Source organism: Panicum virgatum, chromosome 3K, assembly GCF_016808335.1.
Source record: "Panicum virgatum strain AP13 chromosome 3K, P.virgatum_v5, whole genome shotgun sequence".
Lineage (NCBI taxonomy): Eukaryota > Viridiplantae > Streptophyta > Magnoliopsida > Poales > Poaceae > Panicum > Panicum virgatum.
In genome coordinates, this window is record NC_053138.1 from 64007675 (window position 1) to 64076682 (window position 69008).

At 45.3% G+C, this 69008-nt stretch overlaps 7 protein-coding genes across 13 annotated transcripts in view; 4 read left to right on the forward strand and 3 right to left on the reverse strand.

Moving 5' to 3' along the window:
• The first annotated feature begins 13040 nt into the window (after positions 1 to 13040).
• Positions 13041 to 19934, forward strand: LOC120700266 (uridine kinase-like protein 3). Of its 4 annotated transcripts, none has more exons than XM_039984490.1 (16): positions 13041 to 13234; positions 13405 to 13574; positions 13693 to 13784; positions 14003 to 14072; positions 14160 to 14275; positions 14633 to 14729; positions 15125 to 15204; positions 15385 to 15579; positions 15723 to 15806; positions 15969 to 16029; positions 16604 to 16664; positions 17623 to 17716; positions 17788 to 17860; positions 18801 to 18883; positions 19192 to 19382; positions 19519 to 19934. In XM_039984490.1, exons 2-16 carry the CDS (start codon positions 13412 to 13414, stop codon positions 19526 to 19528), a joined length of 1470 nt encoding a protein of 489 aa, XP_039840424.1. In that variant the 5' UTR covers positions 13041 to 13234; positions 13405 to 13411; the 3' UTR covers positions 19529 to 19934. The 4 variants fall into 4 exon arrangements, with proteins under 4 accessions (XP_039840424.1, XP_039840427.1, XP_039840425.1 ...); XM_039984491.1 differs by having other exon boundaries at positions 13047 to 13234; positions 13325 to 13574; XM_039984492.1 differs by having other exon boundaries at positions 13047 to 13234; positions 13408 to 13574.
• A 5001-nt stretch (positions 19935 to 24935) lies between these two features.
• On the forward strand, positions 24936 to 26123 carry LOC120701167 (mucin-2-like). The gene has a single exon (XM_039985310.1). The coding sequence runs from the start codon at positions 24936 to 24938 to the stop codon at positions 26121 to 26123; it is 1188 nt and encodes a 395-aa protein (XP_039841244.1).
• Positions 26124 to 34446: 8323 nt separating this feature from the next.
• Positions 34447 to 42652, forward strand: LOC120700267 (ATPase 11, plasma membrane-type-like). Its single transcript, XM_039984494.1, has 21 exons — positions 34447 to 34843; positions 35279 to 35398; positions 35494 to 35592; positions 35709 to 35846; positions 36643 to 36777; positions 36870 to 37049; positions 37140 to 37346; positions 37470 to 37589; positions 37667 to 37786; positions 37874 to 37996; positions 38129 to 38233; positions 38360 to 38504; positions 38719 to 38883; positions 38967 to 39205; positions 39288 to 39320; positions 39565 to 39646; positions 39735 to 39895; positions 41419 to 41604; positions 41686 to 41868; positions 41958 to 42136; positions 42370 to 42652. The coding sequence occupies exons 1-21, from the start codon at positions 34790 to 34792 to the stop codon at positions 42464 to 42466; spliced, it is 2871 nt and encodes a 956-aa protein (XP_039840428.1). The 5' UTR covers positions 34447 to 34789; the 3' UTR covers positions 42467 to 42652.
• A 3996-nt stretch (positions 42653 to 46648) lies between these two features.
• Positions 46649 to 49046, reverse strand: LOC120701168. Its single transcript, XM_039985311.1, has 3 exons — positions 49019 to 49046; positions 46803 to 47699; positions 46649 to 46695 (listed from the first exon to the last, which is right to left on the reverse strand). Exons 2-3 carry the CDS (start codon positions 47686 to 47688, stop codon positions 46649 to 46651), a joined length of 933 nt encoding a protein of 310 aa, XP_039841245.1. The 5' UTR covers positions 47689 to 47699; positions 49019 to 49046.
• Positions 49047 to 53784: 4738 nt separating this feature from the next.
• LOC120700269 (uncharacterized protein YtfP-like) lies at positions 53785 to 62120 on the forward strand. Its single transcript, XM_039984497.1, has 16 exons — positions 53785 to 53960; positions 57654 to 57717; positions 57784 to 57975; positions 58077 to 58190; positions 58306 to 58393; positions 58486 to 58631; positions 58727 to 58828; positions 59123 to 59194; positions 59287 to 59383; positions 60019 to 60101; positions 60959 to 61033; positions 61111 to 61209; positions 61314 to 61364; positions 61436 to 61492; positions 61570 to 61611; positions 61760 to 62120. Exons 1-16 carry the CDS (start codon positions 53869 to 53871, stop codon positions 61856 to 61858), a joined length of 1473 nt encoding a protein of 490 aa, XP_039840431.1. The 5' UTR covers positions 53785 to 53868; the 3' UTR covers positions 61859 to 62120.
• A 124-nt stretch (positions 62121 to 62244) lies between these two features.
• Positions 62245 to 67228, reverse strand: LOC120700268 (pentatricopeptide repeat-containing protein At1g18900-like). 2 transcript variants are annotated; one of them, XM_039984496.1, is made up of 3 exons: positions 66948 to 67228; positions 66016 to 66112; positions 62245 to 65073 (listed from the first exon to the last, which is right to left on the reverse strand). In XM_039984496.1, exon 3 carries the CDS (start codon positions 65068 to 65070, stop codon positions 62491 to 62493), a length of 2580 nt encoding a protein of 859 aa, XP_039840430.1. In that variant the 5' UTR covers positions 65071 to 65073; positions 66016 to 66112; positions 66948 to 67228; the 3' UTR covers positions 62245 to 62490. The 2 variants fall into 2 exon arrangements, with proteins under 2 accessions (XP_039840430.1, XP_039840429.1); XM_039984495.1 differs by having other exon boundaries at positions 66943 to 67228.
• Positions 67229 to 68801: 1573 nt separating this feature from the next.
• Positions 68802 to 69008, reverse strand: part of LOC120700271 (1,4-dihydroxy-2-naphthoyl-CoA thioesterase 1-like) — a 2807-nt gene continuing 2600 nt past the window's right edge. For all 3 annotated transcript variants that reach the window (XM_039984500.1, XM_039984499.1, XM_039984498.1), the window contains one exon: positions 68802 to 69008. This exon is cut by the window's right edge. Coding sequence is in view for 1 of the 3 variants with exons in the window: in XM_039984498.1 (XP_039840432.1) it covers positions 68976 to 69008 (33 nt within the window). In the remaining 2 variants the exon portion in view is untranslated.

The window sequence follows — 69008 nt, forward strand, 5'->3', positions numbered from 1 at the left end:
GCCCCCACGCGCCCGTGCTCATGCCCATACACTTACGCCCGTACGTGCCCGTGAAACCGTGAGAGTCGGCTCTGATACCATTCTGTAACGTCCCGCCTCCCCGAGGTCGGGTCCGCTTACATCTGGTAGCTTTATAGGATATAGACTACCCTCACAGACCAACACAAGTCTTTCCTGTGCACTTTGTCCTCACTCGTGCGCACCCGGGGAAGACTTCCCGGTCGGTCACCCATCCCGAAATTGCTCCAAGCCAAGCACGCTTAACTTTGGAGTTTTTTTGAGATCGGCTTTCGGACAAGAAGTTGCAACTTGTTGACATGAGTATTCTATCAATCCTGTTAAGCCCTGGGTCGAGATATCACATCTGGACTCCTTGGGGGACTGTTTCCCTCACCTTACTCCGTGGAATGTAGGTGGATCCTGAGGAGGCCATGGTGTTGAGCTCTGGCAATCACAAGTGCACAATCAGATTGCTAATGTACTGTATCACAAACTGATTGCTAATGTACTGTATCACAAAATAATTGCTAATCTTCAATGTCAACAAAAATAATTACAAACATAATCTATTTGTAAAGCGTAGAAGAATTTTGGTTACATGCAGTCGCCGGCTCGAAAATCCGGCAGGGCTTCGCCTCTCTCCCTCCCTCCCTCTTTTTTCTTAGTTTTTGGAATTTTAGTAATGCAAATGAGGAGTGGGGGGACCAGCCAACTCTTATATAAGGGCGGGGGAGCCGGTCGCCCTGCTACCCCGTAGCGAGGCGACCAGGTCCCGGCCGCCCGGCAGCGGGGCGGCGGGGGTATATTCCTGTAAATTTCGAAAACTAAAATATATTTTTGTAAAAATGAAAATAAAAAATAATAAAAAAAAATCCACCCATGTGCTGGTCTGAGCAACCCAATACAAAAACCAGCGGCCCAGTGTAAGGATCACCGGGGTGTCCGACCCTAGAGGGGGAGGGGGTGAATAGGGTCGCTAATCGCTTTTTAACCTATGGCTCAAACTACTTGCATAAGATAAACCTAACACGTCCTACACATGCTAGTTATGACTAAGGTTTATCTATGTTACTCTCTACTTACCCCTAAAAGACTTGCAACCTAGCTAATCCTAATCAAACTTAACTAGGAAAGTAAATGTATGCAAGGTAGAGTAAATGTGGAAACGTAATGCGGTAAGTAAAGAGGTAAGTGCAAGAGGGATGCAAACTCCCGAGTAGATACGGTCATGTAACGTGGTTCGGCATAAACGCCTACGTCCACGGGACACCGAGGCTCTTCCGATCACCGTCTTGCACTACGCCACCAAGGCGATGCCGGCAAGCAAAGGCAAGTGCCCCTAAGACACCGAGTCTCGTGCACCGCCACCGTCTCTCTCGGTCACCCGGCCGTAATCCACTACGGAGCGTCTCCGCCAAGGAGGGGGCCTCCTCCTCCCCCGCACAAAGTGTCGTTGCCACTCCACACCAAGACGAAGGGTCACATGACGGATCACAAGTTGCTTGCCGCAGCAAGGCTTCTCTCAAGGGAGCTCTCGCAAGAACTAATCCCTATTACAAGCACTAAGCACTCTCACAAGTGTGCTTAAGCCTATATGATGTACAATGAAGTTCTAAGGTGGTTGGAGATGATCTTTGGCTCTTGTATGCTTCCTTGGTCTCCAGCACTCTTCAAATGGCTGGGGTGAGGCGTATATATAGGCCACCAAGTCTTGTAGCCGTTGCTCCAACGGTCAGCAGAAAATCTGCGTATCACCGGAAGAACCGATGCCCCTGGCTGAGGTAGCGTCGGTTCTTCTGGTCACTCATAACCCGAAGTAGCCGTTGAACTCCTGACAGCTGATGCAGTGACCACCGGTTGAACCGATGCTTTGTACCGATGTATCACCGGTTCATCCGGTGCTTAAGGATATTCTTCTGGGCGCTGACGTCATTACACCGATGGTATGCACCGATGCACCGTCGGTTGAACCGGTGCTGAAGAAACTTCTCCTGGGCACTTGACATCGTCTCTGGTACATAGTATGCCCAATGCACCGATGCCCTTTCTTGGACCGTCGGTTCAACCGGTGCATATAGGCTGACTTGGCTTCAATTCCTTTCTGTCATGGCGCCGGTTCTTCCGACAACCATTGGATGCACCGATGCCTTATGCGTCGGTTCTTCTGGTGCATCCGACCGAAGAGCTTTCAGGGCGGAACCCCCGTAGGGGCGGCCCTTACGGGCCTTGCTACGCCTATCTTCTCTTTCTCTTTGTCATCACCTGAACCTAAAAGCCTGAGAATGAACATCTTAACAATCATATTAGTCCAAGTGTTGTGTTGTCATTCGATCACCAAAATCACTCGAAATGGCATAAATGGTTCCATGTTCGTTTCACCCAGCAAAGCACCACGACCAGCTCCCTCCATTTACATTAATTCATTTTCGGAATTAATTAAGTAATCTATCTTATATCTACAATATCTCATCCATCCAAGCTCCGATTCTGTTGATTCTTTTTTCTAAATTCTTCTAAAAATATATACTATCTATTCCTCTAATTTTCATCTCCTCTTGAGCTCATTTTATTTTATTTTATTTTTGCATTTGTTTGTGTTGTTGTCGTTGTGTCGCTCTCGCCCGTAGCCGACGGAGTGACTGAGGAGGAAAACGTCGAGGAGTACGCGAACCAATACCGCGACCCCGAACCCGAAGGACAGTACCTCGATCAGGACTTCCCGGAAGACTTTGCGAACGGCAAGTTCAATCTCATCCTTCGATGCATGTTTTGTCCCAGTTTTATAAACACAACCTATTGGCCTGTTTTACAAAATTGCATATGTTTTGACTGCTGAAAACATGGTTGGATAGCCACCCCTTGATCTGTTATAACTATTCCTTGACCACCTAGATTAATGTCTGAATATGATTTGTTTGGACGTTAATCGCTGCTAGAATGCTTAGGACCTTAAACACGATACAACTTGTTTTATAAAGAAAATGTGTGAGTGTGTGTGGAAAGGGAAAATGTGGAATTTTCGAAAGATGAGTTTAGACGGGATGGATGGCACTTCTGTGTGAAGTGCCAAATGGAGTGCTCGTACCTGTGTGGTAGAGCAAGGAAGGGAGATATCCATCTTGTCACAATTAAGGACCGAGTTGGTGTGTCATCTTGCCTAACTTCACTATCGTGCAAACCACTCGACCGTTGTATGGGCAACGGCTTAGCATAAACCCCACTAGTTAGTCCGATAGTCATCAGGAGAGCTGAGAGCAACGGGTGACTAAGGGGAAGGGATAAGCTCTGTGTGATTTATGCCCCGGTTAAACCTTGGTGATAGGTCAATGGCCCCTTGGTGGGTCCCGTGTTGGCTAGTCAGGTCTAGCTAAGGTGGGTAATGGCTTTGTTGGGATCTGCACTGATACTAAAGTGATTGGGTTGTGGTACCCCGCTTGTGGGTAAAGTTGCACACCTCTGCAGAGTTAAAAATCTATTCGAATAGCCGTGTCCACAGTACTGGGCGAGTTACGGTTTGGTCACACAACTAGTGTTTCTTCTGGGAATGGATGGGTTGGCGTGAGTTGTTTTGAAAAAGTGTACGGCAGCTGTGCCGTGTGCTACGGCAGATGAGGAGTTCGGTAGCAACTTAAAACTGGGATCCTGTGCGGATCTACCCTACGTGTTACTCAGTGCAAGATAATGGCTTGGAAAACCCCTTTCTTTCAAATAAACCCCTGCATAAAAATTAGCTTTCCGCAAATTAAACCCTAGCCTTATCCTTGGTTTATCCTGTGCATTATATTCTATTTATACCCCTTCCGTGGGTGTGGTTGCACTTGCTGAGTACGTTTGTACTCACCCCATTCTTAATTTTTACAGAGGAAGATCCAGACTTCGTTCCCGAAGACGTTGAGTAGAGGTTCCGTCCTGCACCCAACCTTGCCTATGGATAGGGTCACCTACAGAAAGTTCCGTATGGCGCAAGACTCTGATGACCCCCTCTTCGTATCTAATATCATTGTGTGGGTGTTAGTTGTTATCCTCGCGATAGTGGCGTTTCACTGCCCACTTCCGCATAGAATTGTACGGTGATGTACCATCTGATGTAATAAAAGTGTTATCAGCCTCCTGGGACTTATATTGTATCACTTTTAAGTCTCCTCTCATGAGGGGACGCTTCACCGAGAGCGCGGCAATTCGAATTGATTATAACCTTGCAAGGGTGTACTACTTTACCCACACGACGCGAGGAACATACGGCTCACCCAACCGATCACGTCGGGCAAGGGGGTACTCACGTCAACCGTTCCCAACAAGGCTCAACCGTTGAGGGTACACCCAGCTTGCGCGGAGAGTAACCTAGGTCCACCGGGGACACCCCTAAGCCTCCCTACATAGCCCCTTAGCCACACATATGGGACCGGGCCTCAATGATCAAATCAAAGAAGCTAATTGGCTCATCCGTACCATTATTTGGATATGTGGTAGCACGGAAAGTTGCTCAAAACCGACGTCATCCACGGACGGTCCTTAAACGATCCAAGCGGACTATGCTCATGTGACTTCATTCTCTAGGCCCTACCATTCCGCTCGAATCTCGATACTATCAAACCCTTAACACCCAAACCGAACCAGTGCAAACAAGGATAACCGGGGTGTGTGATACTCCAAATCATTCCTTCCTAGCAAAAAGTATGAGTAATTTAAGCAGGGCTAAGCATCTAGTCAAATTGAATAATTATTCAACTAACAAGTGACAAGGATAGGAAGAGCAATTCAAGGAAGGATATGCATAAAAGTAGGCACGAAGATGCAATACATATGTACTATATATAACCTAATATTACTCAAGTGAGATAACTAAACTAAATCAGATTAAATAGGTGCAAAGAATCATGCTTAGCTGCTTGCCTTGGTTAACTTCGGGCTCGACCACGAACTGGACTCCGGGTTCAGGCTCAACGGACTCGGTGGGCTCCACGGGTTCGACCTCCAACGATTCGGTCATTATAATGCATGAAGTGATGCATATGCATTAGTATGATGCGGTGACATGAAAATGACATGCTATGAATGAAATATGGATGAAACACTATGCAAAGGCACATGAACGTAACATATGCGATTATAACAAACAACACTAATGCATAACGATGTCAAGATAAGAATTAAGAAACATGGCTTAAACATCAAGCATAAATCACAAATTAAATTGAGCATGCTGAGGACATTACAAGGAACTCATGAAAATTGGATTTGCAGTAAAGACATTTTTCTATAATTACTTATCAAAATCACAAATTTCAGTTGTCCTATACAAGTTAATTCAGAAAAGGCATACAAACTTAGCTAAACAAATCCAAGAAAATTAACACAGATACTAGGCATGAATACAAAGCTAACAAAATAGTTTTCACTATTTTATCCTTTTTCTACAAATTACTGTGTATTTTCAAAATTTACAGCCATTTAAACTAATATTTAAATTGGAGCAAAAACTATTTACAAACTGAAGATCAACCTGTAAGAAAAGTTGTAGATCTTAGAACAAAGAATCCAACAAATTTTAGTTTGTATTTTTTTGATTTTTCTATGATTTACTATGATTTTTTAAAATTTCAGCAGATTTATTACAAAAGAACCCTTCGCAGCACTATTCATATGAGTCGCAGACTTCGCAGAAAACCCCCAAGAAAAGTTCCAATTGTTGCATGGGGTTCTCCACGTGATTTTTGGAACAGAGGAGGCTCAGGGAGCTCGATTCCAGCGATGGGGTGGCTTGGCGGCGGCGAGGGAGGGGTGGGGGAGCATGAGGGACACGAGAGCTACCTGTGGGTGGTTTTGGTTGATGCCGGGGTGGCCGGAGTAGGGCCAGCGACGGGAGCAGTACCACGAGCGGCGATGGCGGCGGCGTGTGGCGGCACTCCGGTGAGTGGCTGGCAACGGGACGGCCATGGGAGGATTCAGCAAGGCCGGGCAGAGTGGGGGCGCTCGGCGGCGCGGCACAGAGGCGCGCGGCTCGCGGCGAGTAGCAACATGCTGGCGGCGGCATGGCTTGGGAATGAGCGCGAAAACTCGTGGAACGCGTTGGAACGAGGAGAGCATGAGCTTCAGCGAGTCAAGGGAAGTCGATTCTAGCATTTGGTTGTCGAAGATGATGATCGGAAGTGGGAGTTCACCACCGAGAGGATCTTGGTGGCCATGGCGGGCTGCGATGGCGAGCTCGGACGCGAGCAGGAAGGGCCGGCATGGTCTAGGGAGGAGAGGAGAGGGTGAGGCACCTGGGCGAAGGGATAAGGGCACGGCGTGGGCACGGGACGCGCGTCATGTGTAGTGCGGGCGGGCGGCGTCGTGGTTAATTCGGGCACGGCAACGCACAGGAGAGGAAAACAGGGGCCATGTACTCCACTTGCAAGTACTGTGCAGCCGATTTTTCTCCATGTGTGGGGTCCAGTGGTCAGGAGTGTTACAGGTAGCTCTAAACTAACAAAACTACTTGATTTTGCAATAATATAAGCGCTCCTCCAAATAAGTACTTGATAAAAAAGTGAATAGCTAGCGTGGAGGAAGATATAGCTCTAATGCTTTTTAATACACTTCTCTCTCAACGGTTGCCAACTTAGAGCTAGCAGCGGGCTCGTGCCATTGGACAAGGCCAGGACGAAGAGATAGTACAAGCAGCAGTTGTCATCCGTGTTTAGAATCTTGCTATTTCAAAATACTAAATAAAATATATTTATAAAATTTTTTACGGATGGGTTGTAAATCGCGAGATGAATCTAATAAATTTAATTAATCTATAATTAGCGAATGGTTACTGTATAGCATCACTGTTGCAAATTATGAATTAAATAGACTTATTAGATTCGATTTACAACTCATCTGCGTAAAAGATTTTGTAATCAGATTTCATTTAAGGGTCTGTTTGGCAGGGCTTCATCTCCTCCAAAAACAGCTCCGGCTCTGGCTCCTCCGATGGAGCGGCTTCTCTGGCAGAGTTGGGGCCGTTTTAAAAAATATTTGGTAAAACGGCTTTACCTATTGGATTGAGGTGGTAAAATATCTAAATTACCCTTCCTTGTATTTTCTTTTCTTCTTTTTTTCTTCCTATTTTTCCTCTCCTTTTCTTTTTCTCTCCCGTTTTCTTTTTTTCCTCTCTTCCTTATCCATTCAGACGCCGGACACCTCCTCCTCTCCTCCTCTTCCACGACGTCGGCGAGAGTGCGGGCGGAGCTCGGCCGACCTCGGGCTCACCACCGCGTGCCCCTCTTCCTCCCTCATGGCGAGCTCCCCCTCCATCCCTCGACCCTCCACTACATCGAGCCGCGAGGCGCAGGGCTCGAGCTCCCCTCCCTCCCCCTCCTCCCCGTCGAGCTGCCCTGCGCCGGCCGCGGCGGAGATCCAGCCCGCGCCGGCCGCGGGCTCCATCGCCGCCGCCCACGTGCGTCTCCAGCCGCGGGGCTCGAGCTCTGACGGCTAGATCCGGCGGAGGCGCGGGCGGGCGGGCGTTCCGGCGGGATCGGGGTCCCCTGCTGCCTCCTCCCCATCCCCTGCGCATCGGGCGGGTGAGCGGGCGGTTGGAGCAGAGAGCGGCGGCTGGAACACGATGGGGCAGCAGCGGCGAGCGCAGCGGGGCTCGAGCGGCGGCAGAGGCTAGCGCGGGAGGTGGCAGGGGAGCAACGGCCGGAGGAGGGGCAATATGGGATGGAGGGAGGCGGAGCCGCTTGGAGCCATGAAAACGTGGCTCCACCTCCCGTGTGGAAGCCGCAACTGGCTCCAGCGCGGGCTTCTCGTGTGGAGCTGCAGGCAAAACGCCCGTTTGGCAGGGCTCCGGCCGGAGCCGCTCGTGGAGCTCTGCCCAACAGCCTAATACTCCATGCATAAGTCCAAACATTCGATGTGATGGATTTTTTTGTAAATTTTTTGGATCTAAACACACCAGATCTCGTCGGCAGTTCACCCACCCATAATTGCTTGCTCTAAGCTATATAGAATTAAAGGAACAAACTAATAATGGGCTACCAAGCTATTATACATTCAGCTAGCCCAACAACAAATAACGAAGTGAAGTTGTATGGCCCAAAATGCTACCTATTTGGCTAACCCACCTTAGATTCCTATCCAACTTCTACTTTAAGATCCATACGGAGTTTTTTTAAGAGTAAAGTCTATTTTTAACCATTGAATTATCGTCTCGGTTTGATTTTGGCCATTGAACTGCAAAACCAGATATCTTTGGCCATCCAACTCTCAATACTGTTCATTTTTTACCATCCGGTTGTTTTGACAAGTGGTTTTGCTGATGTGGGTGGCATGTGGTGGTGGGGCCCATCAACGCCTCTCTCTTCCCACTCCCTCTTTTCTCCCTTCTCTCTTCAAGCCGTCTGCCACAACGCCGATGGCCGGCCTGCTCCTTCGCCATCGCCGCTCCGACCTCCGGCCATCACCGCCTACACGACCTCGTCATCCACGGTCGCCTTGGCACACGTCTCCTTCACGGCCATTCTGGAGGGATGAAGGCAGGGATATTGGGTCCATGTGGCCACTCCAGTGCCAGGCGTGGCGGGCGGTGGGTCCCGCGGCCACCGGCAAAGAGGGCGGCGCGAGCGGCAAGGCTAGCGGCCCCTCCAGCGCCGAGCCCCGTGGCGAGCGGGAGGCAGAGTCAAGGGCGGCAAGGCCCCATGGCCACTCCAGCGGCGGGCGCAGTTGGCGGCTGGAGATTTCTGGGGGAGCGGCAGAGGCAAGGGAGGCAAGGGCGAGGCCCCACGGAGCAGAGGCGGGGACGGCAACAGTGAGGCTCCACGGCACGGAAGCGGGGGCGGTGACAGCGAGGCCCCGCGGCCACTTCGGCGTTGTCCCCGGTGAGAGGCGGCGGGATGGAGAGAGGAGAGGGAAGACCGGAAGAGAGAGGAGGGATAGGGAGAGAAGATAGAAGCTTCTGACAAGTGGGCCCCACTGCCACATGTCATTCACGTCAGCGAAACCACCCACCAAAATAGCCGGACGGCCAAATATAAACGATATGATTTCAAGAGTTGGATGGTTGGCCAAAACCAGACCGAGATGCTAGTTCGATGGCTAAAATTGAACTTTACTCTATTTTTTAAGATTATATTACACATTACAACTCGGACACTCACAACGAATGCACACTCACTTCTATGAACGTACATACGCAAATCCTACCTTTATGAACATCTTCGAAGGCTGAGCTGGCAATCCTCGAAATTGACGAAGTCCACCATAGGTACCTCGTTGTCAACAGGAACGTCGTCTACCATTAAGCACAATGTCGTTAAATTCTAGAATATCCGTTCCCACAAGGAAGTCAAATTCAAGATCTGATGTGCTACCGAAACTTTTGTAACCACCAGGTTACAAACCCTTTCCCAAGATCTGTACGGAGTTAATTTGACAGTCCAGATCGAACATGCTGGAAGATGGGCAAAGAGGCAGGTAGGCAGGAAGTGGGCACGATAGTTTGGACAGGTGACAACCAAGAGCGGATCTACAGGGGACTAGGGGGCTCCCGCTCCCTACCGGCCTAATGCCTATGGATCCCCCTAAGGGTCCTCCTCCCCATAAATTTTTGACATGAATCAAGGAGAGGAAGAAGAAAAGAGAGACGAAGAAAGGAAAAGGGGAAGGACTAGAAAAAAAAAGAGAATAAGGTGGACAAGCACCCGTCCCTAATTTTCTAGATTGTGTCCGCCGGTGGTGACAACCCTTGGCTGGAGGACTAAGGACAGCGTCAGCGGCTTCGTGTCGCACTGGATGCTTAGATATCCATATTTCAAACTTAATTTTCGCAGACGGGCTGATAGCCCGGTGGTGTGGTCGCCCGGCTGGGAACCCACCCGCCCGCGTTCGAATCCCATCGGGATCGACCGGGTGCTGCGCCGGGGTTTATCCCCAGTGGAGACTGAGCAGTGTGTGTGCGTGTGTTTAGGTGGGTTAGGGAGTGAGTTGCTCAGGAGGCGCGTTCCAGACAGCTGGACAGCCTCACCTGCGTTCGAGCGTGCGGTCGGCGTGGGTGCTCATTGTCGAGTCTTATATGATGGGCCAGTGCTCCTGGCATAGTTCAAAAAAAAACTTAATTTTCTTCCTGACCATGTGTCTAATTTCAACTCCGTTTAAACTATTATTTTCTTCTGAGTTACTTTAACAAAATAAGATAGAATATAGTACTTTTTTCTATTTTAAAATATGAACATTTTAAATCCACTGCTCAAACTATTTCAGCATTATGATAAGAAATGTTGAACTAATTTATTAAAAATTTTGAACTAGATCTATAAAATAATGTTGAATCTACTCATATTTTCTTTTTTCTTTTGAAAAGAAAAGGGACGTTAATACCACCATACCTGAGCTTGAAAAAGTTACTACCATGTTGACATCATCGGTGATGCTAGCCACGGAAAATTCATTGGTGCGGTCTGCGGTGCGCGGCGGCCGTCAAAAGGTGTTGGGCCATTTCGGGCCTATTAGTTGTATATAGATTGGGCTGGTACTAGATTAAAGATGTTTACAACTAACTTTCTTCCACACTATAGGAGCTAGGGTGGAATCGAGCCGAACCTCCACTTTTTTCGAGCTTTCTTCGAAATCAATATATTCGTATTTATTATAATCTCCCGCGTTATTTGATATGCAACTTCAAATCGAGCATAACAAGCCGAGCCGAGCCTGTCAAAATTGACTTTTGTTCCAAATCAACTAATCTTTATTTTAAAAAAACAAACGTAATCGGAGCAATTTTGAAACGAGCCACCGAGCCAGCTTAACGAGCTTTTTTTCCAGCCCTAATAGGAGCCCCCAATAATTCAGCACACCGTGAATGAATTAGCAAGATGGGAGACTCATTGATAACGCCTAATGTTTTATCTATAGCAAGCTAGTTCAGGGGGGACTCTCCCACACTAAAAAAAGAAAAATCAGCTGCGATCCAATCAAAAGCGCTACGCTAGTGATGTGTGATTAAGAAAACAAAACAGTGCTTGGGTTTAGGTTTAGGGATTCCAAAACATGTATAGGAGATTCTAAAACTTTTTATATTTCCCCTCCCGACTTCTAACAAATTAAACGAACAAACAACTCCAAGGAGCAGACAGATTATTGTGCATTTTCAGGTCTAACTAAGCTATCTAGTGGCTGCATTGATGCACTAAGCTCATCTAACTAGCTAATTAATGAGCGAGACACAGCAGCAACAGTAGCAGCGAGCGACGACAGTGATGAATAGCAGGAGAGTAGTACGGACATGTGAGCGAGAGGTTGGTTAGGTTGACCATCATCGTATCAATTTTCTCAAGCTACGATCTCTATAGTATGTATGTAGTTTGTCCTTGAGACGTATATGACAACAGGGAAGAATGCAATTCTCGCTTTTTATAAGTCCAATATTTTTAAATTTGACTAAAATTATATAAAAAAGTAATAGCATTCATAATATAAATAAGTACTACTAAATTTGTTATAAAATATATCTTTATAATAAATTTATTTGAGATATAAGCGCTAATACTATTTACAACAAATTTGGTCAAACTTGAACTAGTTTGATTAGCATGAATCCCATAATTGCATTTTTTGGATGAAGAAAGTAGTTTTTTAAAAAAATATATATATCCGCAGCTAAAGTCTACCTCTCTATTTTGTTTTATTATTTTTTCCGATACATAGTATTTGTTACGCTATAGATACATGAGAAATATTATGTACCTCGACAAGCCTAAACGATACATAGTATTATCACCATTCATTAAAAAACAAGTCGATGAGAGACTGAAGCTTTTGCGTCGCTATCACCGAAGTATAAGTAATATGTGCATATCGCCCATGCTGCTCCAAAGATTAGATGACGACTAGGAAAAATGATTAATGATATATTTGCGTATTAAGGTGAATAAAGATACTAGCTAGCTATTATATTCATTCGACGGGTCAAAGATAATGTTTTAAATAACGGGCTAAATCATTTAGCTATCGATGTCAAAAAAACAGACTATAACCGGCTATAGCGAGCTATAGCGGCAGCTAAAAATTAAATTGTATATGAAAAAGTTTAGTTAAATTTCTCTCGAACAGCTATAGTCGAAGATAGTGGAAGTTATTGTCGGAGATTTAAAACTTTAGTCAAGGAACAAACTCGAAATTCGCGTGCTGCGCGGTATACTCACAAACAACACAACAAGAAGCAGAGAAAGTACAGTACAGTACAGTACAGTACAGTGATCGAATCCAATAGTGGGCAGTTTCCTGGTGCCACGCATGAGCTGACTCAGCATGCATGCCAGTGTTCGCCTGGGCAATCTCATCCTAATCTGTCCACGCTGATTGATGTAATGATGTTGCAGATAAAATGTCCTAACCCTAGGAAAGGTGACTCTATCAACACAACTTAATTAGTTGTACGCGCATGCATTAGGCCAGTTTTAATGGGTTTCATAGAGAGTTTTATGACATTAAATATTATTAATTTTGTTGATGTGGCAAGGAGAGAGAAACGTGGAGTTTTATGGAATGTGAGGAGAGTTTCATCACCATAAAACTCATCTCACATGGTTACCTAGTTTCCAATTTAGATATCTGTGCTCATGAAACTCCCACTGAGACTGAAACTGATACTTTTTTTTTTTGCTTGTCGCCTTGGATCCACAAAATACTCCTGATCGCTTGAGGTGTGTGCCTTCAACCTTGCTTGTCAAATTTTGCATGTTTTCAGTGTCAAAATAGTCTCCGGGGTAAAAAGAGTCTTTGATGTAAAAGTAGTGCCTTTGAAAATCCCTGAAGATTCAAAATCAGGTTAATTATCTCTTCCTACTTTAATCATTGCATCTGTCTATAGATAAAAAAAGAAGGGAGTACTCATGTAGTTTTTCTTTATCTTTTTTGAGGGACTACCATGTACAATATATAATAGTAGATTTTCTAGGGCCCAACAGGAAAGTTATATACTCCAGTACTAGGCAGCAAGCCAAGACGGAAAGGAAAGCCCATTTACTTATATTTATATTTATATTTATATATATGCAAGTGAGAATTTAAAGAGGCATTCTTTGGTGTCCCGTATTTCATTCGGCTTTCCCTAATTATTGTCAGTAGAAGCGGATCCCTCGCCTCTCTCCACCGCCCGCCGCGCCGAGCACGCCTCCACCTCCCCCCTTCCCCGATCTAGATCCACCCGTCCCTCCGCCGCGGCTGCTGCGCCACCCCTCTCCGCTCCTCCTCCTCCTCCCAGGCGGCGTCGGTAAGAAACAAGATCCTAGCTTGCCTCTGCTTCCGTTGATGGATTCCCCTCTTGCTCTCAATAAAAATTGAATCTTTCCTTCGCCATTAGGGTGATCCCCTAAGATCAATTCTTTCTTCTGCCGTCGAGCACGTTCGCGGAGTTGCCTGACACACCCCTGGTGAAATCAGTAGGTATATGGGTTCCAAATCGGTGGACCAAGTGCTTGATGCCGCCGCCGCCGGGGTCCATTACTCCGCTCTCCGTTTGGACGAGCTCAACATCCAAGGTTCCATGTGCGCTGAGGAACAACCGACGACGTCAGGCCTGGAGAATGGCCACCAGGAGCCCTTTGTTATTGGTTAGTATACTTGATTGCTTTTTTAATTTCCTTTGCTGTGTATTCAACAGGAGGACACGCCATTAGTGTAGCTGGTTGCCCCTGAATGCAGCACGCTCTAATGCGGCTTTGGGTGCAGGTGTTGCTGGGGGCGCGTCTTCAGGCAAAACTACCGTATGCAAAATGATCATCGACCAGCTGCGTGATCAGCGCGTGGTGGTTGTTACACAGGTTGGTGCATTGCTGCTTTTGGCTATGTTTTCTGATCTAACCTCCCATCTGCGGCATATATTTGTGCATTATACTAAAAATACAAGTTCAGCATCACTGACCAACCTAGTATGATATCTTGCTTGAAAGCAAACTATACTCCTCAATGCTAAATTATTGTGACACTATTCTCACTAATATATTTGAGCAATGAGACTGTCTCTCCAATATATTTGCAGGAGTCCTTTTACTATGGACTGACTGATCAGGAGCTAATCCATGTTCATGATTATAACTTTGATCATCCAGGTCGAATCCATCCTTTCACAAGAATTTATTGTCCTGGTCCCAAGAGATCCTTCACTGATTATTCTGCTGTTTCCATTCCAATTTCAGATGCATTCGATACAGAGTTACTTCTCTCGTGCATGAAAAACTTGAAGCGTGGCAAAGCTGTTGACATTCCTAATTACAACTTCAAGACATACAAGAGTGTCCCAAATGCAAGAAAGGTACTACTCTTTAAGTTTAGTGCTATTTGTAATCCACCCCACCTGGTAAACTGAGGGTTTCATAGTCATGAGCTCTATAAAACTCTTAATACACAGCTTTAAATTGCCAATCAATATCTGCAAATTGTGCTGAAGAATTTTCAATTTCTGAATTCAGCCAATTACAACTTGCTTGAAAACTATTATTGTTAAAAGAGTTTGTAGTGTTACCTAGACAACACCTTATTTCTTCACATCAATTCCGTACCTTTTTTTTTAAAAAAAGAGATAGGTTTCTGCCGATTTCTTCACCTTACTTATTCATTTTTTGTTATACTTTATTTTTACAAGCACCCCTAATTTTACGATTGCTGCCAGGTTAATCCTTCAGATGTCATTATTTTAGAAGGTATTCTAGTTTTTCATGATTCCCGCCTCCGGGATTTGATGAATATGAAGATCTTCGTTGATACAGGTATCAATATTTGCATTATAAGCTGATGATATTTTGCTGTCCCTCTCTTGCTAATTGATATTCTGGAAATTCATTTTTATATGTTTTGTTGAAATAAAAACTTATTCTATGAATTATTTCATTTACAAAGTTAATTTCAACGAATATTTTATTCTGATTCATGCATGCTTACTTGATACACTGTTCACATTCGGTAACATCCTTGCTGACATAGCAGTAAGAATTTCTCTTTTTATTGTCATGTTCGTACTGATTTCTTTTCATACTTTTGTTTCAGACAGTGTCACATGTTGAGAACATAGTATTGCCTGTTAGTAGACTCTAGAATTTCAGTATGCACTAATCTGTTTCATGAGTATAGTTATTTGTTGCATTCATTTCTATTGATTTCTCAGATGCTGATGTACGGTTAACAAGGAGGATCCGTCGTGATACTATTGAGAAGGGTAGAGATATCAAAACTGTGTTAGATCAGGTTATACAGCTTCCTTCATCTATCGCAACAACCCCCCCTCCCCCATCTAACAACATTTACACCCTATTCATCTAAAAATGTTTTTTTTGTTCATTGATTCCTAGATTAGACTACCTGTTATGTACACTCTTATTGACAATTTTGCTAATCTTATCATTGAATGCCACTTCTTGCCTGCAGTACTCAAAATTTGTTAAGCCTGCTTTCGAAGATTTCATCCTCCCAACGAAGAAATATGCTGATATTATTATCCCACGAGGTGGAGATAATGATGTGGCAATTGACCTAATTGTTCAGCATATACGGACTAAACTTGGACAACATGATCTTTGTAAAGTACACCCCAATTTGTATGTTATTCAGACTACCTATCAGGTACCTGATGTTCACATATATTTTCTATTTTTAAAAAGCTGCCTGTTGTTTGATTCACTGTAGTAAATTGAATGTAATATGCAATTCTTTCACTACCTTTCGTTTTGTATATCTGTTGGCCTGTTCATGCTGCTTTCTTTCAGATACGAGGCATGCACACAATTATAAGGGATGCTGCCACAGCAACACATGATTTCATATTTTACGCTGATCGGTTGATTCGATTGGTCAGTATATATACATGTATTGATGAGTTTTCTTTTATATGGTTTCACATGGTAGCTTTGCCCGTATATTCCCTTCCCCAGACCCCACTCGTGTGGGAGCCTCTGGCACTGGGTCTGCCCTTTGGTTTCACATGGTAGCTTGAATTTCCTTGTGGAAAATAGGTTGTCGAGCATGGTCTTGGTCATCTTCCATTCCAGGAAAAGCAAGTCATCACTCCGACTGGTAAGTAGTATTGCAGTGGTTAGTTCCTTGTGCTCTTGTAGTGCATATGAATTATAACATGTTTCAAGAGAAAACAGCAAAGTATAAAGCTTTCATGGTTCTTGAATCTGACAAAATCGTTGCATGGCACCACTGTTATCATTCTATTTCCTTCTTTACTATGATTTGTCCTTACTAGCTATTTCTATTAGCTTGCACACAAGCAAAAAATATTGATCATTTGCTTAGGATTTTGATCTTAATACTTAAGTTAATTGGAAAGTCCCCGAACCTATATTTTTACTGGTCCAAACTGGCATAGCCAGAGTACCTCCATTTTTGGTCCGCAGTTGACAGACTTACCTGCATACTCAAAATTCCATGCTTTAGCAGCATAGGACAAGTTTGACATGGTTGGTACAAATAGTAGATGTTATTTTTATGGTTATTGGGGACAATGATTATCTCCCTCCATAATCCTTAATTCCTTTTTCTTGTAACAAACTGATTTAAAGATTTTAAATGTGCTTGCACTCTTTAAGTTTATGGTCAGTGCTTTATGTATCTTCCATGATGCACTTCCTTATGCGTTCAGGATCTGTTTACACTGGTGTGGAGTTCTCCAAAAGATTGTGTGGTATCTCAGTGATTAGAAGGTACCAACTTTTTCTAAAATATTTCCCTTGCATGCTTTCTGAGGCTCTAATTGAGCTAACGATTGGCACTCACACAACACAACTTCCCTATTTTTTTTATACCATGATAGTATCCCAGTGATATAATTATGCTGATAGTATGCCCTAGACAGCTTGTGCAAAAATGATACAACAGCATTTCACAGATTTTATTGGTAGTACTGAACATTGTTTTCAGTCAGCTTGCAGGTGGGGCGGGGCCACAAACTCACTAATCTTGTCGCTAGCTAATCTTGCGGGCTCGTGGCTGACCGTGAACTCCAACCACGCTTACAGCATGAGTTTGTGGCCTTTGCTACGCCGCAAAGCCTGCATGCATTTCTGCATGCACGCTACTAGAACTATGCAAGTACTTCGGCTTGTGCTCCCTACAGCCATCACTTTCTTTCTCAGTGATTTTAGCGTCAACATGAATATACATGTCTACAAATTGCTTAGTGCTTACAGATTGCTCGAACTGGTTGCAACAAAATTCGAAAACATGGTACTCATGTTCACCCATTTGGCCTTGCGCTCTTGTAGTGGCAGCCTAACAGATCGCCGCCACCACAGTCCTTATGGGTTACAGAACGAACAGGAACTCAGAGTCGATGGCCATATTTGTAGCGCTAGATTGCGGGTTCTTCGCGGCTACCGTGGACCAGTGCTTCTGTCCGCTAGGCTTAGCGGAGTGACCATCGCTAGGGCACAAACAAATTGCTGCTGGACTGCGTCCGTCACAAGTGCTTATTTTGCGGGGCTGGACTGCAACTTGAGTTTTCAGTCTCATTTATGTGCTGTATGATATTCTAGCTACAAATGCAATATAGATGCATTATTTATAAAAATGCTTAGCTAAACCACTAGCGAACTGAAATTTAGTTCATGTTAAGGCATCTATATTGCATTTTGCTGATGATGTGCTACAATTGCTTTCCAGTGGCGAAAGCATGGAGAATGCACTACGGGCTTGCTGTAAAGGTATAAAGATCGGGAAGATTCTTATTCATAGGGAAGGAGACAATGGGCAACAGGTCTGGTTTATTCGACTTTTGCCTCATGTTTTAGGTTGAGTCAAATTACTGAGATCTAAATCTCTTTGCAGCTCATCTATCAGAATTTACCCAAAGATATTGCAAATAGGCATGTTCTGCTTTTGGACCCCATACTGGGAACAGGTTTGTTGTGCCTTCCTACATACCTACGCACTGGACTACACTACTTTTCATTGGACCGAAATAATAAAAATCTCAACTGCCTGCTCCCCTCTATGCTCATGAGTACCATTCTGTCAATGCATCCCTTTGCCTGTATTTTTCGTGTTTAGAAGACATTAAACTAATACGATGATGTTGAGTTTTCTTTTTATAATAAACTTTGTGTTGATTAGCAGATTCTAAATTTCATACTGTTTCATCAATCTGTGATGTGGTTCTCAGTGGATACCTTCTCCTGACAGTGATTTCAATATATTAAGCTGCATTAAAGAATATTTTAAGACCCTGCAGCAGTTTCTGAAATTATGCTGACACATTAACACAGAAACAACACTTCTAAAAGCAGCTTAGCTTAAGAACAGAACATTTCTGCAGAATGTTTCTATCTCCCTAATTTTATTATATCCCATCGAAGCCTGTGTGATTTACTGCAGAACCCATTTGTCAACGGGGTCAATCTGTAAACAAAGCAATCCTTGTATGGAACTTTTTGCAATGAGCATCCACCAGTGCTGGCCACTGAGGCTGTTTTTAAAGCTCAAGCTATTCGAGCTCCAGCTGAGTTGTAGTCAGCCAATTCTTGGGCTCAAATCTTCACTGACCAAGCTTTTTTTCCTGGAGCAGCCTTTACTTAGTAAGCAGACAGGACACGGGAGGCACTTCAATGCTCTCTATTTAAAAGTAAAAGGCATAATTTCCCTATATAAATTTCTCGAGTTCTCTATAGCAGCTATGGAGAAAAAAGTTCCGTTCTCCATATATGTTTCTGTACTATTGGCAAATGGCATAAAATTACGTGTGTTATCTTAAATTTACTTGTAGGGTTTATGTTTTTTTTGTCATTGAGGGGGAACATGAACTATTGGATATTAATATCATCTCATTTAATCATGTTCATCAGGAAATTCAGCAGTTCAAGCCATCTCTCTTCTATTGAAGAAGGGTGTACAGGAAGCAAATATTATATTCCTCAATCTTATTTCAGTAAGTTGTCTAAAGTGCTGAGCATTTTTCTTTATTAACATATAGGAAAAGGTGTGTTTCTCATCTCTTAAGTATAGTAAAACTGTGGCTTTCAGCGCTTAATGTTCATTGTTGTTAATACCACTGAAGCAATTTGGTAACTGCGACTACTAGTGTTACTGAGAATATATCCTTCAGTGAAGTTATCAAATTTAGTTTCTCATCACTGTTATAGATGGTCGCATGTTTAACTGAGGCCTCAATTACCTTCGGATGTAGTGGTGAAAACCATAAAACTCATCACTGGAATTGTTTTGCTGCTATCCCAGGCTCCCCAAGGAGTGCATGTGGTGAGCAAGAGATTCCCAAGAGTGAAGATTGTGACATCGGAGATTGAGTTTGGTCTAAACGACGATTTTCGTGTGATCCCTGGAATGGGTGAGTTTGGAGACAGATACTTTGGGACAGACGATTATCAGTCATCAACTCCTTTGTTCTGCGATGATAAAAATCGTGTCAGGTGAGCTGCTATTTGTTTTGCTATTACAAGTGTCTTAATTCATTTCGTCAGACTCAAGTATTATCACTTAGCTGAACATATCCTTGAAAATTGGCATGCAAGGGGCTGACAGGTTCTTTTTTGTTAAACCGTGCAGGCTTTTGTGAGAGTTTTTTTTCCCAGACACAGCAAGCCCCAGCTGTGGCATAATCTCCAAATTTTGAGAAACTTATGTCTGCATTTCAAAACTCTGGAATGCCCAAATTATAATCAAATGTATTCGTTACCGGTAACTGTGTACCATAGAACATTACAGACTGAGGGTCTTGGGATGTCTCATCTCTTAAGCTCGCTTCTTAATACAATTGGAGCCATTCCATTTTCCGGTGGCATGGGATGTCTCATCTCTTAAGCAAAACCTCGTCTCCAGCCCATTTCGGAACTAGAGAGGGTCTTGTTCAGCAGCCTCTACAATACGGGGATGATGGTATTGCTTTCGTGTAAACTAGGAAAAGATGTTCATTGGAACTTGCAGCGCCGGGTTAACCTTCAAAGGTGCTAGTCTCTCTTGTACCCATCTGTGTCATGCGTGTTCAGCATTTCTTGTTTCACAGGCCCCGGAGGATCATATAAATCAATCCTTAAAAAGGCAGCCGCCAACCATTAAATTTTCCTTGGGACCACTGAAAGCAGCTTAATTTGATTTGTCTTCAACTCTGATCAGGTCTCCATTCTCCATGCTTTTTTTTTGAAAGTTGCCAGGAGCACTGGCCCATCATGTAAGACTCGTATAGGCATCTGTGCTGACCGCACGCTCACACACAGATGAGACTGCTCGAGAAATCTCGGAACGCGTCTACCGCGGCACACACACGCACTCACGCAACCCCACACACACTCTACCTACACAGTGCCCGGTCCTCTCAGGGGAAATAATCCCCGGTGCGACACCGCACGTCGTCCCAGCCGAGGATCGAACGCGGGTGGGCAGGCTGGCCACTGCCAGCGCTACCACCGAGCTACACGCTCTTTCGCATTCTCCATGCGTGCTAGTAACCTTTGTCGAAAGATCAAAATTCCTTACTCCGACCTATGGGTGGGCATTCGGGTAGCCCGAAAATTTTGGGTCGGGTTTTTCGGATTTTTAAAATTTTGAATTTTGAAAATTGACATCCGAAATTTGCCGAAAAAATGAAAATCCGACATTTCAGGTACCCGAAAATTCGGGTTCGGGTAACCCCGAACTACCCGAAGGGCAGCGCTATAGCCTGCAGTAGGGGCGGTGGCGGCGGCGGCTCGGCCAGGGCACCCCGCGGTGGCGGAGACCGGTGGGGGCGTCGGCGGTGTGGTGGCGCCGACTGCACCACCGGCAGGGGTGGGGCTGGGGCGGGGCCGTCGAGGTTGGAGGTGCCTCGGAGACCGGCGGGGCGGGATGCTGACTGCACTAGCGCCTGGCGGGGCGCGGGAGTGGCGGGGGCGTCGGCCCGTCGGGGCCTCGAGGGGTAAGGACCAAGGACGAGGAGGGCGGCGGGTCGACGAATCGAGTGGGGGGCTGGGGGGAGGGGCGCTACACGGGCACGGGAGCTGGCTAGAGTTAGGCTTAGGAAGGGGTTTGGTGGGTGGGCTGGAATGAATGATATTTTTGGGCTGGCTTGTTGTTCGGGTTTTTCGGATAGTTCGGGTACCGTGGTTTGATAGTCGAATTACCCGTAATAATTTTGGGTACCGTGGATTGGAACCCGAATTAGAGTTAAGGTTTTTTGAGCTCAAATTTTTCGGATACGGGTTTCGGGTATTATCCGAAGAGTAAGCTCGTGTGGCCCTAGTGCCCGTCTGCCCGAACTGATCGATCCGAAGAGTATGTTGAGAAGGCACCATGTAGCCGGTCGGGATGACAGAAGGAGCCGCGTTCGCGGCCACGTGCCCGGCGCCATCATCGATCAGCTGATCCATCATAGGATTCATCATCTCCACAAACGACAGCAGGGTGTATCCATGTGATGGCAAGTTAATCAGATGATGATTGGCTAGATAGCTTCCAAAAGAGTTGCCATCGTGTGACAAAATTGTGAGAACAAGTAGCATATGTAATATGGCTCCATCAATTTTGTCAAAAAAAGAAGAAGGAAAAACCATGATATACCGAACTTGTTTTTTTTTTCTTGTACAAGTATAGGAACTTGTTCTTTGCTGACATCATATGTATTTCCAACATAATAATCAAACAGATGGGAGGGAATAGCCTACCCACGTCCTCAAGTACCCGTGCATGCATCTTAGGGGGTGTTTGGGAGGACTCCTTGGGCTTCTTTTGGAGCCACAAAATTGTAGCTCCTCCAAAACACTTTCGGCTCTTTTTCTTTCACTAAAAAATAGCTCCTCATCATATAAAATATTTGGCATGGCTCCTGCAGGAGCCGGAGCCATTGCAAAAGTAGGGCCTTAATCTTGAGAGAACTTCAGATTGTAAGTTGCATGGTAATATATATATGCTACTTATCTCCAACCTATTCTATTAAAAAACCCTCAAATCGGACTAAATTGTCCGGTTTTGACAGTTGGATGATCTCTGTTATCTGTTTTGTAGTTAGATGTTGAAAATCAGACTTGTATGATAGATTGAGAGTGTAAACTGGACTTTTCTTATCTTAAAAAAGAATAGTTACACGATCAACTAAGGACCACGGGATGAGAAACAAGATCTTATCTCATACATTTTTTTTAATCTATGGAGATATTCGACATATCAATGACTCGGAAAACCATCTGAGATAAGAATTTTCGAACTGAATGTAACGACCCTTTCATATATAGTAGTGCTAGCTAGTTTAGATGTGTGTTAGGATAGACCTACCTAAGTGCTTGTGATTGCGGTGCGTTGAGTGAGTTGTATTTATACACGCAAAAAATTCATGGGATGCCATGGTATGAGATGCTTTATTCCAAAGCGTGTGTACTCTTTTTTTCTTTCCGTCTGAAATTACACCACATCCACATGTGCATGTCTAGTCCACTCATCAGCAAATGAGAGAGAACGAAGGAAATCATATGTATATCTGAATTCGTTACTTAGTTCACCTTTTTTTTGTTACGTCTGCTCTGAAAAAGGCCAACGCAACAACCTCAACCTCTTTATCCAGCAGTACCACGCGATTCTTTCATGGTTGTCTTTTTTTATTGGCAATAAAAGAAAGCACCCCTTATTAAAGAGGAGGTGTTTGCATTGGTTCTACTCCATTTAATCAGTACTGGATTGTGCCAAATAATCTGAATTCACATTCAATGATTCCTGAACTGTACAAGCTGAAAGGTGTGCATCGTAGAGGATGACGACCCTCCCACCTCCCCCGCCGCCTCCCCTTCCCTTCCCCGATGTCACCATCCACCCCAGCAGCCCCCCGCCGTCGTTCACTCCGGACCCGGCGGCCACCTCCCCTCCTCCCACCCTGCTGACATCAGGAACACCTCCCTGTTCAGTGACTGGACGTCGCAAGAACCTTCGCTGGTGCCAGGACACCCCCCCGTCTGGTAAATCCGGTGGCGGCGTCTCTCCATTATCCTTCAGGGACGTGCTTCTGGCGGCAATTCCCTCGTCGGCTGCGGTTGCGGCGAGCCCGGTTCCTCCCGTGAAGTCTCATGGTGCCGCCGTCTCCCCACGTATCGTGCTGAAGGATGTCCCTGTCCGGCCGCCGTCTCCGCGCGTTGGCCCTGATGAGGCGGGCTGGTGCACCGCGGTGAGCCGGCACACGCGTAAGGAGCTGCGCCGCCTGGAGTGCCGCCCGCGTCGCCCGGTCCCGGTCGACCTCCATGGCCGGTGCTTCAACTGCTTCTCCTCGCGACATCGCGCGGCGGCTTGTCGCTCCTCCACCCGGTGCTTTCGTTGTCGGGAGGCCGGTCACCGTTCCTATGACTGCCCGGCGCGGCGCACTCCCCCTGCGGCAAGGTCGCGCCCCGTACTGGCCTGGAGGCCGGTTGTCGCTACCTCTGCCATGCGGCCTTCCGATGGTACCTCGTCGGTCCCTGCGGCTGGTGGTGCTGGCTCTGGTCGGCGCCGGCGGCAGACCCGTGCTAAGCGTAGGAACCGCGACAACTCGACTTCGGCAACACCCCCCAACCCCGGCAGCTCTGGTGATTCGCCTGCCTCTCTGTCGAGTGATGTGGATCGCCAGTCGTCTGACGCCAGCCATCCCCCACGGCCGCGTTGCGTCATTACTCATTCCAACACTATCTCTCGGAGGGAGGAGGACCTCGCCGGACGTGCTCTCGTCCTCTCAGTCATCGCCGACAACCCCGGCGGCCTGGCTGACTCCATCATTCCTGAGTTGGCTCATCGGTTTGAGATCGAGGAAGGCTTGCTGTCCATTCAACCTCTCGGACCAGCCAGCTACCTCTTGATTTCGCCTGATGAGCACTTAGCCACAAGAATCTACAATGGGGGTCGCCCCCTCTCCATCCCGCCAGGATGTCTTCACGTGATGCGCTGGTCGCGTTTCCTCGGTTCTTCGGCGGCCCGGTTCCCTCATGCGGCGGAGATCGAGCTCCTGGGCATCCCAGCACACGCCTGGGATTTGGAGACGGCCTCCCAAATCTTGGGCAGTTGCTGCGTTCCTTGCGGCATCCATCCGGACACGGCCGTCCAACGTGATGTTTTTCGGCTCGCTGTTCACTGCTCTGACCCAAGCTCTGTTCCTCCGGCCATTGATCTCGTCATCCCGGAGCCGGCGATGGCTTTCGTGGATGGGGATCAATCGCAGCATGCTCTCTCCTACCCAGTCCAAGTTCGGGTGGCGGCGTTCGGTGCCCCTGTGGAGGACGATCAACTTCCACCGCCACCTCCCTCCGCCGGTGGTGATCAAGGTCATCGACGGCGGTGGAAACGGCGCACCCATAGTCACAGGATTCGGGGTCGATGCCTCGTCCCTCGACCCGGGAACGTCGTTCCGATTCGAGGGTCGGGGTCGAAGAGGGTCAGTGTCCCATTCAAGGTTGGATCGTGTCCCGGTTTGAAAGGGGTCGCAGCCCCATTGCTAGCAGATTTAATTGGGATAAGGAGGTTAAGTATAGTGGATTGATGTGGTTTTTATTAGACAATGAGCTGAGTACGTATTGCATGATCTAAATGTACTTTTTTATATATTTCTTATATGCTTGTGCAGATTAGTTTCTTCATTAGTAGCATATATATAGTTTTTGTCTTTATCGACCCGAAGTATCGACCCCGATGAATCAGGGTCGCGTCCCACATAATAATTTATCGTTCCATAGATGTATACCCCCTTCGTACCATAATTTTATAAAGTGACGACCCTCGACCCTCGACCCCGTTCCTCGACCCGATCGACCCAGGAACTTTGTGACTATGGGCGCACCAAGTCATCTTCCTCTGCTCCGGCGTCTGGTCCGTCTGGCGGGTCCCAACGCGCTCCGGTCCACATGCGACTGGGCCCCACGACCGCTGCATGCACTGCGGCGTCCCGAGGTGGCGTCTCGGTTTCTACGCCCTTATCTCACCATCGAGCCACGCATTGGGTCGCTCGTCCGCGCGCTGTGGCCATTGAGACAGCCACCGTATTGATGGCGAACCCACGAGCTGAGGCCGGTGCTTTGGGTGACGCCCTGTTGGGCGCTGCAATTGCCCCCTCGGTTCCAGCAACTACCTCGACAACCTCGTCTCCCGCACCGCCTCTGGATCCTGCACTGCCTCTTGTGCGTGCACCTGCACCACGGTTGTCGGCGACTCCGGAGCTCGGCGCGGCGCCAGCCTCGATCCCGCCCCCTGCAATTACTGAAGTTGTTGATCCGACGACATCCGTGCATGCCGTGGCGTCCGCTTTCACCACCGTAGACTCAGCTCCTTCTACGCCGTCTGGCCTCACTGGGGATGCTGCTGCTTTGGCGCTGCTGTTGGGGTCCGCGTCTGCCAAGGCCATGGACACTGCTGCGGACGGCGCGCCCCTGGGGGAGCTCTCGACCTCCGTGGGCGCCGCTTCTTCGACGCCGGCCTCCTTCACTTGTGCCGTTGGAGAGGTTGTTGCCGCGGCGCCCGACTCGACCATCGTAGGTGCTGCCCCTGCCTCTGGGGCGCCTGCAATCACCTCCTTGGCCGCGAACGCATCTCCGGATTCTACTCCACCTGTGATCACTTCTGCTGCTGGTTCAGCCCAGTTGATGGCTGCGACCACTGCCAGCGTGGACGCACCTTCTGTGGCTGTGGTAGGCGTTTCTCCAGTTCCTCCTGCGATCACCGTTGAGGACGCGTCTCCGGAAATTTCACTACCGTTTGACGCTCCTCCGGCGACTGCAGAGCTCACTGTTGAGATCCTGCCTCCGGTCCACCCATCTGTTACGACGGAGACCTCTGCTGATCCTCCAGCATTCCCTCATCGCATGCTCCCAGACAACTTGATCGTCTACAGTCGTACTCCAAGAAGAAGAGTCGAAACCACTCCTGCTGCTGAGTTCATCCCGGCAGTCCAGAAGAGAAGAAAAAAGACACAGGGGCCTGTGACCATGCCTCGACGCAGCCGCAGGTTGGCAAATTTGCCTCCTGAAACTGATCGTGCCGTGGCCTCCACGGTCTGCAGAAAGCTAGGTCTAACCACCAAGGAAGGAAGAATCTCTGATGAATGTCTCGACTGGTACGTCAAGTCCTACAACAACCTGCTGGGCCGTGATGATGTAGCTGCCCTCTCTGCACTGTTTGGCTGGGCAGTACCAACTGAAGAGCAGTTTGATGCTGTGACCGCTGTAGCAGTGGTCTGATGTTCTCCCTTCTGGTCATGCTCTTCTTTTTCCTGTCAATGGATAGTGTTAGTATTTTGGTCTGGAATGTACGTGGGTTGAATGACAAAAACAGAAGAGATAACTTACGAAAAGTGGTCGAGACATCACATCCTGCTGTTGTCTGTCTTCAAGAAACAAAGCTTGCACATATATCTGATCGTGATGTGGCATCTTTCCTCGGCCCTGAGTTTGTGCATTTTGTTTACCTCCCTGCTCAGCAAACAAGAGGTGGAATTCTCCTGGCCTGGCGTGATGGCTCCTTCTCTGTCGACCACCATCTTGTCCACCGTCACTCTGTGTCTGTTTTACTGAGTAACAATGATGAACCGGCTTGGTGGCTTACTGGAGTCTATGGACCGCAGCAAGATACTGAAAATGTAGCCTTTCTTGAGGAGCTTCGAGAAGTGAGAGCCAACTGTTCCGGGCCTTGGATGTTGGCCGGAGATTTCAACATGATTTACAGCTCAGAAGACAAGAACAATGAGAACATTAACAGAGCTATGATGGGACGTTTTCGCCGGTTTGTGAATGATCTGGACCTTAAAGAGCTCCCACTTCTTGGAAGACGTTACACCTGGTCGAACGAGCGCGATTCACCAACTCTTGTCAAACTGGACCGAATTCTTTGCACTAATGATTGGGAAGATCTATATCCGGAAAGTTTGCTACAGAGCTATGCCACTGAGATGTCGGACCATTGCCCTCTGGTCCTTGGTCTACGAGAGGGAATCCGGGGAAAAAAGAGGTTTCATTTTGAGAGTTTTTGGCCGTGTCTTTCTGGTTTCCATGAAACAGTGGAGCAATCCTAGGAGCAGCCAGTGCAACCTTGCTGCCCTCTTGAAATAATATACATCAAACTAAAACGACTAACAAAGGCTCTACAATCTTGGAGCCAGAAAAGTGTTGGCAACGTCAAGGAGCAGTTAGCACTTGCTCGGCATATTCTTTATCACCTTGAACTTGCCCAAGATCACCGTTCCCTCTCACAGGAAGAGAACTGGTTGAGAAAAGAGCTCAAAAAACATTGCCTAGTTTTGTCCTCCCTGGAAAGAACTATTGCCCGCCTTCGCTCCCGGGTCAGATATCTCAAAGATGGGGATGCAAACACCTCCTTTTTTCATAAACAAGCTAGCTTCCGCAAGCGCAAGAATTTCATCTCTAAGTTATTAGATGGTGATCAAGTTATCACTGGTCAAGAGGAGAAACACCAGCTGTTCTTTGATTATTTCAATGGTTTGCTGGGCACTGCTGTCCCTAGGATTTCTACCCTAGACCTGCCGGCCTTCCATAGAACTGGCACCGATCTCTCTTTCCTTGACCTGCCTTTTTCAGAGGAGGAGGTTTGGGCAACAATAAGATCCCTCCCAGCTGATAGAGCACCAGGCCCAGATGGCTACACGGGACAATTTTACAAATCCTGCTGGCCTATAATCAAGATGGATTTTATGGCAGCCATATGGAGTCTACAGCAGGGAGATTCGAGGAAATTGGAACTGCTCAACTCTGCATTCATCACTCTAATTCCCAAGAAGGCAGATGCATTGGAAGTCAAAGACTATCGACCTATCAGTCTTGTGCACAGTTTTGCAAAACTGGTAACAAAACTCATGGCAAATCGCCTAGCCCCCCATCTGAACAGCATGGTTGCAACTAATCAAAGTGCATTCATACAAGGAAGATGCATACATGACAATTTTATGCTAGTACAACAGACCATCAAAGTTCTGCACCGTCGCAAGATATCCAGCCTATTCTTGAAACTCGATATTTCTAAAGCCTTTGATTCAGTATCATGGAGTTTTCTTCTTGAAATACTCTCTCACCTAGGCTTCGGTGCGACTTGGCGCAGTCTTCTCTATAACCTGCTCCGCTCAGCCTCAACTCAAGTGATGCTAAATTGTGAACCAGGGGATTTCATCTTTCACCAACGAGGGCTTCGACAGGGAGATCCCCTTTCTCCCATGCTTTTCATTTTGGTAATGGATGCGCTGAATAGTTTGTTTACAAAGGCTGAATCAGAAGGTCTGCTACGACCCCTTCATTCTTCTGGGCAGCGCCTATCTTTGTATGCTGATGATGTAGCATTATTCATTCGCCCCGAAGCAGAAGATTTGCATCTAACAAAAGACTTGTTATAGATTTTTGGTGAGGCATCCGGACTGCAGACCAACCTCCAAAAGAGCTGCGTCATTCCTATTCAGTGTGATGGTGATATTGTGGAAGTGGTCAGCCAGTCCTTACATTGCACAACTTCTTCCTTTCCAACCACCTATCTCGGTTTACCTATCTCCAACAAGAAACTAAGAAGAGGTGATCTCTTAGCCTGGATTGAAAAAATAGCAAATAAACTCCCTGGATGGAAGGTCCCCCTCATGAACCTTGCTGGTCGAGCGGTACTTGTCCGATTTGTTCTCACCGCCATCCCAGTCTACTTGCTGATTGCTCTCAAGGTCCCTAAATGGTTTATCCGGGCAATAGATAAGATAAGAAGAGGCTTTCTTTGGAAAGGACGGAAGGAGGCAAATGGAGGTTGCTGTCTAGTTGCTTGGGAGAAAGTTATGAGACCACTCGACCTGGGTGGACTAGGCATTCACAATCTTGAAGTCATGGGGTGGGCACTCCAAATGCGTTGGCTTTGGTTTGAAAAGACCAACCCAAATCGCCCTTGGGCTGGCCTTGAAATACCAGTCCATCCTAATACTACTGCACTGTTTTCTATATCAGTAGTAACTACTGTGGGCAATGGAGAAAACACTCTTTTTGGACTGATCGTTGGCTGCTGGGAACCAGACTTGAGGACCTTGCACCATCTGTTTTTCAGGCTGTTCCAGCACGGGTAAGAAAAGCAAGAACAGTGGCTGAGGCTTTGGTTGATCATTCTTGGGTATCTGATATCAGGGGGGCGCTAAGCTTGCGTGGACTTGTGGAGTATTTGGAACTGTGGGATGCCCTAACTGATTTTCAGTTAAACAATTCTGTAGACCAGCATCACTGGAAGTTTGAAAGCTCAGGTACTTTCTCCTTGCAATCTGCATATAGAGCTTTCTTCATTGGTTCCATTCAGTTTGAACCATGGAAACGTTTGTGAAAATCATGGGCTCCCAACAAATGCAAGATCTTTGTTTGGTTGGCTATTCGCAATCGCTGTTGGACTGCTGATCGGCTCCAAAAACGGGGGCTCCCCTATCCAGCCCGCTGCCCTCTCTGTGATCAGGAGGATGAAACAGCACAGCACATCCTCACCTCCTGCGTGTTCGCCCGGCAATTCTGGTTAGGCATTCTCCAACCTATGGACCTGTCCTCCTTGGTGCCCACTCGACAAGCCAAATCCTTTGCTTAGTGGTGGAGAAAATCTTGGAGAAAGGTACCAAAACAGAATAGAAAAGGTTTCAATTCCCTGGTTATTCTTGGAGCCTGGACTCTATGGAAGCATAGAAATTCTTGCATTTTTGATGGATCGGCTCCAAGTGTTCAAGTTGCTCTACAAGCCTTCAAAGATGAATCGCATTCCTGGATTGCTTGTGGTGCTAAGGGCCTTGCTGCCCTGGGATCAGGGAGAGCATCCTATTAACAGTGTTAGTTGTGTTACTATCTGTGGTCAGGTCCTGCCCCTTATTTTGCTTGTAATAGTCCTAGAAGTGATGTAAGTCCTACTCCCCTCTCTGGTCCAAGGGGGGGAGTGGTTCCTTTTGTATTTGGACCTTTTTCTTCTTCTTAATACAAAGATACACAGCTCTCCTGCGTATTCGAGAAAAAAAGAATTCACATTCCTTTTGGTTTACTCCTGAATCAAAAAGACATTAATTAAGAGCATATATAAATGTATGGAATTAATCGACTAGGAACAGGAAAATGATATATATATATATATATATATATATATATATATATATATATATATATATATATATATATAAGTTGGCTGTAAATGAGAGGAAAAAGAAAAGATGAGATGGAACTAAGTAGGCCTTTTTGTGAATGTTGCCTAAAGTAACGAGCAGGCCAAGATATATTGGTAGTGTTGCCTAAAGTGCGTGATTATGATTGCACCATCTAAAGCGCATTGTCGTTAGTTCGTTTCGCCTTTGCTTCAGCCTTTCTGAAAATTATATAACCATGTTGCTTTTTCTTTCTGAAAGAAGAAGAGGGAAAGGTTGAAAGGTTTTCTTTTTCTGAAAGGGAAAAGCAAGGCTTGAACTGGACCAAGTTTACTTTGTTCTCTTCTCTTTTCTTCTCTTCTCCCAGCTATTGCCTATTTATTTATTTGGAGACCGTGGATGCAGTTTAATCTGCACCCTATATATATGCTGAATGCTGTGCTGTGACCAGCAACTCAGCTCATTTTATTATTTATTTTACACAAAATCATCTTATATATATAGTTTATGAACCGTTTTACTTGTCTGGTTGCAAATAATTAATAATGGACCGAGATTCTAGTTTTTTTTCTATATGTTTGTGGTGAACTAACAACTTTGGATTGGAATATCCCTTTTATTTCGTGATGCACCACTTTGTAAGCTGGCCATCTATCTATCCTAATCCTACGTGGGAGTTACTTCCGTGCACTGTAAAGTACAACAATATAATATAATATATACCGGACTCTCCAAATTAAGGGCTTGTCAAATTTAAATTGCTGTGATTATTGTCAACTTGTTACTACTCGTCATCAAAACCGGGTTCCTTAAGCGGCAGAATAATTAAGATCCAAATATAACGATGCCACCAGTATAATGCACATGATTTTCAACTCAATTAATTACATAGTTGTTGGCAAATAAATCAATGACATATATATGCAGTTGTTTTCAGCTGTCTATAGATCTCTCCTGATCTTGTTTGTGGCCTACATGTTCTACTACCGAATCTTCTTTTTTAATTTCTCTGTGCACTTAGCTAAAAGATTAGTCTAGGACAACTTAGACCGTCCACAGCGGCCGGAGCATCCGGTGGAGCAAAATGCTCCTTCCCCTTCTCGTTCCCCGTGCCTCCACTGTCTGCAGTGCCAAACAGTGCATCTACAGTGCCAAACAAACAGTGCATTTGCTTCTTCATTTGCTCTGGCCGCTGTGGAAGGTCTTAGGCCCCCTTTGGCACAGCTGCGCCGGAACAAGCTTCGGCTTCGTGGTACAAACATTACTGTAGCATAACTGTTCTACACTGTTTTGGACTGTAGCAAGAAACCAGAGCAGATCAAGGCCTAAAATGAACCGGAAAAGTGGTGAAGCTAGAAAGCGTATCTTCACCAGCTTAAGGGCTCGTTTGGCGCAGCTCCGCCCGCAGGTGCTTCAGCTTCGTGCTACAATGTCGCAACACTGTGCTGCATAGTGCATTGTGCTGAACTGTAGCAGAAAGCGAAACCAAAGCCCGAGGAGCTACAGCCAACAGCACGGGTGGAGAAGCTGGCGAAGATAGGAATCGTGGTTTTGCTAGCTTCGCGCTATAGTGTGCTACACTGGATGAAGCCGATGAAATCGAAGCTGCGCCAACGAGCCCTAAACTTCACCTTGGCACAATACTACTACAGTGCTTCCACAGTATCTGAAGCTGGTTCTAGCGAACCTGCGCCAAAGGGGGCCTTATAGCGGCAGCTGCGAGGTCAGTCCAGCCATGCATATCCATCCGGTACACCATCAGCTAGCTAGCTAATAATGATTCAGGATCGGAAAGGCATATTATTAGTAACTTTCCTTCTTCTTTTTTTCGTTAAAAAAAGGGGACGGGGCGTATTGACAGAGAAAGTAAACAAAAGTTACATTATATACAGCCAATTTCCTTTTACTTATTAACTACACGCCATTTATATTGACGGGCAAATCGTCCCAGCTAGAATAAGGAACCAGGCCGCCAATAATAGACTGATCACGTCGGTGTCATTTGTCACCTACCAACCTCTACTATTCATACAGATGGCGCGAATTAAGCGGCAAGCGATCCAGTCTTCCAGGGGCCAAAAGCAGCTGTCTGTCAATTTTTTATTTTTAATCCTTGCTGTTGTCGGGAAGAATGATTACGGACACTAACACTTTGACCTAATCTTTTTTCATATTTGAATAAAATAAACCAGAGTCCCGCAAAAAAAAAAACCCAGAGGAACTAGCTAGCTGCAGGCGACGATGCGCGCCACATGGCATTCTCTAACTCGATGCTAGCTCCCAATTTTATAACAAATTTATCAAGCGAGGCACTTGTCAAGCCAGCTTCCACAACGAAACACGCATCTTCTCATCTTCATCAAATTAATCTAAAGAAGCCGTGCGTTTTGCATTCTCCTTCGGTAGCTACTGCCCTTTCTTTCTTTTTTTTTTATAAAAAAAACAATGGCCACAGTGCATTCTGGTTTGGCCTCCGAGATTTGGCAATTGCCTCCATTGTAATATCTTATCCTTTTTTTTCACTTCGTTTCTGACAAACAGAGGTCAAAGGGCAAGGGAATCTTAAAAAAGAACTTGAAGAACGGCTCAGCATCGTTGCCCTGAGAAGGTATACGAAGAAGGTTTGAAGCCCTGAACCGGATCAAGATATTTATGGCTCTCACATAAATAAAAAAGTAGGAATTCAATGAAAAATAGATATACACAAACAACAATACTACTCTTACACCCTTCTAATAGAAGAACAAATCCCCAACGACCACAGGAATATCAGGAAGGTTGGGCGCGAAATTTGGGAGGGCCATCACCACCAGGCAGGCGTCTAGCATAGTACGGTCCGTACAGGCAGTCAGGTCAGCCATGCATGGTCACCCGCCTGCTGCTGTGTTTGCTGAGAGCCTGTTTAGTTACGAAAAATTTTCACCACTCCTTTAAACACATGTATGAAGCACTAAATATAATTAAATAACAAAACTAATTATACAGTTTGGATGTACACGACGAGACGAATCTTTTGAGCCTAATTAGTGTATGATTAGCCATAAGCGCTACAGTAACCCACATGTGCTAATGATGCGGTCAAAGACCTCAAAAGATTCGTCTCGCGATTTCCAAGTAAGTTCTGAAATTAATTTTTTAATTAGTGTTCGAAAAACCCTTCCGACATCTGGTCAAACATTGACATGACACCTAAAAATTTTTTTGTTTGGGAACTAAACGCCCCCTGAGATGGGTCAAATCTTTGCTTGCAGACGACGACCATTTTACTACTCATCATCTTTACCCATAAATACAGTAAACACAAAAAAACATCACATCGAATATTTTGGCACATGCATGGAGTACTAAATGAAATCTATTTACAAAATTTCAACACAAAATTTTACATGTAAAAAACTAAACACGGCCTTAACTTCCCCGTTTAAAATTGTTGATTTGGTGCAGAAACTAGATAATGTATATGTGCAGCAGGTGCTCAGATCCTTCACCACGTCTTAAGTAAGGCTGTGCCGGGTTTTAGTTTAATGTAAGTTCATCACGCATGCTGTGTTGTTGATGATTGGTTGACAACTGTAACAAAGAATCAAACACTAACACGTACGCCAGGGTTAATTGCAACAGTGCATTGCAAGCTTTCATAGCATAAAAGCACAAGACGAGTTCAGCTACAACTAAGCAGCACTGTTCACCAAACCAGCACTAGGCAACCAGCAATACCAGCCACCGGCCACGTCCAGCCGAACAAAATGTCAAGAGACGAAAGTGACATATATATGGTCTAAGAACTATGAATGGTTCATGGACAAAATACCTGTTTCGGCTCAAACAGGTTTTCAGATTAAATCAAAGGGTTTTTAGTTTTTACATGCCCGTTGAAAAGGTGCAACACATGATTGCAAAACGGTGGCAATGCTGCAAAATATTATGTCGCCATTTTACACGCAAGCCAAGCTAAGTCTCTCTATCACCAAACCCACAGGACACGTCTGCATCACTTCAAAAGAAGAAGTCGTATGATGAAATAGAAATTTCATTTTTGGGCTTTGTTTCCATGCTTGCTCTTCCTTTTATCCGTTTGTTTTTGGGGCCGTTTAGTTCTCAAATTTTTTTGCCCAAAATTTTTTCTCCCCTTTGAACACATGCATGAAATATTAAATATAGTTAAACAACAAAACTAATTGCACAATTTGAATGTACACGATGAAACGAATCTTTTGAGCCTAATTAGTGCGTGATTAGCCATAAGTGCTACAGTAACCCACATGTGCTAATGATGCGGTCAAATGCCTCAAAAGATTCGCCTCGCGGTTTCCAAGCGAGTTCTGAAATTAGTTTTTTAATTAGTGCCCGAAAAACCCTTCCGACATCTAGTCCAACAATCGATGTGATCTTTAAATCAAAAAATTTCACTAAACACCCTCTTTGTTTTTCTCCACAGAGCAGAAGATCTTGGTTGTCTGTCTCCCCTCCTCTGCTTGCTCGGGCGTGTCCCATCCATCCCATGTGTGTTGTTGTGGACTCCCACTCCTCTCTACTTGCCTGATGACCCTTCTTCTTCGCCAGTTCTTCACCGCCCCCACCAGTACCACATCATCCCATCCCGCCCACGCAGTTTCACCCAACCCCAATCCATCCATCTATCAGGAGGTGAAAAGCCTCATTACCCAGCTAGCTGCGCTTTCCTGTTTGCTGCATATAAATCTGGAAGGGGAGCAGCACGAACAGGAGAGAAGGGAAGGAGATCCGTGAGGAGGGAAGCCCGCCTCCATGGCTGACAAGGAGGGCAACCTCGAGGCCGTCCTCAAGGAGGCAGTCGACCTGGTATGGCTCCCCTCTCTCTCCAAATTTCTCTTTGACTCCTTGCACGGGCGACTTCTTGGGAAATTAAAGCCTGTGCCTTTCTGTTCTTTCTCGGCTCCTTTTCCTAGATTGTTGTTCATGAATCTTTCAAAAAAAAAAGATTGCTGTTCATGGTCTACGAAAGTCGCATCTTTTAGCAAAGGCTTTGATAACCTGCAGGCTGCCTTGGGGGTCCTTGTTCTGTGGATTCCCGAATTATAGGTGACATTTTGGCATAGGGATTTTTTCTATTTCTCTGCCTATTTCTCAAATCTATTCGGATTACGTCGTCGAGACATTGACATATTTCTGCTCCTGTCTGATTATGGGCGTACTGTAACTCGTTACAATTCAGTGAGGGTGTTGCTCACCTGAGTTATTGCGTCACTCAACTGGTGCTGCTTATCCTTTCTGCAGGAGAACTGCCCCCTCGAGGAGGTGTTCGAGAATCTGAGATGCAGCCGCGAGGGTCTCTCGACCCAGCAGGCGCAGCAGCGCCTTGAAATCTTTGGCCCCAACAAGCTCGAGGAGAAGGAGGTCTGATTACCCTTTTTCTCGACACGCGGGTTGTGTCGAATTGTCAGCTTCGCACATGTAATGATTGCTTAAATTTGGTATTTTGATGGTCGCAGGAGAGCAAAATTCTCAAGTTTTTGGGATTCATGTGGAATCCACTCTCCTGGGTCATGGAGACTGCAGCAATCATGGCCATTGCTCTTGCCAATGGAGGGGTAAGACAGTGAAACCTGTGGACAGACTTCAAATTCCATTTTCAAGCTCTTCCCCCCTGTTTTCTTTTAGTTGGTGTATCTTACTAATTTTAGTTGTCTTGTGGTTATGTCATCAGGGGAAACCACCGGATTGGCAGGACTTTGTTGGTATCATAACTCTGCTTGTCATCAACTCAACAATTAGTTTCATCGAGGAAAACAATGCTGGCAATGCTGCGGCTGCCCTCATGGCTCGTCTTGCTCCTAAAGCCAAGGTCCGTTACCACCCATTCTATGCTGTTTCCGGCTATGTTTTGCATGAAGATTGTGTCTACTAAGCAAGGTTTTTAAGGCGTCGGCGTCCGAGCGGAAAAAAAAGCTGGGCTTCGCCGTCGCCTTACCATTCCTCGCCTTGGCCGGCGTTCCAGTGCCGCCCCACCGGGGGACGGAGCTGCGCCGCCGCCTCCTGTCCTTCCTCCTCCCATCCTCCTCCTCCTCCGGTCTTGCATCGGGTGGAGGCAGCGGCTGGTGGCGGAGGAGGCAGAGGCGGGCGGCGGAGGAGGCAGGGGTGGACGGCGACGAAGGAGGCGGAGGCGGAGGAGGGTAGCGGCTGAGGAGGAGGAGGAGGAGGAGGAGGAGGAGGAGGAGGAGGAGGCGGGCAGGCAGCGGCGGCGACGCGGTCGGAGGAGGAGATGCAGAGGCGGCGGGATCTGAGGAGAAGCAGAGTCGGCGGGATGGGGGATGGGCGGCCGGTAGGGTTGGGGACATTGGCGATAAGGTGGAGCGCGTGAGGGGGTGGGGGATGGGTTCAATTGGGTTGGGCCGACTTAATGGGCCTATTTTGCACCTCTAGGCCCAGTGATCTTCTATTTTTTCTTTTCTTTTACAGGTAAATGTATGTGTTTTAGAGGTAAATGAATGTGTTTTACGAATAAATAAGGCGTCGCCTCGCCTCGCCGCCTTATTGCCTAGGCGTCCGAGCGGTGGCGCATCGCCTCGCCTCGCCTTACCGCTTTAAAAACCTTGCTACTGAGCCCTTACAATGGTCTGAACCGACTTATTTTTCATCAGGTTCTTCGTGATGGCCGATGGACTGAGGAAGAGGCAGCCATTCTTGTACCAGGAGACATTGTCAGTATTAAACTAGGAGACATTATACCTGCAGATGCACGCCTCCTTGAGGGGGATCCTTTGAAGATCGATCAGGTTCTTCGCATTGTCATCACTTTCTTAAACCACTTAGCCTTTGATGATCCATAGTGATTTTTTTCCTCATAACTTCTCTTGCATGAAATTAGTCTGCCCTTACTGGAGAATCACTCCCGGTCACCAAAGGTCCTGGTGACGGCGTCTATTCTGGTTCGACGGTCAAGCAAGGTGAAATTGAAGCTGTTGTGATTGCCACTGGTGTTCACACTTTCTTCGGAAAGGCTGCACACCTTGTTGACTCCACGAACCAAGTTGGCCATTTCCAGAAGGCAAGATAGACAGCTCTGTCTCATATGCATGTATTCTGAACCGAATTGTCAATGTATACCATTGCTTATATTGTTACTTGATTGGTGCAGGTCTTGACGTCTATTGGGAACTTCTGTATATGCTCAATTGCTGTGGGAATGTTTGTTGAGATCATTGTCATGTATCCTATCCAGCACAGGGCGTACCGCCCTGGGATCGACAATCTCCTAGTCCTTCTAATTGGAGGCATCCCCATAGCCATGCCAACAGTCTTATCTGTAACTATGGCTATTGGGTCGCACCGTTTGTCTCAACAGGTTTGTTAATGGATCATCACATCTGTTGTAGTTCTATTTTTCTATGGATGATCATATCATCGCATTTCACTTTTTTTTACCTCTGTTGATATAATATTAATTAGTTTGATAATGTTTATCCAGGGAGCTATCACAAAGAGAATGACTGCAATCGAGGAGATGGCTGGCATGGATGTTCTTTGCAGTGATAAAACTGGAACATTGACCCTGAACAAGCTTACTGTGGACAAGAACCTTGTTGAGGTGAGACAAGAACAACCATTTAGCATTCTCTTAGCTATCTCATGTATGGTTTAAATAACTTTAAGTTTGTAATCCAGGTTTTTGAAAGAGGCATTACTCAGGATCAAGTGATTCTCATGGCTGCTAGAGCATCTCGTACAGAAAACCAAGATGCTATTGATACTGCTATAGTTGGGATGCTAGCTGATCCTAAAGAAGTATGCTGCAGTGTTAAAGGCTCTTAGCAGAGACTAATGATTACATTCCTTATATGATGAACTGACTCTGTTTATGTTTTCGTGAAGGCACGTGCTGGTATCCAAGAAGTTCACTTCCTGCCATTCAATCCTACTGACAAAAGAACAGCATTGACATACATCGACAGTGATAGCAAAATGTTCCGTGTTAGTAAGGGTGCACCTGAGCAGGTACCACATGAATCAAGCATCAACTAATTATGCCTTGATATCTCTGCATTTCCTTATGAAAGCATTTCATTCAGATCTATGTATCATTGCATAATATAACATCATGCCATATACTTAATGAATGAGCTACAGATTCTCCATCTGGCTCACAACAAATCAGAGATAGAGAGGAGGGTTCATGCTGTGATTGATAAATTTGCAGAGCGTGGACTTAGATCACTTGCTGTCGCATATCAGGTGAGAAGACAATGCAGCTTATATCTTGGCTTGCTCTCCACTTTGCATATCTTGGATGTAGCTTGTAGATTTTACCAGTTTTATGCATATGTTGTCTTAGTGGTGAGCTGTTCTATTCTTACGTAGGAAGTACCTGAGGGGAGGAAAGAAAGTCCTGGTGGCCCATGGCACTTCGTTGGTCTCATGCCACTTTTTGACCCTCCAAGACATGACAGTGCTGAAACAATTCGAAGGGCACTGAACCTTGGAGTTAATGTCAAGATGATCACAGGTATGAAACCAGCTGAACAGTATAAAAAAATGGTTCACTTTCTATTTATACAATTTCTTATTTCTGAGGGAATGTGCTTTTGATGTAATACTACTCATCAACAGAACATATTTTGTTAGAAGTACATTATGGCCTGGTGGGGGCTTCATCACACTGACATGACTTCTTGGTTTCTCTTGATCTCAAGTGTTTTGATTTGTTTTCTAATTTTCAGGTGATCAGCTGGCGATCGGAAAGGAAACAGGCCGTCGCCTTGGAATGGGTACAAATATGTATCCTTCTTCTGCTTTGTTAGGACAGAACAAGGATGAGTCTATTGCTGCTTTACCAGTTGATGATCTCATCGAGAAAGCTGATGGTTTCGCTGGTGTATTCCCTGGTATGGTTTTTAAGGAATAAATATTGTTGGGAGGAGGCATAAATATTTGATTCTGGATTAATTGAGTAACTGTTTATCTCCAGAACACAAGTATGAGATTGTGAAACGTCTGCAAGCACGGAAGCATATCTGTGGAATGACTGGTGATGGAGTAAATGATGCTCCAGCCCTAAAGAAAGCTGATATTGGTATTGCTGTTGCTGATGCAACTGATGCAGCTAGGAGTGCTTCAGATATTGTCCTCACAGAACCTGGACTTAGTGTTATCATTAGTGCTGTGCTCACCAGTCGCGCAATTTTCCAGCGTATGAAGAATTACACGGTATGCTAGAAGTGGAAGTCCGCTCTCAATTATGTTATGTTTTTCCTTGTGCTATTTCTCTAATGCATTTTTATTATGGCAGATCTATGCTGTGTCGATAACCATCCGTATCGTGGTAAGTTTTCCTTGTGCGTCAGTAGTCAGTACTTCCGAACTGAAACTTTTAGATCATTGTGTGCTGATTCTGGGATTCTGTTTGGAATTAAATTTCTACTGAATTCAACAGAATCAGAACTGTTTGTGATATTCCCATGCATGCCTCGTATAATATATTCATCTAGGATTGAAATCATATGCATGGATCCTGCAATATTGCTTGAAGGCTTAACTACCACTTTCTTTTTCCTTAAACTTGACAGCTTGGATTTATGCTCCTTGCCCTCATTTGGAAATTTGATTTCCCACCATTCATGGTCCTAATCATAGCAATTCTAAATGATGGTACTTTCCTCCCTCTGTCTTTGAAAGAAATTGAAGTATAAACCAGGAAAGGTTCTAATGCTGTTTGACCATTTGGTGTGATGAATAGGTACCATAATGACTATATCAAAGGATCGTGTAAAACCATCCCCACTACCTGACAGCTGGAAGCTGGCTGAAATTTTCACAACTGGAGTTGTCCTTGGTGGATATCAGGCAATGATGACTGTTATCTTCTTTTGGGCTGCATACAAGACAGACTTTTTCCCAGTAAGGATTTTGATCATGTGTTAACTGCATTTGGATTTCAGTGAATCTATGATTGTTTTAAACGTCAGAATTGGCTAGAGAACTTCTATACTTTTCAGGGACTTTACTTATTTTTGCTTACAACAACAACAACATAGCCTTTTTTTCCCAAGCAAGTTGGGGTAGGTTAGAGATGAAACCCGAAAGAAATAAGTTCAAGGTTCAGGCACATTGATAGCTAGTCTCCAAGCGCTCCTATCCAAAGCTATCTCTTTAGAGATATTCCAATCCTTAAGGTCTCTCTTAACCGACTCATCCCACGTCAGTTTATGTCTACCTCTACCCCTCTTTACATTATCGACCCGCTCAAGAACCCCATTACGCACCGGCGCCTCAGGAGGCCTTCGTTGGACATGTCCAAACCATCTCAGCCGATGCTGGGTAAGTTTTTCCTCAATTGGTGCCACTCCGACCCTATCCCGAATAACTTCGTTCCGGACTCTATCCCTCCTTGTGTGCCCGCAAAACCACCGCAACATCCGCATCTCTGCTACACTCAGTTGCTGGACATGTCGCCTTTTTGTAGGTCAACATTCAGCACCGTATAGCATCGCCGGACGAATTGTTGTCCTATAAAATTTGCCTTTTACCTTTTGTGGCACCCTCTTGTCACAAAGGATGCCAGAAGCTTGCCGCCATTTCAACCAGCCAGCTGAAATTCTATGCCTAACATCTTCATCAATGTCGCCATCCTTTTGTAGCACCGATCCTAAATACCGAAAAGTATCCTTCTGGACCACCACTTATCCATCTAGACTAACGTCTCCCCCCTCATGCCTAGTCGCGCTGAAATCGCACATCATGTACTCGGTCTTGGTCCTACTAAGTCTGAACCCTTTCGACTCTAACGTGCGTCTCCACAGCTCTAACTTTCTATTAACTCCTGCCCTACTCTCGTCAACTAGCACCACATCATCAGCAAAGAGCATACACCAAGAGATCTCACCTTGTATATCCCTTGCGACCTCATCCATCACTAAAGCAAATAAATAAGGGCTCAATGCTGACCCCTGGTGTAGGCCTATGTTAATAGAAAAGTCAGTAGTGTTGCCATCACATGTCTGGACAAACGTCGTCGCATCCTTGTACATATCCTTAATGAGGGTAATGTACTTAGTTGGGACTTTGTGCTTCTCCAAGGCCCACCACATGACATTTCTTGGTACTTTGTCATATGCCTTCTCAAAGTCAATGAAGACCATGTGCAAGTCCTTCTTCTGTTCCCTATATCTCTCCATCAATTGTCGTATTAAGAAAATCGCCTCCATGGTTAACCTTCCAGGCATGAACCCAAATTGGTTTTGGGTCACACTTGTCACTCTTCTTAGGCGATGCTCGATAACCCTCTCCCAAAGCTTCATTGTATGGCTCATCAGCTTAATCCCACGGTAGTTAGTACAACTTTGAACATCACCCTTATTTTTGAAGATAGGTACTAATATACTTCTCCTCCATTTTTGCTTACTTCTATTAAAATATTTCAGAGAATATTTCATGTTGAAAGCCTTGAGAAGACTGCTCAAGATGATTTCCAGAAGCTTGCCTCTGCTGTTTACCTGCAAGTCAGCACCATCAGCCAAGCTCTCATCTTCGTGACAAGGTCCCGGAGCTGGTCATTTATTGAGCGACCAGGGTTTCTACTGGTCTTTGCATTCTTGGTTGCGCAGCTGGTGAGCTCTTACTCCCTTTCCTTTTGAAGTACGTCATGAGTTATAAGTTGCATCGAGCTAAAATCTCACCTTTGCTTGCAGATTGCTACAGTGATTGCTGTGTATGCTGACTGGGCATTCACTTCAATCAAAGGCATTGGGTGGGGCTGGGCTGGTATTGTGTGGCTTTACAACATCATCTTCTACTTCCCACTCGATATCATCAAGTTCCTCATCCAATATGCTCTTAGTGGGAAAGCATGGGATCTGGTCATTGAGCAAAGGGTAATCAACTAATAATATGCATTGTCGCCAGGTGTGTATTGGAGTGTTGGGTATCATGAGTGTGGTTAACGGACATCATCTTCCTGTAGATTGCGTTCACAAGGAAGAAGGACTTTGGCAAGGAGGAGAGGGAGCTGAAGTGGGCACATGCACAGAGGACCCTCCATGGGCTGCAGGCACCGGATGCCAAGATGTTCCCAGAGAAGGCTGGGTACAACGAGCTGAACCAGATGGCTGAAGAGGCGAAGAGGAGGGCTGAGATTGCAAGGTAGGGCCACATATGACTTTGTTGCTCAATACCAACAACAGTTCGTGCTTTCTTATGTATACTAATCTTTAGGCCCACCCATGTCCTTTTTCCCCTATGAATGCATTATTATTACTACTGATAGATCCATTTGTGGTACACTACTGGTAGGCAATAGTTATTTATTAGAGGACTTAAAGGTTGCTTGATATTTATGTGAAGTTGATTGATGGGGTTGTGGATGATTGTTGCAGACTGCGGGAGCTTCACACACTCAAGGGACATGTGGAGTCTGTTGTGAAGCTGAAGGGGCTTGACATCGAGACCATCCAGCAGTCCTACACGGTTTGATATTGCCTGTCCAGAAGAAGGGATTCTTTTATCTTTTTTTCTTTTTGGCCACCGAAGTGTGAATTTGATGGTGGCTGGCCTCTCTTTGTTTTATTTAACTGACTGAACTGGAATCATATCACCCGACAAGTACTTGGAATGAGACGGAATCGCTTGATCTCTGTAATCAGTCTTTTTGTAATCAGCCATCCATGGGAAATGGGATGCATGGGTTGTTAGTTACAAAGATTCTAGGGTTCTACACTGGATCGATATCTAGGCATACAAGATCGAGTACGGGTATATCTTCTAGTAGATAAACATGGGGTTCATCCTAGTTCTAGTAGGAGAGAGAGAGAGGAAGGTATGGAGATGGAGGTGCAAACCATCCGTGGAAGGGGGCGCAGAGGAGCTCGACCCCGCGGGTGCCATGGCGTCGATGGAGTCGAGGATGGAGGCGAGGAAGTCCGGGTTGGCGAGACGTGGATCCGGCGGCGACGATGGGCGGCGAGGGTACCGGTACCCTTCGGGCCGGTACCGGCACTGGCCGGGAACGGCGGCGTTGGTGGGGAACGTCGTGGCGGTGCTGGGGTGCTTCTCGTCGGCCTTGCGCTCCCTTAGATCGGTAGGGTTTGTGGGAGAGGGGTTTGGCAGCGGTCAACTTGAGCGTTCGTGCCCCGGCCCCCCTCCTATTCTATATAGCGCAGGCGACGGGGGCCCACCAGCCATAATGACTGGGCGCCCCCGATCAGGGCGCCATCAAAGGGGATTTGGCCCGATCTTTGGATCGGGCCTGGAGATCATATCCAACATTCTCCCCTTGATCTCTTATTTTTTTATTCTTGTTCTTTATCTGAGTTTGGTTCATCCCATCGCAGATCAGTGTATAGGGCGTGCCTCGTCATGACAGTTATTACTGTCAGATTAACAGCCACAATCACTTTTCTGGTCTGAAACAGAGTCTTATTCTAGGGCCCTCTTTGTCCAGGAATCATAGGTTTTCCCTTAAACCCATGCCGGCTAAGTGTTCTCTGAACACATTGGGTGGTAGGCCTTTTGTAAGCGGATCCGCTAACATCTTGTTCGTTCTGATATGTTCTAGACAAATAGTTTGATCCTGGACTTTGCTCCTTAACAACATAAAACTTAATGTCGATGTGTTTGGCAGCACCACTCGACTTGTTGTTATGAGCATAGAATACTGCTGGCTCGTTGTCGCAGTATAATTTCAGTGGTTTTTCTATGCTGTCGACCACTTTCAATCCGGGTACGAATTTCTTTAGCCATGTGACCTGCCCCGAGGCCTCATAACATGCCACAAATTCAGCATACATCGTGGAGGATGCTGTAACTGTCTGTTTGGAGCTTTTCCACGATATTGCTCCTTTTGCAAGAGTGAAGATGTATCCAGATGTGGACTTTCTATCATCTGCATCTCCTGCAAAATCTGAATCTGAATACCCTTCTATTTCTAAAGTTTCTGATTTTCTATATGTTAGCATGAGGCCAGTTGTGCCCCTTACATAGCGCAAAGCTTTCTTTACCATTTTCTAGTGCTCTATGCCTGGATTACTCTGGTATTTGCCAAGTACCCCGGTAACGAAACTTAAGTCAGGGCGTGTGCACACTTGTGCATACTGTAAGCTTCTGACAGCTGAAGCATAAGGCACTGCCTTCATTTGCTCGAGCTCATACTGGTTCTTGGGACATTGATGTTTCCCGAAACTGTCGCCCTTGACTATTGGAGCAGGTGTGGGCTTGCTCGCATGCATACCGTATTTCTTTAATATCTTTTCTAAGTATGCCTTTTGTGATAATCCTAAAACCCCTCTTCTTCTATCTCGGTGAATCTCAATTCCTAAGACGAACGAAGCTTCACCAAGATCTTTCATATCAAATTTCGAGGACAAGAATTTCTTTGTCTCCAGTAGTAGATTAACATCACTGCTAGCTAGCAGAATGTCATCCACATACAAGATGAGGAAAATAAATTTTCCGTTCTTGAACTTCGCATAAATACAATTGTCCTCTTCATTTTCTTTAAATCCAAACTTTCTAATTGTTTCATCAAATTTCAAGTACCACTGCCTCGAGGCTTGCTTCAAGCCATAAATCGATTTTCTCAAGCGGCATCCTAAATTTTCTTTGCCTTCCATGACAAAACCTTTGGGCTGTGCCAGGTAGACATCTTCATACAAATCCCCATTTAGAAATGCCGTCTTCACATCCATCTGATGCAATTCTAAATCATAATGTGCCACTAAGGCCATTATTATTCTGAAAGAGTCTTTACATGAGACCGGAGAGAATGTTTCATTGTAATCTATTCCTTCTCTTTGCGTGAAGCCTTTTGCCACGGGCCGCGCTTTATGTCTTTCTATGTTCCCTTTGGAGTCACATTTCGTTTTGTAGACCCACTTGCAGCCTACTGTTTTGGCTCCTTTGGGAATTTCTTCTAAGTCACAAACTTTATTGGTATTCATGGATCTCATTTCATCTTCCATGGCTGCAAACCATTTGGATGAATTGGTGCTTTTCATGGCTTCTTCAAAAGAGGTGGGATCACCCTCATTCTGTATTTCTTCACTATGATAGACTTCATAGTCTTTAAAAATAGCTGGTTTCCTAGTTCTTTGTGACCTTCTCGGGGCCACTGCGACTGGTATTTCTTGCACAGGAGGCTGTTGTTGCTCCCCCTCATCCATGGCAACGGGTTCTATTTGGTCCTGAGGAACAGGGTCCTCATTTCCATTTAATGCCAAGCTAGCAGAACCAACAACAGGTGGTGGCACTGCAGTTTCTTGCACTGCAACGTCAAGTAGACTGACAGCAGGTGTTGGCACTGCAGTTTCCTGCTCTATCGGTGCCACAACCACAGGTAACGAGAAATAAGGCTCTTGAATCATCGGAGTGGGAACGTATACCCGCTTCTCCTCAAGGTCGATTTTTCTGGCTACTATGCTCCCCCTGATCATCTGATCTTCTAAGAAGGCAGCGTGTCTTGTTTCTACAAACTTTGTGTGTCTGTCGGGACAATAAAAGCGATATCCCTTAGACTTTTCTGGATAGCCAATAAAATGGCAACTGACTGTCTTGGGATCTAGCTTTCCAATGTTCGGATTAAACACTTTGGCCTCAGCTGGACAGCCCCATACGCGAAAATGATTAAGCGAGGGTTCTCTTCCTGTCCATAGTTCATACGGTGTTTTCGGCACCGATTTACTTGGCACCCGATTAGGAATGTAAATGGCGGTTTTTAACGCCTCCATCCACAAATTAATCGGTAACGTGGAGTAGCTCATCATACTTCTGACCATATCCATCAGGGTACGGTTTCTTCTTTCTGCTATTCCGTTCTGCTGAGGCTCGCCCGGTGTAGAATACTGGGCAACTATGCCATTTTCCATAAGGAACCTTGCAAAAGGTCATGGAACTTGGCCATAGGGGGTGTGTTGACCGTAGTACTCTCCCCCACGGTCGGATCTGACTATCTTAATCTTTAAATCATGTTGGTTTTCTACTTCTGCTTTGAATATCTTGAATTTATCCAATGCTTCTGATCGTTCTTTAATTGGATAAATGTAGCCATAACGCGAGTAATCGTCTGTAAATGTTATGAAAGAAACATAACCATCTACAGTAGTGACAGGGAATGGTCCACATATATCTGTGTGAATTATTTCTAGAATTCCCGCACTTCGTTTGGCACCTTTCTTTATGTTCTTAACGAATTTTCCTTTAATGCAATCAATACATTGTTCTAAATCTGAAAATTCTAACGGTGGAAGAATTGATGCTGTCACTAAGCGCTCTATTCTCCCCCTCGAAATATGGCCTAAACGACAGTGCCATAATTTTAACGAAATTGCATCAATTCGTTTGCGTTTCTTAGTAACATTCTCATATGAGGAGGCATTTTTATTCCCAGAACATACTGCATTCACATTCTCAGATAATGAAAGCAAATATAATTTGTCTTGTCGGAAGGCAAGACCAACACATTCTGAATTAACTTGTATCTTACACTTGCCATCACCAAAATGACAAGCAATAGCGTCATCATCTAATTTAGACACACTTATTAAGTTTCGTTGCAAAGACGGTACATAAAGAACATCTCTCAAACAAAGTACAAAACCACTATGTAATTCTAAATGAAATTCTGCAATGGCTTCGACTTCAGCTTCTACACCGTTTTCAACTTTAATTCTTCTTGCGCCTCTTGGTAGGGTCCTCCTCATACTTGATCCCTGTAAAGAATTAGCAACATGAGTAGTTGCACCAGAATCAATCCACCAAGTGGATTTGTCATAACTTAAATACAGGGATTCATCTACAAAAGTAATGGTGTCATCACCCTTTCTTAACAACTCTTTCAGGAATTGTGGGCAGTCCCTCTTGTAGTGCCCTCTCTTTTTGCACTTCAGGCACTGGTCTTGTTCAACTGGAAAATTTTCCCAGTCTTTCTGTGGAGGTGGTCTGGAAGGACCACTCTCATGCTGATTCTTGCCTGGTGGGAAAGGTCTCTTGTTATGCTGAAAGTTCTTATTCTGAAAATTCTTTTTCTTGTGTTGAACTTGAAAAGCAAGCTCACCACCATTGGAGTTCTTAAGGCAATCTTCTTCTTGAACACACATGCCAATCAGCTTGTCAATACCCCAATCTTCTGGAAAAGCGTTATAGTTGACATGAAATGCCTCAAACGCTTTTGGTAGGGACTTGAAGACCAGCTGAACAATGAACTTTTCTGGCAAAGGCATGTCCATTGTCTTAAGCTTGTTGGCCATGTGGCTCATTTCTAAGATATGTTCTCTGATGCCACCGCCAGTGTATTTCTTGGTGATAAGCTGCTCAGCAAGAATGGCAGCATAAGTCTTGAAAGAACCAGTAAACTGACTCTTCACCTTTGCTAAATATTCTGAAGCGGTGTCACAATCTGGGATCGCCATCTTGATGGCATCTGAAGTGGAACCCTTCATGACCATAAGACACTTGCGGTTGGAATCATTCCAACGTGTCTTGTCAGCATCATATCTGATCATAGCAGAGTCATAATTCTTCTCTCGGATAGCCCAAGCAGCAGCTTCTTCATTCTGTGCCCTTACGGGCTTTTCTGGTTCTTGTGGAGCTGGCGTTGTGATGGCCAAATCTATATTGGCCATCGCCAGAGCTATCTCCAATTTCTGGTACCATTTCCCATAGTTGTTGCCATCCAGTTCAGGAATGGCATTCACATAAGTCATAGCATTGGAGCCTGAAATTTGAATTCAAAATTTGTGAGGACAACAATAAATGCGTGTATCAATTTAACGTTGGTCAAAATTAAAACATGCAATAATCTGTACATTAAATTTAAATCACCGTTGGGCAGAAAAAGATATAATGTATACAAAATTCTGAACAAAATTATAATATTGCAATGTCAACTTTGGTCAGAAATTACAACATTATAATATACTAAAAATTCTGAGAAATAAATTCTATAGGCCTCTATATCAATTATCTCGTTGGTTCAAGTTAACATAGAGACAAAATAAATTCTTTGCAGCGGAAACATGTAAAATTCTAAATATTCAGAAGCATAATTCTTGTAAATTTCTGCTCTAAAAATAATACACGTTGGTGCATTTATTTACAGAGATCAAATTCTAAGCAAATTCATATTCAAAATGCTTCTGAAATAAAAGAAAAAGCGAATTCTGGAACTGTTCATGCGGCCCGAGACGGAAAAACGGCCCACGGCCCGTTTCCGCGCGGCCGCTCCCCCGCGCCTGGGCCCGCGGCCCAGCAGCCGACGACCGGGCCGCGGAATCGGCCCGGCGTGGCCGCCGCGAGCGCCCTCTTAGGCCTCATTTGGCCCAGTCTGCCGGCGAGAGATCCTGGCCGTCGGATCTGATCCGACGGCCGTCCGTCCATTCCGGCGGAACAAAACCCGCACGGTGTCCTGCCCAAACCCTAGCGGCTCATTTCTTTCCCCCCCTCCCCGTTTCTCACGCTCCAGCGAGTGGAGGCGACGCCGACGGCGGCCGGCGCCAGGGAAAGGTGGTGGCGCCGCCATGGCTCCCTCGCCGGCGCGCGACGCTCGCCCAGTGAGCGCGCGGCCATCGAGGTGGCCGTGGATGGTGCCCATGTTCTGGATCCGGGCCGGGTCCCGAGACGACGGCACGACGGCGTCCGGCGACCGGGTTCTTGTGCGCGCGCCGACGAGCAATGACGCGCGCAGTGGTTCTTGACCGGGAAAGGTAAGTTCCACCCTTTTCCCGGGGTTCTCTTTTAGGGTTAGGGTTTCTGGATTGGGGATCTCGGTCAATCCGAGATCAATTCGAGGTTCTTTCTTCGATTTGCATCGAAAACAATTCTTTCTCCTTCTAAACTCTATCCCAAAACCCGATCTATGCACTAGATCGGCGAGTGATACCATTGTTAGTTACCAAGATTCTAGGGTTCTACAGTGGATCGATATCTAGGCATACAAGATCGAGTACGGGTATATCTTCTAGTAGATAAACATGGGGTTCATCCTAGTTCTAGTACAACAGAGAGAGAGGAAGGTATGGAGATGGAGGTGCAAACCATCCGTGGAAGGGGGCGCAGAGGAGCTCGACCCTGCAGGTGCCATGGCGTCGATGGAGTTGAGGATGGAGGTGAGGAAGTCCGGGTTGGCGAGACATGGATCCGGCGGCGACGATGGGCGGCGAGGGTACCGGTACCCTTCGGGCCGGTACCGGCACTGGCCGGGAATGGCGGCGTCGGTGGGGAACGTCGTGGCGGCGCTGGGGTGCTTCCCGTCGGCTTTGCGCTCCCTTAGATCGGTAGGGTTTGTGGGAGAGGGGTTTGGCAGCGGTCAACTTGGGCGTTCGTGCCCCGGCCCCCCTCCTATTCTATATAGCGCAGGCGACGGGGGCCCACCAGCCATAATGACTGGGCGCCCCCGATCAGGGCGCGATCAAAGGGGATTTGGCCCGATCTTTGGATCGGGCCTGGAGATCATATCCAACATGGGTTAGTATTTGGAAAGAGAGATCTTTCTCTCTTGCTGTGGAATATGGACCTACCGATGATAGATGAATGATTGGGTGTGAGGGCCAGGTCTCATCAAACAGATCACTAACTCCTATGATTGCCTGGCTGGCTAGCTGTGTGTGGCATGACATGTGATATTGTGATGTGTGGGCTTCCGTTTCAATGAATGAATGAAATGCATGCATGGAGCTGGAGCTGGACCGGGGGAAGCTCAGCGTTGAGATGCTTCCTTGCTGTTCCACTAAAACAATGTGGTGGTGTGCAGGGTTCCAGATAGGGATGTAAACGGATAGAATACAGACGGATATTACTGATATCATATTTGTTTTTATATTTTTGTTCAAATACGGAGTTGGATATAGATAGTGTTAGTTTTTATCGGATAAGATTGTAATGGATATTAATATCATAAAATTATTTTTTTAGTATTCGGATACGAATCGGTTATGGATATTGAATACCCGAAATCGAATATGGATGAACACAAAATTTTCCAAACTGGATCAAATTTGAATATGATCAAAAAATATTCGTACATTTACGTCTCTAGTTTCAGATCTACGGATCCGTGCTCTACGGTTGTTCATAGGTTGTTGCGTTTTTTATTTTTATATTTTTCAAAATCATTTTTTACATAAATAAATTTTTGGTTTCATAATTTATAGATTTATACCCCCGCAGCCGGCCCTCTGCCGTCCTCCTGCCGGGCGGTAGGGACTTTAATGTAAATAAAATTTATTTTTAATCGCATTTTGGCCCCTGGCGGGAGGCTGCCGCCCGGCTGCAGGTACCCGCCGCCGGTGGTGGGGCGGTAGGCCTACCCGCCGCCCGGCAGGGGGGCGGCAGGCCCCTCCCGCAGGTTAAACCTTGACCGTTAGTGCGGCATTAGATGTGGTTTTAAATATTTTGGATAGAAATAAAAACCGTTAGTAAAGTAGATGAATATGAAAAGTATAACTTAGCAATTCATACACATACGCAACTGAGAACGAAATAGGGGATGCATGAGAACGAAATAAGTATAACATGACGACATGTCCATAACAAAAATACAGAAACAACTAGAAGCACCTCCTAACCACCCCGGCCATGTCGACCTCTTTTACGCTGTGTGTGGACGTGGTCTGTAGGGTAGGTGTGTCGGTCTGGAGGCCCTATGTCTCTACCTGGACGTCCGGTGGCCACAGGTGTCTGGAAGGTAGGATCGGCCTGCTGGCCAGGTGTAGAAAATAACCGACTCCAGTCTTCGAAGCTCGCCTCAAAGGTATCCTGTGTGGTTCCAATGCAGTAGCAATTAAGATATCTTAATCATCGTCTTATAAGTCATATATTTGGGTACATATTCATCATACGTATCTGTTGGTGGTGGACACAAAGAAAGACCCATATCAGGAAGCTGATGGTGCGATCCTGTAAACCGTTCAAATTATTTAAAATATTCATAGAAATAAGAAGAACATGATAAATTCGGGCTACGGATTAGGTATTTACCTTGCACATTTCAAACTGCAAGCAAGAAAAAGAAAGACATTAACACTCTAATCCAAAGTATTTGAAAAACGATGATAACTTCGACTCACCGCCCCCAGCTAATGCCTCATTCCTATGTCGTGCATAGCCATCCTGTGGGGTCGCAACATACGGCTGTGGATGCATGTCAGCATATAGCAAGCGGCAACGAGTCTTAGGCTCGTACCAGCTCAGGTACGCCCTGTACGAAGCCTCCGTGTGTGCAGGGGTTGAAAGCGCCACGTTCTCCTCTGCCTGGTCCCAGCCATCGACCCAAGGCTGCACCCTTGTCACCCACATGTTCGAGAATGGTTGACCAGTCCTCGACAAACTAAATATCAAAAACAATTTAGTCAAATATGATTAGTTAACTGTACAATGCATAGTCACTGAAATGACATATGAATCATTACCTGTGGTCATGGCGTTGGACCCGATCCAATGCTGACGGCACATGATACAACTGCCTTTGACCGAACTGTCTCCTGACTCTGTCCGGACAGTGAGCCTCAATGTAAACGTCGTACACCAACACTGTAGTTGTCATCCAAAAGGCCTGGTCCTGAAAGCAAACCGAAGATATCCCGAACGGTGCACGAGTGGTTATAGCCAACTCAGAGTAGGGCTCCCACACAACGTCTTCAGGTGTCAACCGATCAAACTCAGCCACAAAGTCAGGATAGACCCGACGAGACTGTACATGGGCCCAATGCTTCTGCACAAAATTAATAATAATATATACCAATAAGAAATACAAAGAGGGTCAAACAAAGCAACAGAATTGCCAACAGAATAGTAGGAGTAGTAGTCATTTCCATACCTGACGAGCATACCAGAGAGTCCCCATGGTGGGCCTATCGTCCTCGGTGTCACCATACATATCCGGCTCATACGGTGAGTGGTCAATAATCGGACGACCAATTGCTATCCTCTTATACGACCAAAGCTATAGCAGAATCGGACATCCTGTAAAAATTGCATTGTGCTTATTCTGCACCGATGCCTTGCAGAGGCCACGGTACGTGGCTGCAAGTATCACTGAATCCCAACTGTATTGAGGCATTTCCTCCACAGCTGCCTCTGCGATCTCCTGTGCGTAAGGCACAAGCACCCTATCCGCATAGGCCCCGTGTGAGTTGTTGAACATTATGTATCCAAACAACCACAACAGGTATGCCTCAAGGGATCGAGTGACGCTATCCTCATCAGCATCATGTGCCAAATTGTCGGACTGCATAGAAAAGATGAACATTTATGAGTACGAGATCAATTATAAAATAAAACCATAACTGCACTAGTCAAAAGCATAACTCTAACATTAATCATAACAAAACGAGGTATGTACCTAGAACTGCAGGATCCATGATTTGGGCAGGCCCTGTTGCTTTTGGGTGCTCCTCTACATCAACCGCGATGTCAATATTTGCAAAATGCTCTTCTAGATCGTCCAACCACGTAGACGGGACAACGCGAGGCCCTACGGCATCCCCACTGATAGGAACACCCAGCAGCATCGCAACGTCCTGTAGGGTCGGTGTCATCTCCCCACAAGGGAGGTGGAAGGTGTGTGTCTCAGGCCTCCATCTATCAACCAGAGCCGTCAGTAGGGACCTGTCCAGATTTGCCAAACCACTCTCAGCAAGACGGCGTATAGTAAGAAGACCAGCCTCACTCAACCTGAAATGTAGAACGATCAAAGGTAAGTACATTATGTAGGAAACATATACGAAACAAACGTATTCTCAGAAACATAATCCGACGACATATCACCTGGGCACCCATCGTGGGTCAACAGGAACCCACTCCGCTGGTGGACGTGGACGCAGCACGTTAAGTTTCACGCGCTGAACCACTGCAAGGAAGGACCGGTGCAACGAGTCTATGACTCGGTCATGTAGAGTTGGCGTATCTTCGGCCATACCTAACACAAAAAATATAATTTTTCTGCATTTTCTACAATTTATCTGAAATTTTCATAAACTTTTCTATCATTTTCTACAATTTTTGTACAATAAAATTTTATAAATAAAATTTTCTAACATTTTCTACAATTTTTCTGCATTTTCTACAATTTATCTGAATTTTTCATATACTTTTCTAGCATTTTCAACAATTTCTGAGCATTTTTCAAAAAAATTTCTCGCATTAAACAACTAATCAATACCACAAAAATGGTTGGTAAACCTAAATGGTTTTTCTAAAAACTAATCCTAATTCTACCTAAATTATAATAAAAACAGTACCTAAATCGCTAAAATATCATTACGGCTGCATACACTAATTATAGAATTAAACATACAAAAAATTTAGAACGAGAAAGTTGAGAAATATTTATTACCTACGGTTTGGATCCAAAATCCAGCAGAGCTTCGCCGCTGCAACTCCCTCCCTCACCCCTCCTCTCTCCCTCCCCCTCTCTGGATGTCATGGGAAGCAAATGAGAGGGGAGGGGGAAGCTCAGCCTTTTATATAGGGAAGCCTGCAGCCCCCCTGCAGGGCGGCTGCCTGGCCTACCGCCCTGCCACCGGGCGGCGGGTACCTGCCGCCCGGCTGCCGGGCGGCAGCCTCCCCCCAAGAGCCAAAATGCGATTAAAAATAAATTTTATTTATATTAAGGTCCCTACCGCCCGGCAGGAGGGCGGCAGGGGGCCGGCCGCTCCGCAGCCGGGCGGTAGGGGTTTAAATCTGTAAATTATGAAACTGAAAATATATTTCTGTAAAAAATGATTTTGAAATATATAAAAATAAAAAAATGCTAGGTTGTTGCCTGCTGGAGAAGCAGCTCCGGCCCAACTCGGCCCAGGGAGAGAAAGTGATAGAATCGTGGCGCTGTGGCCCAAAAAAGCTGCGGAGCTGCCAGCGGAGGGGCAGATAGCAAGCTGTTTGGCGAAATGCCGCCATGGCCGCCGTGTCTCCTGCCCACCCTCGCCACCGCTCGCCTCGCCACCGGCTTCTCCTTCTCCAGGAGCAGGAGGAGACACCTCTCCTTGAGGAATGTTGAGTACCTTCTCCTAGCTGTGATGAGTGAATTGTCAATCATGCGGTGTGATCGTGTGCTTGGTCTTTGATTGCAGGTACACGGGCGTTGGTGTCGACGGAGAGCTGCCGTGGAGGTGTTGTGGCCGATGGACCATGCGGTGGACGGCGGTGAAGGGCAGCCGGGACCGGAGCTCGGGCCGGGCGGCAGCTGTGGCGTCCATGTAAGCATCTAGGCCCTCAAGGTACGTTTCGGTAATTAATGACAACCATTATTGTGACTAATGAGTTTGTGCAGCTTAATAGATCATTATCGCTCATTTGGTCATATGTCAAAAGAGGCCCCTCAATTTCATTATTCAAAAAGGCGATCTCGGTTTCAACTCAATTATATGTCAAGACTAAGGACCTTTCTAGTCCTAAGTGTCATAAGGTTGAGAAGGACACTTAGGTTAGTATAGGTTTTATAGTTTTGTAGTGATCGCACTATTAAGAGGGGTTAAGGCCAAGTAACTTGAGCATGGACATGGTCAATCAAAAATGGATGCACACTATGGTCACTCAGGTTCCTAGAAGTTCAAATAAGTGGCTTTCAACTTTTATATCTCAAGAATATTTGGATTTCATTCAAAACTCAAATCAGAAAAGACAAAATCAGAAAAAGTCTTTAACACCGATTTAACCGACGCTTTCATTTTTCTATACGTCGGTTAAACGAAGTCAGCAAAGTCTGGACAAGTCAATACACCGGTTAAACCGACGCGTTTGAATTGGACGTCAGTGCATTAGTCCAGAGTTGGTTTTTCTAGGGTGTTTCAAGGTTCTATACACCGGTTAAACCGACGATGTTTGAATTGAGACGTCGTGCAATTGACCAGTGAGATGGTTTTTCCAGGGATTTCTGAAGTTGTACTCACCGGTTAAACCGGCGATGGTTTTGAGTTAACGTCGGTGCAGTTGTCCAGAGACTTGGTTTTTCAGTTGATCAGTGGACAACTACACTCACCGGTTAAACCGATGATACGTCGGTTAATCTGCCCAAGTTGTAACGGCTAGTTTTCAGAAGGGGCAGTTTACATTCATCGGTTAAACCTACGCTGGCTATTAGAGGATCGTCGGATTAACCGGCGCTACGCAGTTTTCTGGCAGCTTTTCTCCAACGGCTCTATTCGTGTGAGCTGCCTATATATACCCCTCCAATGGGTCATTTTGCTACTCTTGACACCAGGCAACATCCATACACTTATACAATAGTCAAGAGCCACCTTGAGCTTCATCTTCCATCAAATTGATCATTCAATCATTCAAGAAGCAAGGCTAAGGACTTGAGTAGAGAGAAGCTTGTGTGCATCCGTTCTTGGTGATCGGTTCTTGCTCAAGTGAAGGCCCTAGCTTGTTACTCTTGGTGATTGGCATCACCTAGGCGATCTTGGTGATCGAGGTGTTTCTCGCGGAGCTTGCCAAGGATTGTGGGAGCTCGGAGAAGAAGATTGTACGTGGCTTGATCTCCACCACGCCGGGATGGTGAACGGAGACTCTTAGTGAGCGCCCTCGTCTCGGTGACTTGGGAGGTGACAAGACTCTTTGTGAGTGTCACAACATGGATTAGGGGTGTGTGCCAACACATCGATACCACGGGAAAAAATCCGGTCGTCTCTTGTCCACTCTCTTTATTCAAGCATTTTCTTTCATGCAATTTATTCATGTGCTTGACTTAGAGATCATAACTTAGCTCTACCTTGCTAGGCTTTACTTCTCTTTATATCTCTTTTAGTTTGTGTAGGTAGCTTTGTTATCCGGTTGGTGAATTGGTGCCTTACTAGCATTGCATAGGTTAAGGTTGTTTTATTGTGTTTTAGAAATTGAAAAAGGCCCAATTCACCCCCCTCTTGGTCCATCGATCCTTTCAGTCCACTCCTGGATCGAGGGCGCAAGTACCGGTGGATGGCGGGTTTCTTGGTTTGCGCCACAAAACCAAGTTGGCGGACGGCGGTTGAAGACGCCAAGTCGTGGAGGCACGGGCACCGGTCTCGGAACTGGCGGAGGAACGGGCGTCGACGGCGTCTAGGGCCTCGCGGCGGGCGAGGAGGTGATGGGCGTCGGGCGGCATCTAGGGCCGTCAGAAGGCCGAGGCGGGAACGACGTCCAGGGCCACGGCGTGGAGGCGGGAATCTTCCTGCGCGTGGAGTTTTGGCGGTTTTCTCAAAACCGGCCACCTACCCAGGTTTCGTGGACCCTCCAAAACAGCGGACCGGATCTTCATCCCCACGGCGGCATCGCGGAGAAGACTTCGACTCGAAGAAAGAACCTTGGGCGTCGGATGAGTCCTTGTATCTTTTTCCGGTTTTGCCCCTACGGGCTTTCTAGTGTCTAGTTAAGTCTAGGGGTAGTTTAGTCTTTTAGTTCTAGAGTTAGTGGGCTTAAATATCTCTCACCCACTCTCTCCTCCAGGCTCTCTTTTTCCTAGCGCCCAGAGCCCCTCTCCTCTATGCGCCTCCTCCCCCTCTCTCTGTTCTTCCTCCCTCTTTTCTCTAGGGTAGGATTTGGAGTGTGAATTTTTGAGACTTTGTACTGAGATTGGATGGGAAAGGAGGCCCTTCCCTCCTTGTGCCCTCCGGGGTGTTGATTTCGTCTCAATTTCATATGTATCGTGCTTTCTTTGCGATGAATTTCGAATTCGCTTTGTTGATTCTTGGTGCACGAGTTTGTGATGATTGTGTGACTCTTTGAAGTGATTCTAATCCACCTAGCCTAGTGCTAAATCCTACGGAATTACGAGTCTTCTCAAATCAAAGTTTTTCACGTTCTAGGAAAACCCCGTTCTTGCTCGGGGATTCCTCGATTCCTCCCAAACCATGGAGTGATTCATCAATTATTTTGGTGGGTATGTTCACAAGGTCTTTGTGATCGTGCCTGCAAAATTTGAGCCCCTTTGGACTTGTTTTGATCCTCCAATCATCAAGTTTTCCAAAGGTTGCGGGCTGTGAAACACCAGTTCTGCTCGGGCTGAGTTTTTCGTTATCGCCGGTTGAACCAACGCTTGAGATCAAGATCGTCGGATCAACCGGTGAGTAGAAGTTTTAGCTTTTAGGGTTTTTGGCCTTTCTACTTGGTTGCACCGGTGCATTAGTTCCACATGCATCGGTTCAACCGGTGAAGCTTCACCAGCGATCCCTGTGTGATGTTTTGCTCGTTGCACCGGCGTATAGAAGTTCGTCAACGTCGGTTCAACCGGTGCTCAGTGTGATTCGTTTTGTAGTATCTCTGGACAACTGCACCGACGCTAGGGCTTTGTTTTCATCGGTTTAACCTGTGCTCTTTAAGTCAGTTTTGAGGCGTCTCTGGACAACTGCACCGACGTTGACACTTGATTTTGTCGGATCAACCGGTGCTTGTTTTTCTCTTGCTGCCGTCTCTGTGACGTCGGTTAAATCGGTGAAGATCTTCTTCACACATCGTTTTAACCGGTGATCATATACCGTGCTTTCTCTGTTGCTTGCTCGCCGTTCTTGATTCGATCTCTTCGCATCTTGTTTCTAGGGTTTGTGCTTTGTGTCTAGCTCAGGTATAGCTACACTGTGCACACTCTAGAAGAGAGAGCTTGTGGTGCGCGTTTGGAATCATAGGTCAAACTTTTCCTGAAGAAAATTTTAATCGGCTCTCGTTCAGCCGCTCTGGTCGCATTTTTTTTTCTCCCTCGCTCCTCCTCCTCAACCCCCGCCTTCGTCTGCGCAACCCCGGGTGACAACGCCCACGAGCAGCAGGTAAATCAATCTTACAGCTTCCGCCCGCCCCTCACGCCTCACGCCATGCGATGCCGATGTGTCTAGGGGGACAACGAGGAGCAGTCGTTGGTCGTGGTGGGCGGCGGCGCGGCGGGGGTCTACGCCTCCATAAGTGCCAAGACCCTGGCGCCCCGCCTCAGCGTCGTCGTCATCGAGAAAGGGAGGTTCTTGTCCAAGGTCAAGGTCTCCGGCGGTGGCCGCTGCAACGAGACCAATGGCCATCATCTTGAGCCCATGGTATATGTATATGCGCAATCCAGCGCCGTGCTTAGTAGTGCTCTATCGGTCTATCCTTATTCATTTATAAGCTTGCTTGCTTTGCAAATGACAATGTTCAGGGACTGGTCAGAAATTATCCTAGGGGGAACAAGGAGCTCAGAGGATCTTTCTTTGCCACACATGGCCCGCAGGATACCATGCGTTGGTTCACAGACCATGGTGTGGAGCTTAAGGTAGCTAGCAAGCTTTGTTGACATCACATCTGCCTCAGCATCTGTGTCTGTGTGTGCATACCTCTGAAGCAAACTATTGATGTTGCTCCCTTCCCCTTGCTAATTGCCATGTCAGACGGAAGATGATGGAAGAGTCTTTCCTGTCACTGACAATTCAGCTTCAGTAGTAGACTGCCTGCTGAACGAAGCTAGGAGACTTGGAGGTACCTTTGTTAATTGGCTTTGATGTTAACTTTGCTGTTACTTTCCCCACATGTCAGTCACTCCCTGAGCAATTCAAAACCAAATGGTGAAGTTTCTCTGCAGGCTGGCAAAGCTGTGTCTAGTGCATCTGTCACTCAGCATGGAAAGTTTGTCCTCAAGGTTGAGAAGTGTACTGCTGATCTTGTTGATTACATCAATGCTAACTATGTCTTGGTTGCTACAGGTAGCAGCCAGCAGGTCTGGGAGGTCCTGCTTACGCCCATCTTTGCATCTTGTCAAAATATCATAGGGCACAAAGTTGCATCCTTACCCATTTTATTGGATACCTGTAGGGCTATTCAATTGCTGCACAACTTGGCCACTCCATTATTTCACCAGTGCCCAGCTTATTCACATTTAAGGTCGCAGACAAGAGATTGGCTGATCTTGCTGGGGTGTGCATCCACAACTGCTATTTCCATTTCCATGCTAAGAATTACTCTCCAGTAATAAAAAAGCAGTGTTATTTTAATGAAAGGGTGATATTTCAGAATTCGTGCAGCCAAATCGCATAAGTTTCCTCTGTGTATTTACCTATTTGTTGATAGTTTATTCTACCAAGGGACATGATGAAGCATCAAGACTTGTGCCTTATAATAGGCAACCTGATTACACAGTTGGTTTTTGTTTCTCGAGCTAACAGCAGCACTGAACTGCAATATCTTTTACCCTTTTCTTCTGCTATGTAGGTTACATTTCCAGTAGTCAAAGCAAAATTGAAGCTAGATGGCGTGCAAAAAAATGTTCCGGAATTAACTCAGGTGTACATGCCATTTCTTTTCAGCTATGGGTTGGTGAGATAGGCAATAAACTTGTCATGCACATTTGCTTACACTAAGTGCCTTGTTAACAGACTGGGCCTAAGTTACACACTGGGGGGCTTAGTGGTCCGGTTGTTCTGCGTTTGTCTGCATGGGGAGCACGTGAACTACATCAGTGCAACTACCAAGGTACGATGCAATGAAAGTTCACAGAAAATGCAGTAGATTGACAACTGGGCGATGCCACTGTTGTGATATTTCTAATTTTAATCCCTGATGATTGTTGTATTGTAAAGCAATGGTCAGGGTCTCAGGGATTATTGTACTCAGTACGTCCAGAAGATGCAGATCACTTCCTTGTACTCTTCCCTTATTACATTTACTACTTTAATGAAATGGTTGACTTTTTAGATTATCATCCAGGGAATCATGCGTGTTAGCATATTTCTTAATTATGCAACTATATTTGAATTTCATATTAGAAATTTTATAGTGTTAAGAGAATTCAGACGTCAACAGACTACAGTACTGTGTAATATCAAATTTATTATTGTTTAGAATATTTGTTCTTTTCCTAATAAGTTCAGATGGTTAGAACTTTATGGCACCCTGTCGAGTAAACAACATATGTTGCATATCCCGTTTTCCTTGTTGTTCTATTATCCAAGCTTTACTGCTTTTTGAAAATGATCCAAGCTTTACTGCTTTGTCTCTTCAACCAATGCTCATTTTTAGTTTTTTTGCCCCTCTGTTATGGTTGACTTTCTGTACAGTCAATAGCATCCATTTTCCTTGTTGAAATCTATACATTTCTTTCAACACAGGAAAGCTTATGGTTGACTTCATACCTGATATCCATATTGAGGACGTGAAGGGCATCCTGTTCCGCTACAAAGATCAGCATGCGGTCCATTTCTTCCCTTACATTATTGCACTTACATATGCTTAAGTTAGTGCCTTAGATCGTCATAGCAGGACCAGCACTTGTTACTGTTGCACTACTATTGATTTTGTCTTTTCTGTAATATAAGTTGAATAAAAGTCATCTCTCGCAAATTCCTGCAATAGTTTGAATCTTACAAATTCTTTATATTTCAAGTCTTCTTTGGCTTGCTTGGGCATTATTACCAATACTGATAATAATTGTAGCTTCCTGGTCACTGTCACATTTGAGTATTTTGATTAAAAGTTTTAAATGACATTCTAATTCATTAGAGGAACATTCCTCGTGTGAACATTCTGACCGTTCTATTTTTCCCACAAAGGGGTCATCCCGGATTTCATTACTAGAACAAAATCACAAAAGTCTGGTCACAAACTACCACCTAGGGATACCATCCCCCAACCCCAACCCCACCTGGGGATACACCCCTCATCAGCTGCAGAGGCTCAAGCAATACAAGAAACAGACAGTAGGAGCTACAAAAGTTATGCAGAATAACAAACTTTGACACAGCATGATAGACAACCGATCTCTTGTGATGTTTGACTCCACGCGATTCCTCTCACTGTAGAAGAACCACTCCTGTGTCTTCTGCAGGGGCTTCACGTGGGTGGAACTGCGCCATCGTCTTGAGGGCCTCTGATCCCGCTTGCCACTGCACCCTGTCATCCTCCTTTTGCAATTCTGCCCTGAAAGATAAAAATGAGCATGCTAGGCAGACAATCTCTGCAGGACATAAAATGACCAGTTATATTCAGAATTAACAATAAAGTCGAACTAAAAAGTGTTTTTTTATACTAAGAAGTGTTGGTCTCTTGCAGAAGCACAAAGTAAATAACATCTTTCCCATGGAGTTTGGGCTAGTGAAGAGATTTTGGAGATTCCTGCTAGAACAGGTCATTACAATACTGACATAACCCTTTACTCATCCCTTTAATCAGATATTTCATCAGGCAAAGTCTTGTCTTTGCAGAGTATAAATGGTGATATGTACTGGGCCTCGATGCCAAATAATCATCTAAGTGCAATAGCTGTTCGGTTAAAACAATGGATGTTTGATGTTGTTGGGAAGGTGTGCAATATCCTTATATTCCAACTGAAATTTCCCAGTCTAAAATATGACAGCAACAATGTTTTTGCCAAGACTAACTGCCAATTATCTATCATCATACGTAGGGACAATTTAAAGATGAATTTGTGACTGCCGGAGGTGTTCCAATTTCAGAGGTTCAGTCTTAACTGCAGTTTTCTTGAACATGAATCGCACATACACCTGACTTGTTTCCCTATTGTTATAGATATCGCTTGGCACAATGGAAAGCAAGAAACAACCAAATCTGTTCTTTGCTGGAGAGGTAAATATCGATCATGAATTCACAATATTTAGGACTATCAATAAACAATTTGCCTTATGAAGGTGATTTTGCTGCAGGTACTTAATGTCGACGGGGTAACTGGCGGTTTCAATTTTCAGGTAAGCTGTATAAATTCCCTGAAGAATTGTTTGCCTCTGTTGAGAGACCAAAAAGGTTCACAGTCTGGAGACTAATTTGAATGGAAACTTAAATTTTTTTCGGTGAGAAGGAAAGCTATGTAATGCATTAGTTGTTTGTTTTCCACAGAATGCATGGACTGGTGGGTACATAGCTGGGACAAGCATAGCCACATTGGCATTGACAAGCAATCTCAAAGAGCCACAATCGTTCTTCCAACTAGAATAATCATAGAAGAAAATGTGGATTGAGTGATGAAAGAATCTTCTTATCATCTGCGGGCTGCGGCGATGATTCAGGGATATCACTAATTTTGAGGATATCCAAGATAACCAAGATTAGTGAGTTACATACATTTGATAGCAGATGATAACATTAGCCTAACATAGGGTCAATGTAGAGTTAATCTGGAAGGATAGTAGTTACAATCTAGTTGAACAAGCTGTGAGTTGTACTTGACTGATCAAAATGCAAATGGAGCAATGTTCTTCTATCTCAACTGTCAACATTCAGTACTTCAGCTTTCGACCAAGATTCCTGTGAGCGGTGGCTGTCAACCTGTCACTTCAAGTTAAAAGAAAAATTGGAACAAGGAACACATGATGGAACAGTTCTCACCGGCTAATCCAGACCAATTTAATTTCATGCTAAACGAACAATCATATCTAAATGTTACCACAATCACAATAAATAGTTTCCAAGCATAGACTATTTGATTACAAGGCTACACCTGACCTGGCTAACACATCCTATGGACCAAAACAAGCAGGTGCACGAATCTTTATCCATTACAAGCTGATTTTTCCACAAAACCGCACCTGCTTAAATAGGTCCTTTTATTTCTGGCTCAGATAACCTCACTACAACAAATGCATGCGCTCAACATAAGGATTGTGCAACCATTTGTTCAGCGGCTCTCCACAGCCAACGAAGCAGCCAGTGTTTCCACGAGTGGTGAAGAATGGGAATTCGAAGAGGTTCAGAAGCTTCTGAACGGACTGTCTAACCAGCGAGGACCCAGTCACCCTGCTCCTCCTGCCCCAGCCGGTGACAATGTCAATCCTTTCAGGGGCAGTGCCCATTGTCAGAATCTGCCTGTGGAACCAAGCAAGCGTCCTGGATAGGGCAGTCACTGCGGTGCCCTCAGACATCAGGTGAAGGTTGATAAGCCAATAAGACGAGCTCTTCTCCCTCACAGAATCCGGGTACACGTTCTTCTGTGCGGCAACTTCCCATATAAGGCCTGCTTCCTCCTTGAGGCCGGACTTGTGCAAAAAGTCTATGACAGCATCCATTAGACCCCTTTTACTCTCTCTGTCCTCACTGTGCATCATGTCCAAGAAATAACCAGTGTGATCCCGGACGTTCTGGCCACCAGGTTCTGCATCAGGCAAATACAGCAAGAACATGTGAGCCGGGTGTCCAGTGATCAACATGAGCTGGCAGCATAAACCCATCTGTGCCTGAGCCTCGGTGCAGCAGCTGAGCAGCAAGGTGTAAGTCTGCAGAGATGGAACAAGTCCTTGGGCAAGCATGTTCTGAAGCACGATATTGGCATCTTGAAATCTGTTTATCTTCAGAAAAGCACTCAAGAGCGAATTGCAGGTTGGCACGTTAGGCTGCAAACCATCCTGAAGCATTGCTTGGTACCATCCTAGTGCCTTGTCCACATTGCCAGCTTTGCCCCAGAGGTCAACCAAAAGACCATATACTGGCTCATCAGGAGCCCAATCACGCCTCATCTCAATGAACACGGCCTCAGCCTCATCCAGATGGCCACAATGGCCGAGAACTTCCATAACAATGCTGTATGTTATTTTGTCAGGACGAAACCCAGCAACTTGCATGTCCTTGTACAACTTAACAACATTTTCATAATTTCTTGCTTTGGCCTGGAGCGCAATCATGATGTTGTAAGTAACAAGGTTAGGTGTGCAGCCATTTTCGATCATCTCACAGAAAAGCTTATAAGCAGCTGCCAATTGACCACCTTTTCCAAGGCAATTAACCATGGCACTGTAGGTGAATGTATCTGGTGAGAGGCCTACCTCTTGCATCCTGCCATATAAATCCATTGCAACATCCAGGTATCCAGCCTTAGCATGGATATCAATCAATGTACAATATGTAACCCGATCGGGCTCATAACCAGTTTCTTGCATTTCCTCAAATACTTTAACAGCCTCCCTTAGATAATTAGCACGACCATATGCGTGTATTATTCTGTTGTATGTTACCACAGTCGGCTTGCAGTTAGCTCTGCTCATCTCCTCAAGAAGCTTCCTCATTATACCAAATTGCCTGGCTTGTCCAAGGATGCCTATCATAGTTGTGTAGGTATGACCATCATGCTTGAACCCTGGTTGCCGTTTTAACCATTGAAAGAAACCCAGAGCAATAGTGTGGTCATGCAGAAGCTTAAGTACTTGATTAGCCTGGAATGCATCTATCTTGCAATGAAGACTATCCAGGACATGTTCTGTCGTTGGACCCCATTTCATCTGCTGCAGTGTGTGGTAGTACTGTTCAACTGCCCTCACTGACTTCAATGATCTTAAGTTAGATTGGGGTCCTCCACCATGAGCTTTTATTGTTCCAGTAGGACTCTGAAATTTATTGCCAGAACCACTAAAGCCATTCAGACCTGATGGGTTCCGAGTTTGAACTTCATCCCGCCTGGCTTCTGAATTGAAATTATTAGAGTGATAATTTGCATAGTGCTGACCAGGACGCCCTTGATTCCTTATTTGCGACGGTGAACCAGAAGCAACAACAGAGGGCCCAGAAAAACTTTGCTTTGGCCTTGCACAGCCAGCTCTTGGGGCCCCCTTCTCAAAATCATTACCCATGGAAGGGTTATAAGGCAGCTTTGCCTCAGGAAAGCTATGCTGATTATGTGCTTTGTTATTAGAAGAATGGTGATCAGATAAACTCTGATAAGAATAGTTAGCACCCATCTGTGGAGCCTGATCAGTGCTTCCATTATTAGATGTGGACCTGAAATTAACCAGCTCAGAATATACACCAGCTCCTGCAATTCCAGATTGAGAAATGCTTCGGGCTGTCCGCTTAGATGGTTGTACATAATCACTTCCTAGAATCTTATGGTGATTACGAGGATCATTGCTTCTGCCACTAGATGCAGGCTCCTTTCCTGGAGGTGAGGTGGGGGGAATGGCATGAACAGCTGGAGTTGGGTGGCCAGTAGACTGATCAATTGATCCAACAACATGCTGTACATGAGGCTGAGTCTTCACAGAAGCTCTGTGCGTTGAACGAGACTTCTGCTCGATACTGCTTGCAACCTGCCTCTTTGGAGCATAATTCTCATCCTCGGGGCAAGAGCATGAAGCTCCATCTGTGCTACTGCACCTTGATCCATTAAGGTAGAACGATCTCGCACACTGAGTTAGGGTGCCGAGTTGCTTTGTCCTCAACATGAACTGCAAATTTAGTTCACAATATGTAAGAACTCTTAAAACTATGAACAGGTACGAGGCTGCACTTCTGAATTAAAAAATTGATAAGAAAATCATATAAAATGATTTGAAATAACACTCCTTTGAGTTATGGTTAACTATTTGTATTTTGACATAACCTAAAGCGCAATGACTCATCAACCAGGGCAAAAGAACAGAAGCTATTGACAATAGAGAAGATAAATATCTGAGCAAAAGTAAACCAAAACCAAATAGCATATCGCAAGCTGTAGAGCAAGGATTTCTTTTTACTAATATCCTAGAATCAGACTATGCAAGAAAAAAATATGGAGTAGCATGTGTGCCTCCATCCCGATAAATCAATTCTAACATTGTGACTAACAATATTAGGTTCGAGATTTGTACGACAGAAATGTTAAGATAATTTTAAAACATGGAAATTGCAAGTTTCTTTTTTGCAGCTGGACAAGGATAATAAAACGGTCATGGTAATTCATTATTCATCCATTTTGAAGATTAAGAACCTAGTAACATTTAGAAATGCAAGTGGATGACAATCTAACCGCCTAAAGTAATATGAGTATCCATAATATTCATACCAAAGTTTGTTTTGTTGAATCTTAGCAAGCATAACATATAACTGGTAAATAAAGCATTGCTAAGCACAACAAAAGGAATGGTGCATACAAGGCCTATAATGGTAGCTACCTATTGTACTCATGTTTTGCAACCATTTGTCTTTGATTTGAACAAATACATAACAATTTTTTTGTGAAGGATATAAAGCAACTGGATATGGTGACAGCTCATATAAGGCGAGAAATGGTGACTCCAACGCTGCGGAACGGGTTTTTTTTTTTGTCACCGTCTATGTTCAGATATAGTAGCAAAAGAAGAAATAGCAAGAAACAGGGGGAGGGGGTGGGCAAGAAAAGAGGGGCATACTGGTTAATAAATGAAACAACAAATTCCAGCAATGTCAATGTAGAGTCGTAGGCTTCTAACCGCCACTTAAATTCATGTGCCCCCCTCAACGGTAGACCTGAAAGCAAAAGGCAATGAAAATCAACATACAAGGTTTAGGAAGTACTGTTAGTAGTATATCAAAACCAGTATCTATGCTCACTAAAATTCTAGCCTAGATTCTGAAAGCAAGTCGTAAGGTGGTACAGTCAATGACAGCACCACAATTTTAAAAGGATCTCTCTATAAGCCAGAATCCATTTGCAAAACTCAGTATATAAAGGTCATGCTGAACAAGGCTCCTCAAATAAGCAGATAATCAAATAATTGGAAGACAAATTGAATGTTAGGTCAAGCAAGGACACAAATTTGTTCAGCAAGAAAATAACAGCACATATTTGCCAGATATAACACAACCAATAGGCCAGGTTACATGGCCACTGCCACAACCCAAAGGAGCACTCTCCCATCATTTTCAGCCGTTTGGATTTACCAGTAATCAGTCCAAAATGGAAAGTTGTATTTTTGGCCTTAATTTCAGCTTTTATGCCCAAAAGTTACACTGAAGTGGCATGCAGGCAAAAGCAAGTCCTCAATGTATGGAAGTGCCCTTGATGCGAAGCAGAAGAATACAACAAAACTAGATTTTTTTTTTGCATGTATAACTATAAGAGGTGCATGGAAAAACAAGCGTACCCAAGGATGGAATTCGCATCCCAGCACTGTGGTGGGGCTAACGGAGTCGCAAGTTAAGAAACGGACCCTTCTTTTCCCCCCTTGGGTTGTGACTTGTGAGAGGGGAAGAAAGATTTGATTTTTCGGGTAGCAGACGCAGTCGCAGCAGGATCCTAGCGAACTATACTGTAAGCCCTCTCTAATAAGGGAGGAAGAAAGAGAGAATTCGTTTACCTTACCGAGGGAGGTGAGCGGATCGTGCCTCTCGGAGAATGGGCCCTTGGAGAGGAGAGAAGAGGGAGAGGCGAGGAGGTGGATCTCGACGCCACCGCTGCGCCTGGCTAGCAGAAGCGGGGTGGAGGAAGCGTGGAGGAGGAGAGGAAGTCCATGGAGGCGGGAGGGAGGCGGCGGGCGTGTTTTTTTTTTCTTCTTCTTGCGGCGGGATCCTTCCTTGGGCCGCCGGCGGCGCAGAGGGAGGAGGAAAGGAGATCACCAACAGAGCAGGAGGAGGATTCCTTTCCTGTCCTTTTGGTGTTTGTTATATATAGAGAGGTCCCTTTGCCACCGCTGGAACGCTGGTGGGTGTGATTTTGGCACAAGGCGAGGGTGTCTCTGCATGCTCCTTCCTTCAACTTCCTACGCAAGTCAACTTGGTCATTAGCGCCAGGCAGCCCAAGGACGGATGGATGGACTGCAAGACCTGTTCCAAGGAAAGATCTGCTGCGTCAGTCGACAGTTTGACAGGGGGATCTGCAATTCACATATGGCTGGCCGGCCGAGCAAGCATATTCATCGATTGGTTGGTTGGTTCCTTCGCTTATGGATATTTGGATGCTAAGAAAGTGTTCAATAACTATTAGGCCTAATTAATCTATAATTAGTCTAGATTCGTCTCGCGAATCAGCCTATGAGCTATGCAATTAGTTTTATCTTTAGCCTATGTTTATAATACTTATAAGTAGCAACTACTCCCTCCGTTCCAAAATGTATGTCGTTTTGACTTTTTTAGATTCATAGTATTTGCTGTGCATCTAGATATAACATATATCTAGATACATGGCAAAATATATGAATCTTGAAAAGTCAAAACAACCTACATTTTGGAACGGATGGAGTAATAAACATCCGATGTGACAGAGCTAAAGTTTATCCCTGCCGAATGCAAACATAATCTTAAACTTTGTATTATACTCCTTTAATTCCAAATTATAGTTCGTTTGATTTTTTTGGCCCCAAGTTTAACCACTCGTTTTATTAAAAAATTTGTGCAAAATATCACTTCTTTTGTTATAGTTTGCTTTATCAATACAAGTTTTTTAAGAATGACTTAAATTTGACTATGTTTGCATAATTTTTTTGAATAAGACGAGTCGTCAAACTTGAGGGTAAAATGCCAACGTCTTATAATTTGGAACAGAGAGAGTACTAGGCAAATATACCCTGTATTGGTACAGACAAAGTTAGTATAAATATCGGATATGTATCATTGCTCTTGCATTAATTTATAGAAATCTATGCGATCATAAATATCGGATATGTATCATTGTTCTTGCATTAATTTATAGAAATCTATGTGATCGAGGTATAGATGAAATGTTGGTCTGACTCATGAACTAATGTCCATTGGTCAATGATGCAAGGCGGACCGAACTTTAGATGAAAAAGGTTTCTTCACGCTTCTACCTAAAAATTAACCATTTTGGGACCAAACCAAATCAAATCAATCCCTGCCACCGCCATCACGAAAAACATGTACGGTATATGAAACATGCACGGTATATCAAAATTAAAAAAAATCGTTGCCAAACAAAATTAGCCATAAAGCGTGGCTAGCACGTATATATTTACTGATTTTAAAATAAAATAGTGTGTGTTGTTTAGGTCGTGGCCATCACGAGAAACATGCACGTACTGTATATGCTGGCGACGCGGTTTCCTGCCTTTGTTTAATTTCGATCGGTCGGGTCACTCGAGTTTCACACATGTCGGTTTTCCCGCGGCCGTCAGCATCTATCCAGTCACAAGTTCTTTCTCCAAGCTGCTTGGCAATATTTGATTCTATTTTTCACGGCAATCCGGTGCAGTGCAGCGCAGGCAGGATAATAACAAATTATACTAAGAAATAAGAGGAGGTAACTGAATTGGATCGTTCGCCGGCCGGACAACAATAATAGCTAGCTACAATTATTGAAGAAGATGGATGGACATGGAAGGCAGGCAGATAGAGAGCAGAGCAAACATGGTGTGTAAGCTTAATTAATTATTATCTACAATCTGCTGGTGGTGGCGGGGGCGGCGTA

Coding starts and splice junctions, on each gene's coding strand:
- LOC120701167 (XM_039985310.1), top strand. CDS start 24,936: ATGGCGAACCCACGAGCTGAGGCCGGTGCTTTGGGTGACGCCCTGTTG.
- LOC120701168 (XM_039985311.1), bottom strand. CDS start 47,688: ATGACTTATGTGAATGCCATTCCTGAACTGGATGGCAACAACTATGGG. Junction 46,696..46,802: donor GAAAGAGTTGTTAAGAAAGG/GTGATGACACCA, acceptor AATTCTTTACAG/GGATCAAGTATGAGGAGGAC.
- LOC120700267 (XM_039984494.1), top strand. CDS start 34,790: ATGGCTGACAAGGAGGGCAACCTCGAGGCCGTCCTCAAGGAGGCAGTC. Junction 35,593..35,708: donor TTGCTCTTGCCAATGGAGGG/GTAAGACAGTGA, acceptor TTATGTCATCAG/GGGAAACCACCGGATTGGCA. Junction 39,206..39,287: donor AGCGTATGAAGAATTACACG/GTATGCTAGAAG, acceptor TTATTATGGCAG/ATCTATGCTGTGTCGATAAC.
- LOC120700266 (XM_039984490.1), top strand. CDS start 13,412: ATGGGTTCCAAATCGGTGGACCAAGTGCTTGATGCCGCCGCCGCCGGG. Junction 15,807..15,968: donor CTGATCGGTTGATTCGATTG/GTCAGTATATAT, acceptor TGTGGAAAATAG/GTTGTCGAGCATGGTCTTGG. Junction 16,665..17,622: donor GGTATCTCAGTGATTAGAAG/GTACCAACTTTT, acceptor ATTGCTTTCCAG/TGGCGAAAGCATGGAGAATG.
- LOC120700269 (XM_039984497.1), top strand. CDS start 53,869: ATGCCGCCATGGCCGCCGTGTCTCCTGCCCACCCTCGCCACCGCTCGC. Junction 59,384..60,018: donor ACATCAGTGCAACTACCAAG/GTACGATGCAAT, acceptor CTTTCAACACAG/GAAAGCTTATGGTTGACTTC. Junction 61,034..61,110: donor GGAGATTCCTGCTAGAACAG/GTCATTACAATA, acceptor TTGTCTTTGCAG/AGTATAAATGGTGATATGTA.
- LOC120700268 (XM_039984496.1), bottom strand. CDS start 65,070: ATGTTGAGGACAAAGCAACTCGGCACCCTAACTCAGTGTGCGAGATCG.